Here is a 69,346-nt window from a genome sequence, read left to right as displayed (position 1 = left end):
AGCTCCAAAGCACTGTTGTACCTTATGGCTATTGTCACTAGTGTCACCATTATTTGGAATTTTAACATCCCAATGACCCCTGACACAAGAGATCCCTGTCCAGTGAACCTGTGCCCAGGTACCAGGTCACATCAGGGGCACCACCAGGGATGCTGGGCCCAAGTGAAGACTGGCACTAGGTTCATATGAGGGAAATGACCTTTCCATCACATTTTCTGTGGCTCCCTGCTCCCTGTCCCTATCTCCCTGTCACTGCAGGGCTCTGGGTCAGTGTCCCAAGGGCATTAATAGGCCCTGATGGCCCAGGGATGGTGTCACACAATGTGTTCCTCAGTGTTTTTCCCTTTGAGACCAGATTGACCTGGCAACAGCCTCTTGCCAGACATTTGCATGCCTCTGTTTTGGAGCTGCCATCTCACCAGCTCGTGGTTTAATTTGGCAACAACCTCTCCAGAGAGGCAGAGGATTTACAGCTGGCAGCCAACACCAGGGATGGGTATCTGCTGACAGCTGGGCTTTGTTACAGCTTCTTTTGCTACCCCTGAACCTCTTCCAGGTATTTTATGAAGTGAAAAATATAAACACTGGGGTTTTTGGCCTTGATATCAAAAAAACAAAAACTCAAGCATAGAAGAAAATGAGAGAGAAAAAGGAGAAATGAGGGCAACACGGATAAAACCAGGGAGAAATGCTAGATCAAAACACTGTAGGTTAAAAAAGAGACAAATGGCTTATCTGTTCATTCCCAATTCCCTGAAATTGTCTCCATTTTGATGGTGCTTGCTCACAAGCTGAGAAGAGACGGGCCTTCCAGCTGTGAGGAGACAGCCTCAGACCAGAACAGGAAAGAGAAGCATAACCTACTTGCCATTCCTGAATACAGTGAAAGAAACTTTCAGGAACAAACTGCTGGCATTTTGCTTTAGCTTTCTGCATAGCAAAATCAAGATAGATTTAATGAGTGTGTGTGCATTATATGGAGCAGGAAGCACTGTCACCATTACAAAAATTAGCTGAAAATTTTATACGAACACAATTCTGCTAAAATATTCTTATTAAAGGTGCATGTAAAATTCAGGAGAATATAAAGCTATCTGATCTCTTCTTACTTTACCATTGCTTCAGGATGATTTACAGCACTTTAGCAGAGAATTACAAAAGCCATCAATGTACATTCAGTCATATTTTTACCCTGATTTTCCTGCAGGAAGCCCCATGCTCTTTTCTGTGGTCACTGCAAAGACTAAACCAGCACTACAGCACCTTGCAGACAGACCCCCACCACACCTCTCCCCCCTGCTCTCTCCCCACAGTCTGACTCTCCCTTAATACCCGAATTTTGTGTCCCTGAGCTCCTCTGGTGCCACACCCATTCCCTGTCTCCTGTTTCCCATCAAAGGCTGAACCCATTCCTCCAACCCTTTCCAGGGAACAGCAGCCACTCCTGCCTTTTCCACAAACCCCAATTGCTTCCTTTTCTGTTCACTGCCAGGAATCCCTTTCATCAATGGGTTTGCAGCACTACAATTGCTAAGAATTTTAGTTAATTGGTACTAATTACAGTTAAGAGTAACTAGAGGCTCATTCACAGGGGGGAGGGAGGGCTGAAGGAAGAGAAATATAATTCAGTATGCTTTCAACTCTGTACACACACTTAGCTGAGCAGGGTTAATAAGAGCATCAGCCTGGTTCCTGAGCACACAAGAGGTAAATAGAAGCCATTTTTCATGTTTTATTCTGCAGGCACAGTTTCACCACGGCCCCTTTTACAAGTGAGGTAAATGAGTCATAGAAAAAGCAAGTAGCTTGACCAAGGCCTTGCAGTAAGACATTGGGACCACAGGGAGAGCACTGCAGGAACTACTTTCCAGCCCACTTGGTCCTCATGGGAACACAATCTTGCTTTATTTTTATTATCATTATCCCTGTGTAGTAGCTAGGATCGGAAATTTTAGGCTAAGCTGTGGCACAGCTGCACAATTGAATTTGAATTAATTAATCTTTAATCTCTGATTGGGTAAACACAGCAAGAAGAACATATCTGAGGGAAAGAAAATTTCTATCAGGAATGAAATTATTACTTGAGAGGCTAACATCCTGCATCAGTTTACTGTGGCATTCACATTGTCTAAAAAATCCCCTTGCCCAGGATTTTTCTCCTGGGAAGCTGAGAAGCCTCAGAGAAAAAACATGGGCAAAGGGATTTTCCAGAGAATCTGAATGCCACAGTTTACAACTGATAAGATTCAATATGCAGTTGTGGAAAAATATTAGAAAATCTATTAGGAGACACTTAGGTGAATATTGTGTTCCAACCTTTAAAATCTGAGCTGTGCCTTAAGATTGTAACTATCTTTTTGCTCCAGAACAAATATATAAATAAATATATAAAAATTGAAAGGCACAACTATTAAGCAAGGATAAAGGTTGAGTCATAAGCAAATGTCATGTTATAGATTTACCTACCAACAGGAAGGCAGCAGGGTTCAGGTCAGAGGTTAATGAAAGACATCCAAAGGACATTTGGTGATTATGTGAGAGCATGAGTTTAATAGGGCACGGGGACGACAGACACTGACAGAAGATTTATTCCAGAGGTGATGACACCGCTCCGAATAGTGCTGATAAAAAGAGCCCCAATATGGGCCTGAACAGAATGATGAATGGTGCACAGGACTGCTCACACTTCTCATTATAAGCTCCTTCACTCATGGTGGCACTTAGCAGCGTTTATTTACTGGGGTTTGATGGTACTGAGCAGAAGCACAGTATATCTAATACTTTAAATGTAGACTTGCCATATAAAAATGAAACAAGAGATAAGATTAGACCATTGAATAATTGCCCAGCTTTCCTGCAGAGATTATATTCACCAGTGCTAACATTATTTTTTTCCTAATGTTCTAGTGTAGGAACAGCTCAAGTGAATTAATTTTCTAAGGCAGAAGGTCAAAGGAAAGTAACTGATAAGCGTTGTGCCTGCTATAGAATATCACTTTACAATATTCTCGCCTCCTCATTTATCAGATTGAGAGGAAGAAATAATATAATAAAGGTATATAAACATATTTTTTGTCACCACTAATTTAGTTTTAGTTGTCCCTAGTGCTATTTTTCCTTGTGGCTCTTAGTAGGGAGAGGATCAGAGAAGTCGGCCAAAAATGTCAAAATAAAACAAAAAAAAAACCCACAAAAAACCAACAACAAACCTTAGGGCCAAACCCAAGGAAAACTGAGACCTGATAAATAACATGCACTGCACCAAGAAACTCCTTTTCAGACTGTTATATATTTATCAAACCACTGGAGTGTGAATTTATGAATAAGTCTTATCATCTTTCAGGCAGCAGGCACAATAAAAATTAGAACCACAGAAAATTGTGGGTATTACGAGAGGTTATTTCTATCAGCTCATGTGTGGAGCAGATGGGAATGTCACAGAAGGAAGTTCTGTACATCTCTGCACTCACACCTTCACCCAGAGACACAGCAGCACTGCATGATGTCATAGTTCACATTCAGCTGCACATGCAGCAACACAAATAAATTCTAAATAAATAAGTAACTAAATAAATTCTAAATGAATAAATAACCAAGAGGCCTTGTGAAGAGTGTATGTAATTTTAAGAGATGGAGAGCTGTAACATTCTGAGCATCCAGTATCAGCCCTGTCCAAGATGGTTCATTTAATTATCTCACCTGTGCTGCCATCATTGCTGCTTCCCAATGCATCTCTATTTTACACCATATCCATCTCATAGTGCCTGAATATCTGATAAACAGGAAAAAAAAAAACCCTACCTGCATTTCAGAAAGAAAGAAACATCTCCTGGTTACCTTGAAAATCACACAGTAGGTATCTAATACCTGAAGGGCATCTGAAGGTCCAGGAGATCCCCCAGGATAAGGGGCTCCAGAAAACCAGATGTATGTCAGGCAAAAGTTGCTGAAGTGTCACATCTAGTTAATGGAGAGAGGAATTACAGTCACTTACACCTCTGCTTGACTAGGAAGAGTGAAAAAAGAAAAAGAAATGTAAATAACACCTTATCCCTGTGCAGCACATGAGACCTGTGCAGTGTCTGAGCCAAAAGGGAACACGAGAGGTGCTGGCTTTGTACCAGGCTCTGCAACGTGGCAAACTCCAACCTGAGAGGAAGAAATGTCTTTTGTTACCAATCCAGGTATTCCACCAACTCACACCCCTGATACAAGTCACAGAGTGGAATTTCTCAGTCATCTCTTTCATCTATGCCCAGAGCAGATGGACATGTATACATCTCTTTGTGCTTGTAAAGGACCTCCCTCAGTTTTCTAATGTTTTTCAAGTACTGCAGAATAATTTACCAAAAATACATGTAACCAACATTTCTCAATAGCAGATTGTTTATAAATCTTCAACGTCTAGGTACCTATTTTTGCCAACTTTTAATCACTAAAATTTAACACAAATGTATCCACAAGGCCATTAAAATACAGTGTGTGTGTGCAAGGTACTTTCAGATACATGAACTGATGAAAAGGCAGGAGGCAGAATGGGTTTCCTTTAAAGCTCTCTAGTCATCAGTAACACTCTGTCATTCAGCATGTTTTATTGTCCACCTGAACCAAATGAAGAGAACAATCTAAGGGAAGCCACAGTGTTTCTGGGCAGACAGTGTATTTTTTAGTGAGGCAGACAATAAAATGTTAGTAAAGCATCTGAAGTGGCTCTACAACAAATGAGGACGAGATTTCTCTTTTATGAATAAGAAAAAAACCCCTTGAATGACATTCATTATTTATTATGCAGAAAAAGAGAAAGCCAGGATGACTGAAATGCTGCCTACAGAGCAAACAGAAAACGTATCAGTTTTCCAGCACAGCCACAAGAGACAAAGTTTCATTTGAAGATATAAGATGTAACATCACTGCTGGTTCTGAAGTTAAGATCACTTTTTCTGAAGCAGCAGAAGTGGCAAAACATTACTCATTTTGGCCCATGTTCTGGTTACAAGCATGTAAAACTACTTTTAAAGCCTCTAATAATATATAGCTAAAATCTCATAACTGGAATAAAACATGATCTTTATTCTGCTGCACCAGAAATAATGTTTTTTTTAGCTAAATATATAGCTAAAATAAAAATAAATAAAATAAAATAAAATAAATAAAATAAATAAAATTTAGCTAATATATAGCTAAAATAATAATATATAGCTAAAATCTCATAACTGGAATAAAACATGATCTTTATTCTGCTGCACCAGAAATGCTGGAAAATGAGGTAAGAGTCCAGAAATTGTATAAGCAGCTTACTCTCAAAAAGACTGGTGCAAGAAATTCCCCTTTTAAAAATAATACATTTGGCAACTGACACATGGCTTTGAATTTATTTGGAATGAATCTTCATAAGACTCTAAGGATACACATATGAGAAGCTGGTGCTCTTTCCCAAAGTATTTATGTTATCTGGAGTCCAGCATCTGCCCTGCAAATCTAAACTCAAAATAAACTAAAATTATCAGATATTCTAATCTGCCAGGTTTAGATCAAATCTCCAGAAGAACTGGTTTCTAATTGTAGATATATGCATGTATATATGTGCATCTGCATGGACAATATTTTTAGTTTACCACTCTGTGAATTTAATTAATTTAGTTCTTGAAAAAGCTTTCTTCCAAGAAAGGCCAGAAAAGAAAGTACTGTGACAACAGCCATAAATCCACAGCAGAAGATCAGCAGGGTAAATAGCACAGGGCACAAGCTGTATTTAAAGTATTTGTGCTCACTTTGAGTATGTGTGTTTATCTTTATGCAAGTCCTGGCTTGCTCAGAGTACTTCAATTCCTGGGTAATGGAAAGACCATCAGAAACCTGAATCTCATCATCTTGTTTCATAAATGAATCACTCAAGCAAAAATAAGAAAACAACTTACCAAAAAAAACCCACTAAGAACAATCCAAACACAAACACGATACTGAGATTTTGTCTCTGCAACATGAAGGCCAAATTCTTCACTGGGGTAAATTTACAATGCCAGCAGAAATTCACATTCAAAATGTGTAGTGTAGGAGTAAAGGGCTAAGACAAAACCCAGGAGCCACTTTAAGCTGGTCATAGTTCAGTGTTCCACATCAGCAACACAGCTGGGAATGTATTTTTCACTACCTCTGAAGTCCTGTGTACTTTAGTTCAACTTGATAATGTGATAATTCTACTCAAAGAGGTAAGAATTAAAAAAATATCTTTCCCATTAAACCTTCTTAAGCCTTCCTCATTAAACCTTAAAAATATGTGGAAGAGAATATAACTGATGCTGTTAACAGATCCATTTGCCATCACATTAAAATATAAGTTCAGAAGGTTCATACCCCACGTTCTGGTAGTAACATCAAATCTTACACAACATGGCTAAGCCCCTGCTTTCATCAGAAAAGGTCAAGTTTAAGCAGTAGCTCAGAAATCCAGGGCAGCCTAACAATTCTTTGCTGACACCAACTAGTGGGTCATTATAGAATAAAGAGACAATTCTTTATCTTTTCACAGCGATTATAGCAAAAGTGGTAATATAATTATGAAATAGGAAAAGGCCTGAGAACTCTACAATTCCAATTCCACTTATACTCCCACAGGATCACAGAATGGTTTGGGTTGGAAAGGACCTTAAAGATCATCCTGTTCCAAGCCCCCTGCCACTGGACCAGGATGGTCAGAGCTGCAGCCAGCCTGGACCAGTTGTTCTCATCTTCCTTCTCTACCACATGGCTATCCAGTGTTGCCTCTGTGACCTTGAGACTTAAAAAAAAAAATTAAAAAAAAATATATATAAAATGCTGACTTAGACAATTATTAATCCTCCTTGTCTTTGTATAGCTTCAGGGAGACTCACAGAGTTGATTACTAGTTCCTGCTCCATTTATCCCGGTGTTCCTTGCACAATCCAGTTGCCCAACATCAGACTTCTCTTTTTTCTTGCCAAGCTGGCTGTGGCTGCATGCCATGTGCTCCAAGTGTTCCCAGGACAGCCTGGGCTCCTGCTGAGAGTGCCTGTCCTGTACCCTCAGTGCCTCCTGCTCTGGGCCTGCATGGAGGCACTGGCTGAGCCAGCCCCCAGTGTGCTGCACTTGCTGGATGCCACAACTCAGAGCTCCAGTGCAGGAATCTCTGGCTGCTCTGGTGAAAAATAACCAGGAGGGGCCAAAAGAGTGTCATGAATTTAGGGTGAGATTCCAGGGCACTGTGCTGCTGCCCCCTCTCCTTTATTAGGCTCTGACAGCCCACTAGTAATGGCATCAGATGGGATGTTTTATTGTCTGAAACTGGAGGGATTCTGGGACTAATTGTGCAGCCACGGGGTGTGCAATGCTGTTCCAGATGCCCTGGAGTGTCCTTCCCCATCCCCAGCCCAGCCTTAGCAAGGGTCTTGCAGGTTGATGTCACATCCCCAGCTCCATGCAGGTGTCCTGGATGCCTTAAAGTATTTCTAAGACAGACCATGAATCCTGTGTTTAGGCAGCTGCATCTCTTACTGACTGTCAAAAGCAACTCCAGTTGATGGAATACATTTCATTAAAACTGCTTTTAATGGAAAATTGTGTTTCCAAGTGACCTCTTGGTTCCTTCACTTTTGCATTTGCATCTTGTGCTTTCTGAGGGAAAGGTCAAATTTGTGAGAAAGCTGAACGCTGCAAAATGGAAATATTTGTTGCAAACGAGAACTTGTGATATTTGAATTGTCACTGTAAATTTGCAGATTTCCGTTGGCTAAGAGGAATAGACATTTTTCAAACTGCTCTGTAATGTGTCCTTCCCAGCACTGTCAATGCCAGCAGTGATTGCTGTCTGACACAAGTGCCTGAGACTGCTGCAACACAAACATTCCTCAACACTGACCCAGATAACCTGGGCTATTGAGCAAATTACACAGGATACCATCATTATCTCCTTACTCTGAGGCCTAAAAGTTAGATGTCTATGAAGTTTGGCACCTTTTCCATCTGCAACAGGTGAAGGAAAGAAACAGGCCTCTCAAGAACACAATTTTTTAACTTAAAATAGATGCATTAAATGAGCACAATGATCACACTCTGTGTGTGCTATTTCTTTCTACCACCTGCAGAGGAATCTGTTGCACTCTCTGGACTGTAAATCTGCAGGAGTAGAAATCGTTCATAGATTCATAGGATATCCTGAGTTGGAAGGGACCCACAAGGATCATCAAGTCCAACTCCTGAGCCTGCACAGCAGCACCCCAAGATGTGTGCCTGAGAAATTCACACTCTACCTTCATACACTGAAGGGCAAAACAGGGGGGGCTATTGCCCTATCTCACTATAATTTCAAATGAATTGTTGATATTTTTGTAGGCCAAAGTATAAAGTCTGTATCTCTACAGATATAATGCCAATTGAAATAAATTCAGTCAGCAGTATTGCCAGATGCAGTTGTCATTGTGACTGCCTGCTAATGACTACACAGAAAGCCTTGGGATCCTGGGCAGAAGCTTTCAAGTGCAGTTCCTAGAATCTTCTCCTTCCTTGTGGATCTGAGATGCCACAAAGGGAACGAAGGAGAAGGAGAGGGAAAAGAAGAGAGGGAGGAAGGCAGGAAGGAAGAGAATCTTTGAGAGATTCATGGAGAGAGAAACTGTGAACCTCCAAACTTAAATACGTTAATTTTCATTCTAACTTCAATGACACATATATTTAAAATATTTTCAATCAAGCCCAGAAAAAAATTTAACTTCTTGTGCAAGGCTGCTTTCATTCTAGACTGCAGTTTTTCTTTTTGCATTTCTTATGCCATTTTTCTCATCCACTCAGCCATCTATTTTTAGCTTGATTTGACAGGAATTTCTTCCCTGCCCTTTTTTATACATACTTACTCAACTGCACTGACCTTATTTTGACTCTTAGCAAGTGACACACTTATGAAAGATGCACGCACTCACAGGACTAGAATGCATTTATGTACATTCCCTGTGTACCTTCAGGTTCTACACTGTCCTTGCTTCTCACCAGAAGCCACCACCCAAAAAAATTACCACTGAAAAAAATACACTGAAGATCAGTGTCCCAGCTATTTAGCCTGTCCCTTGAACCTAGATGTTGCCTGGTGAATATATAAAAATGTGGTAGGAAGTCTTTAATTTCTAAATTCCACATTTGGATGCATTCTAACATGATGGTGATTACCTTGCATTTTCAGTATCTTGTTTAAATGTCACAGTCCTTCAATGCTCCAGCTGTTTGTGGCTCTTTGGCACAAGTTGCAATGAGGTTATCTTGGCAAATTTCTGCCTGGGCTGGACTCCATATCTCAGAAACCACGGCTGTGGCTGGCAGCGTTTACTCCCTAGGTGACAATTTCAGCAAGTGCTGAATGAGTGTGGAAACTGGATCAGGGCTGAGCCACGCTGGCAGAGTGACACAGGGAAACCCAGGCTGCATTCGTCCATGGAGCACCTTTCAGCACATAAATAAAGGACTTTAGCCCCTGGAGCTGACAACCCAGCGTCTTTTGCAAGTGGCTAAATAAATAAACAAAAGTGCCTTTGATAGCTGCCCTAAAACTGCATATCCTGTTGCTGACCTGAGATAAGCACAAGCCTTTTTCATATGTGAGAGCGCATGTGATCCGATGGCTTCACACCGCTGCTGTCTCTTCTCCCTTTCCTCTCCAAAATGCCAACACTATTGGAAAATCAATTTTATAGAACTTGTGCACTGCTTGCTGCACTGCTGCCAAGACCCCAGAGTAGTTCACAGCACGCTGCTCTTTTTGCCTAACAGGCTCCTGTGCTGCAGGACTTGTCAGCCCTGCTGCTCTCTGCCTGTGACCCAGCTGTGTGCTAATCTGGGTGGCTACTGCACCTCCTGCTGCAGATAAAAAACCACAAAACAGCATCCTCAGCTAGTGAGATAAAAGGCATTTCTGGAAAACATGCCCAGTTCTATTATTCTTTATTTATGAAGGCCCTTCAGAAGGCTTCTGTATGGATGGAGAACTTCCAAAAAGGCTTTGGAAGAGATTTATATTCCTGAAGAGTATTTAGAACTTACAGCATCTCTTTTTTTTTTTTTTTTTACAGTCCTAGCTAAAGGCCCCAGATAACAGCAGTACTTGATATAGTTGTCTGCAAAGTGGAATGAGGGAGGGACAGGAATTCTTTGTTGCAAAACTGCTGCTGGTCACTGGCCATGCTTCAGCACAGCTCACAAACAGCCTTCTGCAGAAGGGCTGTCATAGATATTTAGGATCTGCAGACTGTGCTTGAAGAGCTCTATGGACATTCATTCATGCACCTGACAGGATGCAAACCTGGCCTAATCCCTGGGAACAAGGCTTCCACACTGATGGTTTTCTACAAAAAGTGCACTGTGGCTGCCCCACTATTGGACACAGCAAAGGCCTTGGGAAAGAACAAAACTTCAACCTGACGTTGTCCTTTATTTATATAAATTTTGGAAGCCCTACCAGGAATCAGCTCAGACTTCTAGAGAATGCTTTCTCCTGCCATACAGACAGACTTTTTCCATGTTACACATGGTACAGGTTCCAAAACACCTGATGTTTTATCATAGATCACCACACAAAGACTCGGGTTACATTTTTTCTACCTACTCTCTTATTTTCTTTTTCACTTTCTCACCCACCCATGCATATCTCCATGAATCCATTGTCTTCTTACTACTTCTTTATAGTCCTGCTGTGGACATGCTTCCAGTCAAGACAACTGGCCTTGGCTCACTCAACCAGTGTCTCAGGCAGCTCTGAAGGCCCTTACAAAGTACAGCTTTTAAAAAGCCACTGTTTGGGACAGGAGAGCAAGTCCACTTTTTCTATAGGTATGTGGCTGCAATTCCAATTTTTCTATAGGTATGTGGCTGCAATTCCAATTTTTCTATAGGTATGTGGCTGCTTTAGGCTCCTCGGCTTTGCATAAACGTCCCTGAATTTTTCACTGTCAGGTTTATTATATGCAGAGCAACAGTGATGTCCCAAAATTAAATTCAGAACATTCTGCATTATCTTGTTCTGCAGCCAGTGCAATCAAACAACTCTGTGCTGCTTTCCAAGAGATGATTCTCCCATGATGTTTCATAGCAATTCCAGTCAATTCAGAGCAAGTGCTATTTCTCTTCAGGTCATATCTCTACCTCCTTTCTCTGTAAAAATATTTGGCAATGCGTTTATTTTGGCAATTTCCAATTCAGATACGTTTTTGTATGATTTTTCCTCATGCTTCTCCCATTTTCATGCAATAGGATTTTGTTCCCTGTAAGATAATCAGATGGGTCTAGAGACAGAGACTTCAGCTGCTGTGAGTTGGCAATGCCATCAAGTCCTTGGAGTTGCAGTGATTTACACCAACACTGGTTACTTAATTTCTCACATATTAGTTTTAATACACCTCTATTAATATGGTTAATATTTGTCCCATGGTCACTTTTTTGGTAGTAATTAAGATCTTGTGATTTTATAGTACCAAACACAGCCGCAGACCTGACTGCAACGAATCCAAATTTATTGATATATAAGTCATTACCTGGCTGTATTTACAAGTGTCTGGAGAAGGAAAGATCCAGCAATCACTGGCAGTCTCCATCCACTTATGCCATACATTCCTCCCTCCAGCATACACTTCATGCTTCCAAAGTTTCTGATTTCAGGCTTTCTGGTGGTACTGGTCTTAAAGGCACAAATAAATAAGGCACTTTGTTCTGCTTCAGGCATATGGCTGGCCAAAGGCATTTATCTAACATTAAGGAAAGATATTTTATTTGATTTAAAAAAAACTTTTGCCTTTCTTGATCCAAAATTTGGCATTCAAGTACAGTAAAATAACCATCTAAACCACAGACAGGGCAGGCAGCTCAGCAGAATTACTGAAAATAAAATACCTTGTTTCTGTGTGACAAAAGCCAAAGTTGAACGATTTGAAAATTCATTTATTGCTCATCTAAACCACAATGGGTTTCTGCTGCTGCAAATGTCTCCCTTTTCCATTCTTAATATGTCTGTTACAGATCCATATCCTCCCCTCTGAGTTTGCACGTTTGGTGACACTGCTGATCACGACATACCAGCACAAAGAAACCACAGTTATCACTAAAGATGCCACTACAGTGAACAGTTACAAATTTCATCCTACCCAGTCATTATTCTGAGAACTGTAAGGGGATAGGACTGAATTTCTGCAGACCTCAGACTTTGTAATATGGAAAGCTCTGTCAAAGTCTTTGCAGTGAAATACCAAGCTTGGGGAAATGCAACGTGCAAATCTTTTTAATAAATAGTATTCAATATCAAGTGTGAGAAATTGAATAGCTAATTAATACAATAATAGGAATATATGATATACGATGCATTATTCTCACATATTCCATCTCGCATACATAAATGGTGTTTTTTTATTGTGATGCCTTTAACCATCCCTAAGAAAGGCTAAAGCAAATTGTTTTCTGCTTCATGTTGTACATTTTCCCCAAAAGGCCCAAACTGGAGGTGAAACCGTGGCTTCTGGAACACGGAGATGTGCAATTTTGTCCTCCATCAATAAAGTCAAGCGCATGGGAAAGTCCTTGTGGGACCAGGTGCTCAGGAGGGCCGAAGCTGGGCTGGCAGCTTCAGCTGGGGACAAGGACTTCATTCCCACCATGTGTGCGCCTGAAGGCGGAACCGGCTGTGGCACTGCCCCCAGCCCAGCTGGGAGCGTGGTCATGGGGCTAACAGCCCAACACATCCAGCTTTTCTTCTGATTATTGGATCACAGAATGTTAAGGGTTGGAAGGAACCTTAAGGATCATCCAGTCCCAACACCCCCTGCCACTGGCAGGGACACCTCACACTGACCAAGGCCTTATCCAACCTGGCCTTGAACACTGCCAGGGTTGGGGCATCCACAGCCCTCCTGGGCAACTGTTCCAGTGCCTCATCACCTCACAGTAAAGAACTTCTTCCTAATCACTAACCTAAATTTCCTGTCGTTCAGTTTGTACCCATTACTGCTGCACACAGCACTCCAAGTGAAGTGCTCCTCTTACAAACCTCGTGGCAGTGCCCCGGGCCCGCTCCGGAGCCGCAGCCGCGCACGGAGCGCTGTCCGAGGCGGAGCGGGCGGCTCCGGGCCGAGCATCCGCGCCCCCCCGCGCTGCCCGTGCCCGGCACGGCCGAGGCCCGGCGGGCGCTGCGGAGGCTGCGCGGGGCGGGGACTGCGGAACATGGCGGAGGCCGAGTGAGTCCCGGTGCTGCGGAGGGGCCGGGCCGGGCTGGGCCGGGGCAGTGGAGCCGCGGGCCGGGGGGACGGGCCGAGCCGGGCGGGTAGCGGCGCCCCTCGGCTCCTGCTGCCCGCGGGTCGGGGAGGTGCTTCGGGTTAGGGCCGGGGGTGACGGACGGAGGGAGAGGCCGGCGGGGCCGTTCCCCGGCAGCCGGGACAGCCCGTGCCCGGCGGGGCTGCCCGGGCCCGCGGCCCCTCCGCTGGCCGTGCTGGGCCGGGCCGGGCCGGGCCGGGCCGGAGGTGCCGGCGCTGCCCAGGGGGGCTGGGCTCCCCCGGGCCGGAGTCCGGGGCAGAACCGCCGCCCGATGGCTGAGACGCGATGGTTTTGTTTGCTTTTGGCGTTGCCTCGCTGCAGACGGATGGGTTCTTGCCATCTCCTGCGTAGTGTTGCCTAAATAAACCCTCTCGTTGTCGGCCTCAGCGCGCCGTGCCCGGTGTGTCTGTGCGGTGCCAGAAGTTGTGAATCGCTCTCGGTGCGCAGGGAGAGCGCAGGGGAGCAGGAGGGATCTTCTCCTTAGGAGACAGTTAAGTGACTAAGTGTTTTATAAATGTCCAGGGTGATAATTTACTTGTTAACTTTTTGCGCAATGCCAGACACCGTGTGGCTGCCTTGCGAGTCGTGTACGGTGCACAGTGTGTTGAAAAGCTTGGGCTGCAGTCCGCGTGTGCCAGCGAGCAGGGAAGTGCAGCTGAGACTCCGGCAGTGCCAAGCCTGCAGCTTTCAGTGCCGTGTTACAGCTGGGAATGTGCATTCCCCAGGAAATGAAGGCTCTGAAGTCTTGTTGGTTCAATATGTTGTGATCTGTTCCTGTCTGAGAGGAAACCTGCAGTAAAACATAAGGCTTAAAAGGAGACAGAGTCTCCGCTGTCTGCAGGAACAGTGGCCTCCTAGTCAGAAAGAATTGGAGTCTTTAGAGATAGTAATTTAATTTCCATGAGAGGTGATGATAGTATATATCTGTGCTGTGCCAGGGCATTGTGAGCCTTGGCTGTCTGGGGCAATAAAGAATGTTTCCTGAGCACTGATCCCTTTGCTCCCTTCTCCAGTTGCTCTGTGCCATGCCAGAAGGTCTCAGGGTCAGTGGAAAATCTGGAAACTGATTAAACAACTAGGAATTATATGTGTAGGTGGTGGTTTCTCATTAGGTGCAAATGACTACATCATGCTAGTTTCAGACTTTGAATTACTTTCACAAACATCTGTCAGTATGTACCTACCCAAGTGGCCTTGCTGCGGTCAGGCTGTTTACCTGCTAATAAAAATCTGTTCTGGTGTCTTGAATAACTTGCACCTGCATTGGTTGTGAAGAAGCAGTAAGTGATTTCCTTCCTGTTGCATTTAGATAAGCCTTCAGAATTAAATATGTATTTGCTGAATGGCATATTAAAAAAGTGGAAATTATACAAGTGCAGGTTTTATGATTTGAAAGTGATTTATATGGGAATAAAATTAGACTTTTACTTGATCATCAGCACTTCTAGGAGAAAAACCAGTAAGAGCCAATCAGTGTTTACATTAGTTTTGCCATGTGGGATAGTTGATGATTCTTAATTAGGCTCAAGATTCCTGTAGATGAAGAATTACAAGAAACAGAGTCTTGTTAGAGGGAGATACCAAGAGAGAGTGTAAAATGGGGAAATAATAAATGTAGGGGAAATTATTTCTAGATTTCATCAAAGACAGGGACTTGGGCTGATCTCTCTCAGTATTTGAGGAGTGGAACTAGATGATGTCTAAGGTCTCTTCCAGTCCAAAACATCCTATGATTCTATTTTAGTTGATAAGCTTGGTGGACAAAATAGGTACAGGAAGATGCTTGCTGATGACCCAAAGCTGGCAACATTTGCAGGGCCAAAGAGGCCTGAGAGATCCTGCAGGAAAAGTGGGTTGAAGTTGGCTGTCAGAAATAAATTTCCCCATATGGGCTGAAATGCAATGTGCAAGGTCTGGAGCTGGTGCCAGGGAGGAAGGACTTCAGTAATAGGAAAGAGGGGAGACTTGAATAAGTAAAGGATCACAGGGTGTTTCACTTTATGACTGAAAAAAGAAACTGTTATCCTGTGTGCTGCTCATTAGAGGAAGAACTAAAAGTGTGAGCTTCCTAATATATCAGCTTGGGTCATGCATTTATAAAAAGGGATATGCAGACTTCAGGAAGTGTGAAAAGCAGTTGGGATGGTGAAGTGGAGAGTTAAGAGTTTAGTTTATTTCCCTAGGCAAGCCAAAGCTGAGAAGGGACATAACAGTTTGAAAACCCATGTTAGGCACAGTATTCCTGCAGAGTTTGTAATTGGGAGCTACAGCCTCCAATGCCCTGTGTTAGAAAGACTCCTGTAAATTCTGAGAATTCCAGTGATTACCTGGTATAATCCCAGGTAATCCCAAAGCCCCAGGGGACACAAGGGAGACTCTCAGTAGAAATAGTGATGCTTTTGTGACTCCATGGTTTCTTTGCTGGAGGCTAAAAGTATGATCCAAGTATGCCAAGCTCCAGTGCCGTGCTATCCAGAGCAGGAAAGAAAAATCTGGAGCACCTCCTTTTTGCTTGAAGGAAGTGTTGTAGTGCCAGTGCCAGCCTTGATACAGACATCAAGGCTGGCAGTCTGACTCAGGAAGCAGACAAGAAGCCTGACACCTTGGTGGTTCTCTTTCCCCCCAAGCTGTGTTCATGATTACAAGGAACCTGGGGAATTGGCTGTGTGGAAGAGAGCTTGTGTTCTTAGGAAGACACTGTTGCCTCCCCAAACTGCCCGTGGGAAGTTTTGTATGAAGAGAACTTTTTTCTTTTTTTTTTTTCCTCTTTTTTTTCTGTCTGTTGGAACTTTCTTCATGTGATGGAGTATGCCATGGTGTGGCATCACATCTGTGCAGTTGGCTGGAATATTTTAACTAGCCGATGTATTTAACTTTCCTTTTGGCTTTCAGTCAGCAGAAGTGAATGAATGCTGAGTCCTCTGCTCTGCTGCTGTGTCTGCAGAGAGCTTCCTCGGGGTTGGCTGGAGCTGAGAGGAAAGGGGATGGATGTTCTGGTTTGGCTCCCCATGTGCCATAAATAAGAGTTAACAGAAGCCGCTACCAGCTGGCAGTTTCAGATTTAAAAACAATGTCAGGGCTTTTTTTCTGAAGTTCCAGGTGGCTAAGCTGTCGATCAAAATCGCTGTTGTACATGAATGTGGCACTGAATCCATGTATAACAAGACTCATGATGGACAGGTTTTGTTTTTTTTGAGGAAGGGATTGGGGTGGGAACTCTGCCATTCCTGTAATGCCAGCAGTTACTCATGTCAGAGGCTTCCTAGTGCAAAGGCAGGTGGAGCTCCTTTTGCTTTGCCCTCAGGTGCTTCTGTGCCTGATTACAGTTAGGGTTTGTCGTGATGTAGGGCAGTTTTCTCCAGATGTGTGTGTTACTTTGGTAAATATTTCTCTCTGTTGAAGTTACTGCTGTGGTTTGCTGAGCTGTTTGCTCTTACTGGAGGTTACAAAACATGTATGCTGCAGGATTGCTGAAATTCTGACTCCAGCCTGAAAGTTACTTCAGAGATTTCGCTTTCCAGTTGAGAAATGTTTTTTTAGTGTCTCTTCAAGAAAAGAGATCTCTGAACCTCTGTGGCTGACTTGGAATCGAGGGCTGTGTTTACTTGCTGCTGAATTATATAACCTCTCCAGTTGTTGCTTCAAGGAAGGGAGTAAACCAATTTATTCTTACTGCAGAGCAAGCCTTTCTTCCATCTGATACCTGTGTCATTTCTTCACCTCCTGGAATGTACTTCCACATTCCTACTTGTCCCATCCCACATGTTTCCTCCTCTGTCTCCTAGAAGAAAAAACTACTTGTGAAACATATTCCCTTTGTAAGGCATTTTTGATGCTGTGGTTGATTCTGCTATCAAAGGACTAATGGCCTCTTCAGAAAATTCAGAAAAAATATAATAGACATTTTTTTAACCCAATCTCCAAATAAGTTGAGGGAAATACAACTTATTTCAGTAATGTTTCTTATATCTAAATTTTCACTCTTTTTTATTATTTTTCAGGATTTGGGTGTCTCCTAATTGAAGAGAGTTGAAATATTGATTGCAAGTGAATCCTCAGTCAGCCTCTTGGATGCCTCTGATAACTTAGGAAGTCATGGCAGAAAATGATGCAATGCCAACCTTACCAAAAAAGTGTGGCCCATACATTTCATCTGTAACCAGTCGTGGCATGAATTTGGTAATTCGTGGTGTAGTGCTGTTTTTTATTGGTGTATTTCTTGCATTAGTATTAAACTTGCTTCAGATCCAGAGAAACGTTACTCTCTTCCCCCCTGATGTGATCACAAGCATCTTCTCCTCAGCTTGGTGGGTACCACCTTGCTGTGGCACAGCATCAGGTAAGTTCAGTCGTGTGTCTGTGCCTGCTGTGCTGAGATGGGTAGTTGCAAAAAACTGTGTGAGAGGTGGGGAAGATAAAAAATTCCCTTTCAGCATCACTGTCCTTGTTGAGTTGTTAGTATGCTTCTGATGTTTTTCTTGCATACACAAATATACATGTGTCCAGGAATTAGTTTTTGTGCTCTCCTGGGTCACCTGAGAACGCTGCAGCTGCCATGGGAACTCAGGAAGGCTACATCTTGCCATCATCTGACAAGAAACTTGTGGGCCTTTCTGGGCCTGATGGGTTGGTAGTTTGGATGGAAAGACTGGATATGGCTTGTAAAGTGCACTCTTTGATTTTAGTACTTGATTTTTAAGTCACCTGATTTAAAGATACTACAGCCTTAATTAGCTTTTCCCAGCAGGAGTCACTCTGTTGAGGTGTTCAGGGTTTTCTTTTTTCATTATTAGTCTTCTGCATTTTTTTTCCTTATCTTCTCTGCTGGTATGCATACAGGGAACCTGTGTGGTAAATGCTGATAATTCACCCATTTTCTTACCATTTGCACTTGCACAGCCTTCGTGGAATTGATGTAACATTTCTCTGCAGTATGGTTTATTATTATGAGCAGAATAAAGGTATTTTGCATATTTATAATCAGGGGTGATCGAGGCTGCATTCAGAGAAGTCCTTTCATCCATCACCATTATTAGTCATGAGTTTGGCCCAAGGCCTTTGGCAAGAAAATTGCTCAGGGAGGATTTTTTCCACTCCAGCTTTACTGATGATTTATTTTCCTGAATCCTGGGGATCAGTTTCCTCTGTGGCAGAGGAAAGAGCATTTGCAGTGTTACCCCCAGCAGTGTGCTGGACTGAAGGCACTGCAGTCTGTACTGATGGCTCAGGCTCTGCTGGGCTCACACCACTACAGTCTAATATTAAGGCACCATTATAGATCCTTAGTGTGGTTGGTAAAATCTTTTTAACTGCAGTTGCAGTGGAGAACACATTTGTGAAGAAATATTGAAAGAGCATCTCAATTCCCTGAGGCTGGAATTCCTGTTTGCTTTCTGTATTCAACAGCTACTGTAGGCTCTTGGCTTTCTCTCTTCTGGGTGAGCTTGAGAGTAGCATTGAAGAAGAGAAAAATGTTATCCAAACAAAGCCTGCTTGTAACAAGAACAGAAGAAAACACAAAATATTGATGTTATAAACCGCACCAGTACTGTGGTGTGTTGGTTTTGCAGTTATTTTAAACATGTTTGATGTGTGGGATTTTTTGAAGTACCAGCCTGTACAGCTATTAGTGGTCTTTCTGAACAACAGTGCAGACTTTGGTGTGGGGGAGAGCTCTGCCATCCTGTGACCCTGGTTCAAATTGTCTCTGTATTGCTACTTCTGCTGCAGTGGCTGAAGATGCTGCTGAACTTTGTTTAAAGTAATTAAACTCTTGGAATTTCCTCTTCTTTTACAATGTATGTGCTGTTTATCCTAATTTTTGTGCTGTTTATCCTTAAATTGTGTGTTTTAGTAGTGACTCTAATTGTCAAAGTCTAGATAGCCTTTATTCTAGGCTTTATTCTAGGTTGTTAAATGTTGCCAGTGCTTTAACTTGAGGGCCTTTTTTCTCTCCTGTCTCCACAGCTGTGATTGGGTTATTGTACCCCTGCATGGACAGACATCTGGGAGAGCCACATAAGTTCAAGAGAGAATGGTCCAGTGTCATGCGATGTGTAGCAGTCTTTGTGGGAATAAATCATGCCAGTGCTGTATCCTATAACCAAGTGACATTGGTGGTAACAAATGGGTTTCCTCTTAAAAAAAGCTCACACAGTCAGTTGTGGTGAATTTGAATTGGTGTTAAAGGTGTAACATGCAGCATTTTTGCAAGGAAAAGGCAGATTATGTGTTAGTGTCCAACTTGTAGCAGTATTGGAGCTGATGAGCTTCACATCTTTTTGTTCTGAAAAACATTTTCATTAGGAATGTCTCAATACTGGGTTTTGTCTTACTTAGAGTCTTTATTTTCTTTGAATAATTAAGGTTAGTGCAGGAAGATATTCATGCAGTAGGTATTACAGAAAAGTGCTTTAGGTTGTTGCAAGCTGATGTCCTATTAATACCACAGTAGGAGCTTGAGGACCTGTCTGAGGTCATGAGTGGAGCACATGCACTTTGCAAAGAGTAGGGAAAGCTCAGGACCAGGAATACCCAGGACTATACAATGCCAGGAAATGTTGCTACCCCCTTCTGCAAAGGATGCCTTCCTTGATGCCAAGAAAGCACTCTGGGTGACAGGATGCATTTCTCATGGACTGGTGCACCTTACTGGCAGTGCCATGGATCTGAAAGGCTTTCTGCAGTTATGCCTAGTGCCTCCTCCATCAGCTAAAACCAGGGTCTGCTGGTGAAAATTGAGGTCTTGGAAAGAAAGTTGATCATCTCTGCAATGCTCATCTCCACCCGTGTCAGCTCCAAAAGTGGTGCTAAAAGTTCTGTTCTTGTGCTGCTGGATCTCCTCATTCCCAGGAAGAGAGGGCACATTAAGGGAGAGGTGGGGAGCTGGCTGAATTCTCACTGGGCTTGCTTGGCCACGGATAGTTTTGTTGCTGTGTGGTTTTCCCCACCCTCTGCTCTCCAGTGTGGCCGGAGGAGCTGGAGCTGCCAAGGTTCCAAGTCTCTCCCTCTGTCCCTCACAAACCCCACTGTCCTTCCAGAGATGCTCTGCTCTGGTGCTGTGGTTCTCACTACCTGAACCTGTTGGGTGAGCCCGTGGCAGCTTTGCTGCTTTTAAGAAATAAGAGTTGACAGCTCCTTTTTACAGGGGTCTGATTATTTACAGCAAATTTTCTGCAGTTCTCTAGCAGCTGTTCCCCATATCCCAGGACATCAGTAATGTACTGTCTGTATTTCCTGCTTGACAGCTCTCCAGACTGCTTTCTCTTCAGCTGTTGCCAGTTCTGCACATTGCCAGATTTGGTGAGGGTTCTATCTTCTTTGGCACTTTTTCTGAAGCTATTGATTTTTATCCTGTAATTATTTATTTCAGTTAGTCAAGCTTGTTTCTCATTTCCACTAGGTCTCCCTCCAGATTTTTGTGAGGAAATAGGACAGTGGTTTTTATACTGTCATCCCATAAGTTTTCTTTCAGGCAAAAGCAACATGACAAGCCCCCTTTTAATTATCTGTTTTGGACAGGAGTAATGAGAATGAGCTAGTGTTTCCAAAACATTTTGAAGGATGTGAAACACACAAAGATATCTGAAGTGACTTTGGAATTCTTTCACAAGCTGACAAAACTGACTTTCATTGTTGATTTAGATGAACACTTTCCAGTAATATTTTCATTTTGATTTATAGAACACATTAACATTTTAATGTTGAGCTGAATGTAAAGCATCATGTAATTTAAACAAAAGTGCAATTAATCGTGATAAATACCTTTTTTCTGTAAATCACTGTCAGTTTAAGAAATTTAATGCTAGATTTAAGATTTCATATTCAATGTAATAAGGAGCCAGGTGAGGGTGAGAAGTAACGTGCATTGTGTTTCTGTACAAAATGCCTGATTGTTTGGTAGGGGAAGAGGCTCTTCAGTCTTGTACAGTGCAGAGACCCTAAAATTGGAAGAAGTGTCATAAGTTCTTAGTTTCATGAAATAATTGATAATTACAAGCCTTAATTCCTCACATCTGATAGCTGTGTGAGAGATGATACAGGTAACACTGTACTTGTCTTAATATTTTTTTTTCTGTTGTGCCAAAATAGAAACAGAATGACAAAAATTGCTTTATCCTTGTCCATGGTATTCCCAAGCTGATCCTTAACAGGCAGCACAGAAGGTGGATTTTGCCAACAATATCCAGCTGTCTCTCACGTTGGCAGCCCTGTCCATCGGGCTGTGGTGGACCTTTGACAGGTCACGAAGTGGCTTTGGTCTTGGAGTAGGAATTGCTTTCCTGGCCACCTTGGTGTCACAGCTTCTGGTGTACAATGGAGTCTATCAGTAAGTATTTGCTCCCCTGAGGTGAAATGATAATGTTCTGAACCTGTAACATTAAATCAGAATAACTGAAGGGGTACAATTTGACATGATTTTCAAAGCTGTCAGCACCTAATTTTGAGCACAGCATAAATTGGACTGTTTATGAAAGCTCTTATGTGAGTGTAAGTAAGAAATCTAGTTGGAAATGCTAATTTAAATGAAATTGCTACCTTGCCAACAATGTAACACGCTTTGTTTGGTTGAATAAATGCAGCTATAATCAATAAGAAACCTCCTTTGTTGTTTGCTGCAAGAAATTAAATTTCTATAATGTGGATCTTTTTGAGTTAAAATATCCTAATAATTGTGGATTTGCCTTGTGTTTGGAGGACTCTGTGTTGCACAGCACTGAGCTCAAAAATGTGTGTTCTTTTCCAGATACACATCCCCAGACTTTCTCTATGTCCGTTCCTGGTTGCCATGTATATTTTTTGCTGGTGGAATAACAATGGGCAATATTGGCAGGCAGCTGGCAATGGTGAGTCTGGAGGAGGGGTATTGATTGCCTTCCAGTAGAAGTTTAAATGTACATATCATTTCTTCCTCCATGTATACCAGCCAGCTGTTTGGCTTGAGGGTGTGCAGTGAGGGAGAAACCAGCAATCATTTCTCGTTGATGTACTTAGTGAGCTGATCAGTCTGTAAATCACAGTACACCCCTGCTTTGCTCTGTACACTCTGTTACATACTTTTGTGTTTGGGGAGAAATCTGGCCATCCCCAAAGTCTGACCTGCTCAGGGGACAGAAATGGCAGTCACCAGTATGTGCACAGAACTTAAGGAGATCAAACTTATCTGAGTGGAGTTTAACAAGAGCTATTTTATCACCTATTTTGTAGAAAAATCACTTAAGTCTTTTTTACTAGTTATGTAAATTAATATTTTGTCCATTTCTGTTTTTCAGTATGAATGCAAAGTCATTGCAGAGAAGTCTCACGAGGACTGAGAAGAAATAAAATGCACCTTTTAAACAGGAAAATGTTTGACAAATGACTGTTGGAGGAGCATAAGGAACACTTGACTATGAAATTGCCAAAATGCAATTTTTTTCCCTTGAGTGGTATACTTTACTGCAATCTGTGATTGCTGCTTCTATAGAAACCTTGATGTCTGATTTTGATTACTGTGAAGTTACAATAGTATGCAATACATTTGACAATATTGGTTCAATTATAGGATTCTTTTTTCCAAATCTAAACAGTTTACCATAAATTCCTGTCTGTCTGTAATGTTGCAGTGCCAAACTGAACCTTTGCACTATGTTTCTGTAGCTGAAACTTCTTGATTCACTTTTTCTTGAAAGTTTTGAGGAATTTGTTCTTAACAGCTAGAAAAAGACAGAGAGGGTTCATGTTTAGCAATGAAGATCTCTTTCCATGATAGCCCTTACTATCTCTATGAAATTTATGGATTACAGGTGGACTTTGATGCAATAAGTAACTCATTTATGCCTATTAACACAGTATATAATTCTTCTGACCCACATTACTGGTGAGGAAACTCACTGCAGGTTTCATGGGTTATTGCCATAGCGTTTCATTTGTCTGTGGTGTGTGCCCAGTATCACAGAAATGGAAACTGAGTCTGGACACTATTCACTGTTTTTCCCCTGGTACACCCAGCATCTACATTTGGTTTTGAATTTGTGAACCACGGACAGATTCTGAAACTGCTTGTGTGCAAAACAGGATACAGTTCAGGTCATTCTTGTACAATCCTTTAAGCTGATTTGTGTTGATAGGAAAACAGCTTAGGGAGTTTTTATTGCAAAATTCAATTCTGAAGTAAATCAGCCACTACCATAAAGTGTCGTAAGCCCCTCCATTACCAATGTCACTTTTGGTGGTCCTTGCCCACTCCCTGCTCTGTTGGCAGGGATCAGCAGTGCTGTATTTTAGGTAGTGATGGAGCCCTCATTGCAGTTACTGTGTCCAGGCAACCATAAATGCATTTGTTCTTGCAGCAGTTTTGTGAGGCAGAGTTCTGTTAGCCCTGTTTGACAGGTGCCTGTGCACAGCCAGCCTGCTAGGGCAGCGAGCTGAAATGGGCTGTGTGCTGAGCACTTCCCTTCTTAAGAAGGATTTCAGTGTGTGACCCATATCTGGGGGCATACATGGCATTTTCTCTTGGCTTTGCAGCTGGCTTTTAAGACCATGAGCTGGAAGAAGTGCAAGAAGGCAGAAAGCAGATTTCAAGAGGACACTACTAACCTGTGCCTGCAGTGAGTTTGGCGTGGGATGTCTCCGCTTTGTTTTCCCATTCTGTCTTTGTTGATGATGTTTAAATGTATTTGTTTTCCTTTTTTTTTGTCTTTAAGTACTATTTTTTAAGTCTTCCATGAAAGGTTTATAAGACATGTTACAGTCACCTGGGGAGGCTGGAGTTGGTCCAAAGAACAAATAGATGTTTAGACAAGTTTTTATTAATAAATGTGTGAATGCGTTGTACACGAAGCTGTAACTAGGCAACTTTTTCAGTCTTACCTGCTTACCTCCAAGTCTGAAAAGTGTGGAATGAGCACTTCCAAAAGCATTGTAACAAAAGAAAAATTTCTTGAATGGGAAATTGTAAAAATAATAAATAAGCAAGTGATGTATGAAGAGCTTGGTTCTGCAGCTTCAGAAAGTGTCATCACCTGCAGCTCACTGTCCTGGGATGATGTCTCAGGAAAGCACCTACAGAGGCACTTTGCTTTAAGCAGAGGCAGAACATGTCTGAGTAGATCCCTGACCAGAGGTTTTCTCTTAATCAAACCAAAAGGCAATAAAAAGCATTTTGTTGATAAAACCAAGAAGCTGGGCAGGGATGAAGGGTAAATTTCTTTAGGCAGGCTCTGGCAATTTGCTGAAGAAGCTGTTGGGTCTCTCTCTTACAGTATTTCACCTCATCCACCTTCTTTACTTCAACAAATGGCTTCAGCTTGGTGGACAGTGTGAGAAGTCCCTATTGACTTACCAGGGCATGAGTGGCATAAAAATTCAGATGTTTCTTATGCTAACTTAGGGAATAACACAGTACCTCAGTAGCCAGTGTGCTGACTTGGTAAACAATGTAGTTTCATCATGACCAACGAGTGTGTACAACTGAAGATGAGTTGGTTCTTTATTCCCTTGGTGGTAGAACTGCTGTTACCTGCCAGCCTGATACTTACACAGAAGCAGCCTTGTGTGTGTTGAAATGTGCAGTATGTGAGAAGTGGTTGTTGTGCATCTGTGGCACCCACTTTGCAGCACTTTGCACTCAGATTCAGCTAAACCTGGTTAGACTGTGCTGTCCGCTGACTTTTAAATTTCATTTTGGAAATTTTGAGCATGTTGTGCAAAGACAGCAATCATCCAAAATAAATTTGGGTGGAGTCCTTTATTATATGTGTCTTACTGTTTTTATTCTTACTTGACTAACATCAGTACAGGATCACATTGTGGGTGTCCTGTTGTTTCAAACTGCTGTGATTTTAGGGCTGATGAGTTCAAACCCTGAGAAAGGTTCATGATGAGAATGGTGACACAGCCTTAACTTTAGTGGTGTGGACATGCTGCTACTCTATAGCTTGTAGTTATAACATTAGACTGTCTGAAAAATGTTGTTCAATAAAGAATGAATAAGGTATAATTTAGATACAACTTTAAAAGCGCTCTAACCTCTTCACCAATTAACCCTGTAAGGTCTATGCTGTTTAAACTGGCAAATTGCTGTTAAAAGCAAAATATGCATTAAACACAATTGCAACCTTGATTGATAGGTTTCCTCTTTCTTTAAGAAGTTATATTGATATTTAAAATACACAGAGTTGCCTTCTATCAGTAATCTCATAATAACTCTGACCATTTAGCTGGTATATTGGTTGCACAAAATTGGTTGTATGAAAATAGTGAAAAAGAAGCAGGGAAGATCAAATCAGCCGTGATTCTATCTTAATTACCATGCTGAGCAGCCTTGGAAAATCTACTCTTTTGAATCTGCAGTGGGAATAAGATAACTTCACTTACAATACAGAAAATAGAGATTTAGATATAAATAGCTAATATGGATATGAAAAAACCCCAAAACACAAATGGCAGGGAAATTCATAATGTATTTGTATTTATTAATGTTCTGGTCTGGATATGAACTGAATGTTACTCTGGTATTCACAGACTCCATTCATCGTGCCTATCACTGTCTCAAAAAAGGTGTGATAAAGAGAGGTTTGGAAATGTAATGGAAAAGCATCCAGGCAGAGGTGAGAAAAGGGTGAGAAGAGAGGTGCATGAGGGTTTGGGATGCAGTCCCACAGCAGGGCAGCACCACAACTGAAAGCTGGAAGGTGTGCAGGGGGTGAGTGGAAAAATCCTCTGTTTGTGTTGGCAACCTGTGGCCCAAAATTCCTAACTCTGCTGTCGAAATGCAGTATCCTGGGCATGCCATGTGTCTGACCAGACAGATTACAGCCAGGGGTAGAAATAAACATAATTTTGGATAGTAAGCACTAAGATTAGCCAGAAGCATATGAGTAAAGGTGTTTTGCTGGAAACTTTACCTCTCCCTTCCATCTGTAGCCTCGGAGAGTAGAAATTCCAGGTTCTTCTAGCCTGAGGGTGTTGAATGGAAAGTTACTTGGGTTTTGAGGGAATATTCCAACTGCTGACCTGTCAGGCACTTGAAAAATGTATCCTGTGCCTCTCATTATAACAGGGCTGCTGTAAGAAGCTAGGAGGAGAGTAAACAAAGAAACTTTTCCTCCATAGCTGCTGTACTTCCCTGCTGCCATCTGGCTGGGAGCTGCCGTGGGGACCTGTGGGCATACACCAGTCCTCCCTTTTTTTCCTTCCTGGTACGTAAGGAAGGAACCTAATTGCACCAGCTGCATCACCCTGGACATTTTGCATATGCTTTTTACATTTTGGAGCAGTGTTAGTGGTAATTCCTGATGGCAGTGGGCGAACAGGACCTGTGGAAGTGCTGTTAGGTATCAGATCAGTGCTGCTGGAAGTAGGTGCACAGCTGGGCAGAGGAACGTGCCTCGCCGTGGGAATAGCCATCTAATGCTGTTAGTTCTGATGCCAGTACTAAATGCAAAGCATGAGTAATTTTGCAGCTTAATGTTCAGCACTAAACAGTAAATGAAAGGTCAGTCCAACATGTTAACTGTCATGGAATAGTAAACACTCCTTTAATTGCTTCAGGCAGCCAGCTTGGATTTTTGGTGTGTCTGTTGTCATGTTTTGAGCAGCATGGTCCAGAGCCTTGTCCTGATTACCTCCTCCCCAGTCAAATGACAAAGCCTCAAATTAAAGGATAAACTTTATGCCTGGACTTTCCAGGCAGCATACTGGGAGTTTGTGCTTTGAATGTTTAAAAGCTGTGCTGGGGAAGAAGTAGGAGTTATTTCTTGATCTGAACAGAGATGAAATACAGGTTGAAATGTAGTTTGGCATTTTCTTGAGGTTTTCCTTTCTTGTTTGGTTCTGAAGCACAGAAGTTCAGTAGCTCCTGTTGCACATCCACACTGTTTTAGCCTGCCCAGCACTGTAGCAGATAGGAGGCAATAAATAGGAACAAAAAGGAATGTAAAGCAAAGGGGCAGCTACTAATTTTCTTCAGGCCAAGCTGGTGGAGAGGTCTGTGTCCAGTGTGCCCTGTACATCTGTGTCAGGTGCACAACCTGCAGCATTTCCAGACTGAGGTTCCTAGGATTCACTTTCTCCATAGGCAGCAGTCTTGTCTTTGTCAAACATCCCTGCAGGAGGTGACCTGCTGTACTGTAGTTTTGCAGGGATATGTGCACACATTGCAGAGCATTTGCAGTGGCAAGGTCCACAAGTGTAGTCATAAGATCTGCTTTTTTATGACATTTTTGGTAAAAATCCTGAAATTGTGCCTTTGAAGCAAATACGGCAAAATATTTATTGAAGGAAAAATCTGTATTTATAAATATGTCAGTGTCTGAATTCATGATGTAGTTCGGCTGTTTCTGTTCTCTGATTAGTTCAGTGGACATCTTGTAACCAACATTTAGATATTTAATGCCAATTTAAATTTAGATATTCAATGCCAGTTTAGATATTTAATGCTGATATTTTTGATAATCAAACCTCAAAGCAAGATTTGTTTCACGCAATTATTGGGGAAAAATGTTTCCACTAAAAGGAAAGCTGTGAGGAACAGGGTTGCACTTTAATTTACCATATAGAAATTATGCAAGGAGAGCCTCTAGCATTTTCCATAATGTTGCAAGAAGGAAAAGGACAGTAAGTGATCGTTCTGATTGTACCTTGGATGCATTACAGATGCATTTGTATTGACTTGTTCTGGTCTCAGCTGCCCTCCAAAGGCATCACCTCATTGGCAGTGATCACCAGAACATGCTTTGGCTCATTTGTTTTTCTCTATCCCAGCTGTGCCTGTTGTTTCCTCATGACTAGGGATGCCTGGAGTAAGCCTAGCTATGCCACCAGAGAATTTTCCTGGGAATGAGGCTTTAGCAACTTCCTGCTTAGACTGACATATTCCATTTGAACTCTGTGAAAGCTGCTGGTCTGGCCCAGGACACGGGTTGGTAATGTTGAGGTAAAGTGGGGGATGTGACTCCACAGTGTTCAGGTGGGATGAAAGGATGCCCAATGCCTGTAAGTGCATGTGTTAATTACAGGTTCCAGCAAAGAGCAAAGTTGCCCTGCTCTGCAGAGCATCATTTCTTGTCTTGAGTGCTGAGACATGCCATCAGTGTGCCAAAAAGAGAAGAAAGTGCTTTCTTCCTCCTCCCTACTCTTCCTTTGCACAAAGGCATAGGAGCCTGAGCTAAGGAGAGTTAATCCTGCACTTGGAGCCAGGACTATGTATAGGCTGGGATAGCACTGAAAGACTCCACTGTTTCTGTTTAAAAACAAATGCTTGTTCTGAGCTGCACGTCAAGTGCAATCATTGCTGAATGAACTGACATGCAAAGCCAAGTTCTCAGCCAGACTGGCATAACTCCATTGATTTCACTGCATATGCAGCATTTCATGCTGGTTGGGAATTTGGCCCACTCTGTTTGAAGGGGATGAAATTGTTTAGACCTTACTTCTTTTCTCATCTGATACAGGTCAGAAAAATGCCTACATTGTGCAACACGTAAGAGCAGCACACCACAGATCCTGCCTTTCCCTCCTCTCTTTCAGCACTGATGAAAACTGTCATCATCCTCTGTGATTTGCAGTGTGTGCTTTTTATATGGGATATCAGCTCTTCAGGAGAATCAGATCTGGCAGAGCAGATTAATAATGATGCAAATACAAAATGTTGGCTGCTGATGAGCTTGTTGTCATAGATGCTTGCCACAATCCTGCTGCTTTTTTTTTTAATTGTCCAGTATTTTGCTTGTAGGAAATTCAGCTGAGGCTTTGTGTTGGACCTGTGCCTGCTCTGATTAAACTGGAGAGAGGGAAATAATACTGCTTTGTGTAGTTTCAGACTCCTCTTACCAACCAGTTTCCTCAAATCAGTGTACCAAGCAAAAAAATGGTGCTGGAGTAGTGGCTTGAAGAAGATGAATTGGAAGGTCCTGAAGACTGATGGTTTAAGGATGTGAATCAATGAGGTGATATGTCCACTGAGGGGGTTAGGTGGTATAAGAAGCATTAGACAGGTAATATTATGTAGGTAATAAGAGTAGAGATGTAGCAGTGTTAAGAAATAATGAAGCTGGTGGAAGGGAAGGTATCTACCTGTTCCTGAAAATGTGGTTTTTTCCAGGTTAGTTCTGCAGACTTTAATCATTGCACTGGTCCAGGGGATGAACTTTGGGACAGCAAAGAGCAGCAAGATGGGGGGTCACTGATAAAGCTGGCTGGATACAAAAGGGAATTCAGTTTCAATGTCAGGTCAGAATGCCCAGCTCAAAGACAAATACCAGTGCTATTTGTATAGTACACACACGGGCTTTTTGATTGTTTTAAATGTAAGTTTACAAAGGAGAATCACTTTTAAGTACCAAAAGACAAAGAGAGGTATGACAGGTTGCTTCTGCATTCAACTCTTAGCCTTGGTGGGAGTAAACTTGAAGGTGTGAGGGAGAGTTGTCTTTTCAGACTCACCCACTCAAGGTGCTTTTTAGCACCCCAAATCCCTGGATTTGCAGTGAGTTTTGGGATGTGAAACCCACTGGGTTTCACCACTCTGGATCAGTTCACAGGTAAATGAGGATGGCTGTGTTGCTCTCACAGCCTGTGGCTTGACAAATGTTGACCCTGAATCTGTTCTCTGGCAATAAAATAAGATTCTTGAAGCTGGAGTGGTTCCCCCATCAATGCAAGGTCAGTGCAAAGGGTCAGCCTGTTGTTTGTAGTGTTGCCTTCTCCTGCCTACCACTAGTCTGAGAAGCAGGACACCAGAGGTGCTCTGCAAAGGAAGGGGACCCAGTTTTTACCAGAACCCCCCCAAACTTCAGGGAAGTTTTAAAGCTATGGGGACAGTATATGCTTTCTGGCATCACCTGAATCAGCTTTTATTGGAATAGTTTTGCTTTGGTGAAGTGTCAGACTCTGAAAGTTTGTGATTTCCAAGGTGACAGTAACTAGTGAAACCCAGAGGGATGTGTTGAGGTTGGTCATGGAGCTGGTACAGGGCAGATTAAGGGATGGGATGTAGGAAAGGGTCTGTGCAACAAACTCCTGATGTCTCCTGCACAGCTGCTCTGAGGAGCGTGATGAGACTTCACTGAGGAAGGACAGAAGCAGCAACTGACACACTTGTAAAGACAAATCTTTATGGGATTTGATACCCTACCTAATGCTGGCTGATGTTAAGGGATTTCATGGGTGGGAAACCTTGCTAGAAAAATTGTTCTACTTGAGCCCAGATGAATGGGGGGCAGTATCTGCTGAGTGCAATGAAGATGAACATATGTTCATCACTTTGGCACCTCTTATATTATTAAGGCCTGTTCATTCTGGTATCTAAAGCTCTTGAAGGCAGTATCTTATCACCATGTCATTGTTTCCCTGAGATGGTTCACAATATTGTTTACCATGAACACTGTCACATCTTGTCGTTGATTAAAACAGTAACTTCCAACTTAATCTCACCGTGAGAACAAAGTCCTTCAGATATTATTTTTCCTGCACTTCTTCAGTATCAGGCTTCTCTTCAACACAATACTGGTTTTAATTAATTCAGCTGACCCTTTGTTATGATTTCTAATGTAAAAAAAGCTGATTAATGCCCAAGCGCAACACCTACTTAAAAAAAAAAAAGGTCAAAAAGTCTGAATTCATTCTGGCAGACAGTTAACACCTAAAACATATACCTTGGAGCATTAACATATATCCTTAGCTTTTGGGATGTCTTCATCATGCTGATGTGCCTGAGGTCTGACATGAGTTGTTGGATGATGCCACCTCCATCCTGGGAGCAGAGCATGGGTTTTTTGAAGTCTGGAGGGTCTGGGCTGTGGTAGGACCTTGAAGGTGGCTGCAAGCAGAAGATGGAGACCTGTCTGCTCTCCTTCTCCCCACTGGTTCAGAGAAACCCTCCAAAGCAGTACTCTGAGCCAAGTGGTAATTGTACACTTTTGATTTATGGTTATCTGAGTGTTGAGGAAAAACAAAATAGTTTCTTTTCAACGCCATCTTGTCAAAATGCCAAATGCCGCTTGTTTTTGACATTTTCAGCTACTGTTAAATAATAGTCTTGCTTCTGTCACAGCTAATGTTGACTTGAAGGCAGTTGTGCATTTCTCAACTCAAATGCTAAGCAGACAGGCTTGGGTCTTGACAAATATTTTTCTGGGCTTGCCCTAGGCAAGTAAAAATGAGCTTCTAGTTAATCGTTTGTTTTAAAATTCAAATCGGTGAAATAGGCAATTAAAAAAATGACAATTTTCATCAAAATTTGCAAATTAAATGTCTCTTTGCAGTCAGAGCGGGTTCAAGAAGCTGCAATAGATAATTGCTATTTGAAATCAGTGAAGTATCCAGCATTTTAGGGCCATGAGGATTGTGGCTGTTCTGCCTTACTAAATCTTGATTGATTTGGTAAATAAGCATTTCAACTTCTCTCTTTAAAATAAATAAGCAATTTTATTGCTTTATTGCTTACCCCTGTATGGGAGGTAAACAAGCTCTGGAGCAGCAGCCCTGTAATATCACGAGCCCAAGTGCCATCTGTCACCGAGAATTCTGTCCCTTTATGCACAATAGCTTCTTATGGCATTAGGTCCATTGTAGGTTAATTGATTAGCAGAGATCCTCCTTTCAGTTGTTCCTGCTTTTCTTCGCTAAAGGAGCGTATCTCTCATCTCCATTTCCTTTTCTCTCTCCCGTATTAGCATACTAATCACACTGAACTCCCACTGCTAAAAAACTCTATCCATTTCACACTGGGGGAGGGGAGGAGGAATAGGCTGGCTGTTCCTGGGAGATTTGTGGATGCTGTTTTTTATGACTGTTGGAAGGGAGGAAAAGAAAAGAAGAGGTAAGAGGCGAATAATGCAGGCTCTCGTGTGCCACTGAAAGCTGAGCCTATGGCTGCATAAATATTGAACACGTTTGAGAAGCACTATTAAAATAAATATCAAAGGCAGCATTGCTCACACATCTGTTTCTCCTCAAATTTTGCCACAGCACTCTACATTTGTTTTCTCTCCAGCTGTTAACACCTGTCTTTCTGTCAGTGGTAATAATGCAATTTTAGGTGGGCTACGGAGCTGACAGTGACATGAAAGAATCCTCTATTTTTGATGTAAGAAATTCCTTTTTCAAGATTAAAAAAGGCTCAGTGAACAAAGATATATCCTTGTGCTAATCCTTCAGAGCAGTGTGTAGGGGTTTTGTTGTTGTTCTAGGGCAGCTTTTTATCAAACTACACAAAGTTGGGCTTGTATTGCAGAGCTGAGCTTGAGCTAGATGAGACATCCTACCGTGGGCAGCTACTGCTTGCCTTTGTAGTTATCATTTTATTGCTGACATATATTCAGAAGGTTGTATGTGCATGGTACTCCTCTCTCCATGTGATGCTTGTTTTCTAACCTCATCAAAAGTGTATGCTGTGCATTGATTGCTAGCAGAGAACGCACATCCAGCCGTGATGTCTTCTTTATTTACCCCTCAAATGAGCACACTATGCACAGGGCTGCCTGAGAAAGTGCTTTATGCCATCAACAGAAGGGTCATAGCAATGCTCAGCTCTCTTGGCATCGCAGATGATGAGGCAGATCCTCAAATAATGTAAACTGAGAGAACCCATTTACTGTGCCTTTTTACCTAATGCAGAAGAAAAAGCTATTTATTCCTTTTGGCCTATAGAAACACATCCTGAGATTTGGGGCAAAAGCACTGATGAACCACACCAAAAATAGCCCAGGTAAGGCACAGGCTCAAGGTTCTTGAGCCCATACTTAGTCCTCATGCCAGCTTCTCCTACAAGGCAGTCTGTGGGCAAAAGAAGCTCCCATCTACTGTGGGCCTGTATATTTCTACCTACAATTCCTTACCGTACCATAATCCATAGTTCCAAGGATAAAAATGTGGGTGAACTTTGCACGTCTTTCAGCACAGGTTGTTTTTGCTGCCTGAGCTGGCAGTGAGATAGGGTTTGTCAAGAAGTGCCAGGGTGTGGCGTGGCAGGTAGATGTCCCCAGGTCTGGATTGTCTTTGAGTGGTAAGTACAGTCTGGTCAGACACTTCAACAATAAATTATTCTTCTCCTTCTGAAGGTGATACATAATAATTTATGGGCACGTTATTCTTTCATTAATAAATGAAATGGGTCAATTTTCAAAAATGCAAACCTTCATCAAAATTTGCTACCAGGGAACCAAAAGTGACCCTACAGCAAATAGCCCTCGAGGTCAGCAATCACCATCTTTGTTATCTGTGGGAGGATGTGGAAGCTTGAACCAAGTCATGGCCAGCCTGGCCCTGCCAGCCACCACTTGCAGAGCTTCCCAGGCATCAGTCAGGCAGGCAGCTGGGGGGACAGGGGCTCCCCAGGAGCGACATTCCAGGGATGGATGCAGCTCCATGAGCTGCAATGGTTAACGCAGAGGGGCTGTGCCTCAGAGGCTGCCCTTGGCACGGCGGCCGCGCTTCCCCGCCGCGGTTCCTTGTGCAATGCCTGTTTGTTCAGGCTTCACGCAGGGATGAAATGTTTGACCCATTGTGAGGGAGCGGGTGGAGGAGAGGAATTTCCCCAAGCGCTCCGTGCTGGCTGCGCTCTCCTGCCATTAAAGCAGCGAGGGGGTCGAGGGGCTCATTGTTTTCCAGTGGGAGAGGATTTGGGCCAAGGCTGAGCCCTTCAAACAAGTCCCACCCCAAAGATCTGCAATAATAGAAAATTGAACCCAACTGTAACTCCGGAAAAGGGGGATGATGTTATAGCATGAGGCACTCCTTCATGTTTTCACTTTGCCATGTGCTTTGGGGAAAGTTTCTTACATGTTTAGTGCATGCTGGAATATTTTCCACTGCCTGGGGAAAAATTCCGAGGTGCCAAAATCCGCTGCCACCCTCAAGTCACCTCTCCCATTTTTTAAGTGCTGTTAGTGCTGGTGGGTATCCACACACTGTATTGGAGCTCCTGGTATCTCTCAGAAACTCAAATATTGTGAAAATTACAACCAGGATGTTCAGGGAGCAGAATGTCCCTTTCATAGCAGATGGCAGCAGCCCACAATGTCCTGTAATTGAAACATAAAATATTACTACTTTGGCATGCTGTGTTTGGGAAGACATGCAGAAGAGTAGTTAGGTTTCATAGGCTCAGAGAAGTTTCTTCAGTAGGAAATAAGTTGTTTGGAGGGTTTGGCTTTGGGAGGCCTTTTTTTTTTTTTTTTTCCTATTAGCAAATAGATCTGTCTTCAATCTGCAAGCAGTGGGTCTCTGAATATGGCATTGTCACAGAGGCAGCTTGAAAAAGGCTGTACTCCACTACAGCAGAGCCTGAGAGTTTAAAAGGTCTTATAAACCTGTTTGGGCTGAGTGATTTGGCATTGCTTTGGAAGCCTTTGCCCTGGGAAAGTTGTAGGGTCTGGCTGCTGTTGGGACAGGCGCCTCGAAGAGGAGGGCAGGGCTGATGTGACTTCAGCTGAGCGCCGTTCCACTCACAGATGATAAATGGTGCTGTACACAGAGTGTGCAGAAAAGAGCATCCTTCCTCCTGGAGACAAATTACTTTCTAGTTTCTGCAGGCTGCATGGTTGTGATTTTTCCCCCTGATGTAATCTGTACTGGGTGTAATGTTACATAATGTGCGATTAAAGACCAGTGATGACTAAGAAGGTAAGTGATCAAATATTTTACCCGAGACACATACATCATTTATCTCACTTTTCTCACAGAAGAAATTAAACCAGTTTCCTTAGCTGTTAGTCCAAGCAAATGAAAGCCTGGATTTGATTAAGCATTGATCCTTCTGCCTCACTTTCTCCAGGAGCTGTTATTCAAATTTTTGGATAACATCAGTCCTTTGAATGCTCTCATCAAGTCCCAGTCCATATGGTTTCTTTTGTGGAGCAAAGAAATCAAATCACTTGGGTTATTCTAAAGATTGTAATGTCATGGCAAGGAAGTTCTCATACTTGTTACAAAACATTCTGCCATGCTACATGGGAAAACTCCTGTTTTATGCCATCCTACACAGATAATTTTACCCAAATTGTGGTTCTGTTACAATTCCATGGGAAAATTCCTGTTTTCTGCCATCCTAGCACAGATAATTTTACCCAAATCATGGCTCAGTTACAGTTCCATTCTTCTGGATGTGTAAGTCCCAAACAGGCTGCCAGTGTAGAATGATAAGCCATAACAACTGATGAAGCAAGAGAGACATCAGGATGGATGCTTTGAATGAGAGAAAACAAAGCTTTTTGTGCAAAAAATCTTCAGGATGAGATGGGCACATCTGCCCATGGGAAGGGAGGAGATACTCCAGTCTTATGTCCTGTTCCCTGACCTCTCCTGGTACTATACTGTTCTTTCAGTTATTTGGGGAAGAGTAAATTGGCATGATGTCAACTTATTCCAACATCAACACCTAAATCTGTAGAGCTTCTCCTCAGTGGGACATTCCCAGGTTGGCCACATATCCTGAAGTTTCTTCTTCTCTGTACCTTGCCAAAGTCTTTGTAAAACTAGCTTCAAATCCAGCAAATTTCCAACAGGATGACTGCAGCACAGCTGCTGTCCCAGCTCTCCATAGTCCTGCAGCTTCTTCACACAGATGAGGAGAAACCCGAGCCAAGCAGTGGGGCACTTAACAGGAGCCTCACATCTGATATGTTCATTTTTTTAAGTGCAATGAATTATACATTTCCAGCCAAAGTCAGAGCATTCAGTTTGCTCATCACAAAAGCCACCAGCACAGCTGGCAACTGTCCCCTGCCTCGTTTGGTGGGAAAGGCTGTAAATAAGCCCGTAGCCAAATTCCGGGTGAGCAGCGTGGGTGTAAGGCACTGCAATCCTGCTGCAAATCCCACTGTGCCAAGGAGGGAGCCCCACATGGAACAGGACAGGACTTTTAATGTCTATGCAGTAAAAAATGGATTAGAGATGGAGTCAGGCCACGGATGCTGAATAGGAATTGAAAAGTTTCCAAAATTTGAGGGTATTTGTATTAGTTTAAACTTTCAAAACTCTCCAAAACATTAATGCCCAGATTTTTTTTGATTTCTCTGGCATGTACCAGAGGAGGGTGTGCAATTAAATATTTTTTCCAGGCTTTGCAACACATCCCCTCACACAACTGTCCTCTGTGTTTTCCCTTCACGGCGCTGGCATTGGGACCATGGCAGCCCTCGGGTTACAGAGGTGCTCAGCCTCTGTGTTTTTGCTCTGACAAAGCTTCACTCCATTCAGGCTGAAATATGAAGTGTTAAAAACTGCTGTTTCCCTCCTTCCATTTCCATTCCTGAGGGAAATTCTGGAAGGTGGCCAAACCCAATAGCAGGCAGGAACCCTGTAGCAGAGCACTGCAGTGGGAGCAGCCTGTGCTGGGAGTGCTGCAGCTGCCAGGGGATCATGGTGCTGGCTGGCCACAGGGAGAGGAGCAGTAGCACCATTTCCCCTGCCCTCAGCACCCAACTCTGTGCCTCATTTTTTTTCCTCTCTGTCATCCAGAGTTAAATCACAGCTCTCAGGCTCTCAGAGAGAAGGAATTGACGCTCCTGGCCTTGTGCTAGGGAATGGCAGGAAAAGACAGCCAGAGGGAACAGAAGGCAGGAAATGTGTCCTCCCCACATTGATGGCAGCATCCAGAGCACAGATCCTCTCTCCTTCTGCACATCTCCCCACTTCCACTAGAAAATGTGACCCAGTGGTAGCACACTCTGCTTCAGGGCTGAAATGCTCGTGGAAGGGAGGAACACCGTTCCCCTAACTTATACCAAGAATTTATATTGGGGGATGAGGGAGAAGGGAAACTTAATTAAAAATATGCACAAAGATCAGGAAGCAACAAGTAGCTGTGGTAGAAGATTGAAATGCATGGGCTCGAGTGTCCAGAGCCAAAGGCGCACACAAAAAGACACTTCAGTGATCAGGCCTTTGACAAGCTTGAGCTGTGTGTTCAACAAAAACCAGAAAAGGTCACAGAGACATACATGAAAAGGTATTAGTCAAAGAGACATCCTTGTGGGGAGGTGGGGTGTCAGCTCAGACAAGCACAGTCTGTCCCTCCTGCAAAGGGACTCCCCCTCCCTCTTTTGAGGGTTTGTCAGTTCCAGAGGTACTTTGGGGCAGAGGAGGGCTCTGAGCTGGGATCAGGGCCCATGTCCAGCCTCTGCTCTGAGCAGAGCAGCCCCATGCTGTGTGAATCCTTGTCATGCTGCAGGGGAGCTTGGGCAGGTTTCAGTCCCACTGGAGGGGATCCAGCTGCTGTGGCTCAGGTGTCCCCATGGGCCAGCCCTGCCCTGCAGTGCAGCTGTGGATCCCCACAGGGGCCATCCTCCCTCCCTGCCAGCCCCACACCCATGGCTCAGCTGCCCAGAGAGTCCCACCTGGCACTGGAGATGTTTCACTGGTGTTTCAGCTGACCTTCACCCTCTGGGCTTCAATTCCTCCACATACACATTGGCAAACTTTGCCTCATCCCAAGAGCTTCTGGGAGGGGTAATTCAGGAACAGAGGGGAAAGGCTTTATGTGCAAATTACCACTCCTAAGAGAAACAACATGCCCAGATTCTGAGATAAGTGGCTGTTTTGCTAATCAGAAAATGGCAGTAATGGGTCTGGATGTAATTGGGCTCCATTGGTACTATCTGTAATAACATGGAATGTTATGACCTGGAAGGACATTGCTAGGGCTGTGCCAGAAAGAATCTTACAACAGATGTGGATGCCATACAATCAAAATATTTTAGGGTTGAAAATCATGCTGCTGTTTTCTTTCTCATCCATGTTGTAATAGAGCCATTTTTCCTGGAACGTGGCCATCAGTTCTGTCTGCTGAAGCCACATTGAGCCAGATTCTGCTTGAGGCACATGTGAGATGCCATGAAAAACCCTGTCCCAGCCACTGTGCTTTGTGATATGGAGGCACAACACTCCTTTCAGCAGCAGTGCTGAGGAAAACTCCTTGGAGAGGTTTCTCCTTTCTTTCCACATGGGAGTGTTTTCACTGTACCATCTCCAAGAAAACTCTGCTCTGGCTTTTTCTGGCTCTGCCTTTCCTCAAATATGCAATGCATCACCTGCTCCAGTGTGTTCACAAATTGTTTTGTTCACAAAATGGGCAGTTTTGTTTGTTTTTCTGGTGGAAATATCTACCTGGATCTGATGAGCAGGGATGAGATTTTCAACATTGGACACTTCAATGCTGCAGAGCCAGTGCTTGAGCTCTCAGAGGCAGCAAGTTGTGACCTGTCCACAGGGAATACCCCTTCAGGATGCTCCATCAAAAGGAGAGGGCAGGTGTTTCTTGAGGGAATAAAAAGACATCTGTCTGACACCTTCCAATGGGGTCTCAATCCTGAAATGGGCAAACAAGGAACTTTTGAGGACTTTTAAACTTAAAAAAAAATATGCAGGCAGTGCCTTGCATGTTTTTGTGGCAAGTTTTTGCAGCCTGGGCTCTTTCAAGAAGTTCAGGTTTCTTCCTCAGACTACATGCTTAAAAGCAATGTCTGTGGAGCCACTTTTATCTCATTGATGCACTGTGTTATTTTATGTATCTGAATTATTCCAAGATAACAATAGGCATAGGTTTTACTATAGCTTGTCATAATAAAAAATGCAATTTTAAACAAGTTTATTTCCCTAAAAAAATACATCTAATTTAAATGAAAATGATATTTACGATCAAACTGGAACTACAGTTCCAGCTGCTGTGGAATCCAACTCATTTCTAAAGCAAGGAAGTCCTAGGGATGAGGTTTTTTTCATCACTAATAAATTTCAGCTTATTTTCAGTCCAAATGTGTTTGGCTTGAGCTTGCAGCTACCAGATCCTTCTGTACCTCAGCCTGTTGGCTTAAAGAGCCCTCTGCTGTCAGAATTACCTCTCCTGATATTATGTGTGCGTGATAACAAAACTAACACTAAATTTTCATTATACTGAATTATGTAGGCTGATCTTTGCACCATGAAGCAGGTTTTTCCAACTGCTGAATCATTTCCTTGTCTCTTTTTTGGAATCAGTGTCAGGCTGCCCATGTGTCTTTGCTGGTTTTGGCAGGCAGGAAGCCCTGGGAAGCTCCTCTCTGGGAAGGCACAGGAGGAGGGGGATGGAAGTGGTGGGACAGGGACTCCAGCATTGCTGGATTTCACTGGAGATAAAAATGGACAGGCTGATAATATGTCAGCCTTGACATTTCTTCAGGTGTAATTTTTTAATTATATAATAACCATTTGGGCATTTTGCTGAAAGAGGCTGAAAAACTTTCAGCTGTGGCAAGTTCCTTGCAGCCTAAAATTTCCCAATCTTTCCTTCTTTGTGTGAGCCCAAAGCACTGTCCAGCAGGACTGCAGCTAATGAAACTTTTTAATTTGAAAATTAGTGGTGAAGGAAAAAAGGTGTTCTGAAGCATTAGGGATCTTCCTTTTTGACAGAAGAATGGAAATAGGCATGCGTTTCCTATCATATAATCACTGGGAGAAATATAAAATAAGTGAAGGGGAAGTCATTTATTTTGGGGCCTTAGCAAATGCTTCTGGAGCTTTTTTATACCTCCTTCAGTAATTACACATGAAAACACCATGCACACAAGTATAAAATCTGTCAAGCAATCAGATGCTTAGCTTTAATTCCCATCTGGCTTTGGGGACTGCTCTGAAGCTTCACCTCAGGATTTGAGGCGCAGCCTCCTCAGGTGTGTGAGGCACCACCTGTATCAAGAGGGGTCTCAACTCCAGTGGTCTGAAAGCAGCTCCTGTAAGCACAGGAAAGGCAAATTCCCAGAAATGTGCTCTGTGAACCACACATGCCCTGTGGGTAATGTGGGGTGTGCAGATTATTGAAGGTGAACTTTGAAAGAGTTTGGAGTAGTTTCATGCTGTGTGTGACATCTGCCAGGCAGGGTTTCCATTGTGCTGTGGGAATCCTTTGCCTTCCAAACCTCTGGCAAGAGCCCTGCATCACCACTACCCAGTGCTCACCTAACACAGGCACCTGAGCTGGCCAGGTAAAAGTTATCATCCATCTCACCTGGGCAGCCTAAATCAAACTGCAATGACACCAGCAAACTCTGAAGATTAGAAAATGCTGGGAGCCAGCTGAAAGCTCAATAACCTCCAGAAGAATTTCTTTCTATAAGGTTTTTTTTTTCTTAAACACCCAAGAAACTTTTGCATTTATGTTAGGGTTAGCCAAGGCATATCTGAACTGTAAAACTTTAATATTTTCGTGTCAAAAATGATTTTGCTAAAGTTAACTTTCCCCATACTTTGACTTATCAGTTTCAGTCGTGGCGGCGTGCATTTCAGTTGAAGTTTTATTACATTATGTTGGCAGCACATTATGTTTTTTACACATGGATTTGATTGAGAAATGAAACTGGAATAAGAATGAGGTAGCAGCAGCATCTGCTGGGAGATGCAGCTAGTGCTGGTGTCAATCAATCTGATTGATTAAATATGGTGGCACACATTTTATTAAAACAAAATGCTCTCCCTGAAGAAGACTATTATGCCAATATAATACACAGCTTTCCTAAAGAACGTTACAAAAGAGGAGGTCTGTTTGTGACATACAATGCTTGTAAATAACTGGAAAGAACTGAAGAGTTCAAATTACATGGGGCTGCTCATGGAAACAGCTATTTTATTGCTTTGGCATGCGTTGGCTGGTATTGTTGCTCTGGCAAGATCAGCAGCACTGATGGAAGCTGAATTATTGTGTGGGACCACAAAGGGTTTTACGCACTCGCTGACGCTCTTGAACAGGTCTGAGGCTTTAAAGTGTGTGGTGCCTTGAGACCAGGGTGCACACAGGGCTGGGGACAGGCACTGCTGCCCACCCCAGGCCTCCAGCACGCTGGAATTCATCCCCAGGCACCCCTCTGGCTCTCTCTTGCAAGGGTGTTCACAGTGCCAGCCTGACAAGGAATCCTCTGGGAATGGATAGACACCAAGGGCATGGCTCCCTGCCCTCCCAGGTGCAGACATCTCCACCTTGCCCTCCTCTTCAGCCCCTGCACCCCAAAACACAGCTGGTGGCAAAAGAAAGCATTTTGTGGTGCATTCTCTGCTGTCCCCAGAGGAAGGTCAAGAGAAACAATGACTCATATTCCTTGAGATGTGCTCTGAGGCTGTAGTGGTGGAGAATTTAGGACACAATAAATCCTCACAGTGTTTCCCATCCACCTTAAATTATGGCTTCTGCTGGGTATTTTAGAGAGTCCAGTAGTTTTCCACTAGATTCACTTGGGCTGAGGTTTTACCCACTTCCACTTAAATTCTCCACATTAAGATGGATTATGAAAATTCTTAACCAATGTCAATATTTTACTCCAAGTGTAGACACTCCTAATTTAACATAGGTTTCTGCTTGCTACATTCATCCTCACTAAATGTATCCAAATAATATTTGCTTCGTTAAATAATATAAATATAAACATTTGCACCATAGAAGAGTGCTGCATCCTACTCTTCTCGAGTGTGATGACTCTGGGATCAAACAAGAGTTGGTTGTACACGGCACTGCAGGAATAGAAATACGTGTAACAGCACAGGGAGAAGCATAGAAAACACCAGGTTTTGGTTCACTCCCTGCTCATTTTTATTGCTGGGTTTCTCATGGTACCTCCTGTGTATCAGCTTTTCTAGTTAGAGTGCAATTCCTTGTCCTCATGAACGCCTCTGGATCTCCTCACCTAGTTTCAGAGCAATTCCTCATCCTGCTTTATTCCATTAGGAGGAAGCAGCCTGCTCTCTGTGCCCTGATGTCCAGGTACCCTCAAACCCACGAGCTGCTCCCCAAGCACCAATTGCTCTTTGCCATCTAATTCAGGGAAATACTTTAGTGGGTGCTAGATTTAAAACCAAGCTCAGCAGAGAATCTCAGCATATTTAATGTGATGACTCAAAACAACCTGAATTGGCTTAGACAATATCTGTGTTGAATTTTTAATGGCAGGTTCAGAACTATTTTTAAGATCCTACCGTTATTTCTCCCGAGAGATCTTTTCTTAGCAATCTAAGTAGAAAATAGTAATGAGGGGGAAAAAACCACTTGCTAGGCAACCTCTTCAATATGCAGATGGTTTCTGCAGTGACACTTCTGCTGAGGCTAATCTTTCAGGATTGAGATATTTTCAGAAACATCCATTTGTGGGTTTTGTTTTGGTTTTTTGCTCACAAAGAAACAGCTTTGTATACAAATCTTTTCTCCATCCACACCCACTTATTTGGTTTTTGAGGCTTGCTAACAACTTTTTGCATGAAAAGACATTGCTGTTGTACTTTGCAGATCGCAGGGATGTAGCTAATGATGCTATTTGTACTTTTGCCTTCAGCCTTCATTTCATCGTGGAGCTCATTGGCTTTCTTAAAAGTTCACTACCACCTGCATTGTCTTAACTTGCAAACTTATCCCAGTGCAGAATTTCTCTGAAGAGCATCAGGGCTCTGATCTTACCATTTCACAATGGGAAATGGGTGTATTTTCAAATATCCTCTCAAAAAGAGTCACTGAGGTCATTCTGAGCACATCAGTCTTTGGCAGGTGACTCTCCCATTTTTTTTTTCTATGTTAGTTTCCTCTCATCCCCATTAATCTTCTGTACTCCCCACCTTTGCAGGAGCTTCTCCATTTAGTTTCCTTGCTGCTTGGATGCCCCTGGGCTGGGAGACTTTCTGGTTTGTGGTGCTTATATTGTCATCCTGATGGAGAAACCCAAAGGCAACATAATCTCTGGATTTATGGCTAATGTGCAAAGACAGGACAGTGATGTGGGCTTGGGGGAAAAGCCTCAGGTTTGCTGTACAAGCAGAGGAGAGGATGGTCACTTCAGACTTCAGTAAGCATCTGAATTAAAGCAAATGCAGTGACACCACCCCTTTTGATATTCCCTGACAGTGCGAAAACGAAGATTGACATAAGAATTTGATTTCATACTAAAAAGCCAGACTGCACAGCAGTTCAAGAGCATCCTGTGCAGGTGTAACTTGCAGCAAGCCCCAGGAGCAGCCTGGGCAGCAGAAATCACTTCAGCCATAATGGTTAAATAGCTGAGAAACATGCATCAATTTTTAAGTAGCATAGAGTGAAATGTAACAGCTCCTAAAACATTCAAGAGCAGACTAAACATTGCTGAAGGAGTGAAAATAACATGAGACATTATCAACCCTTTTCTTTAAATCTTCATGAATCTGCCAGTTTTACTACCAGAGGTTCATAGTTACAATTGTTAACCCAAAATGCTTGTTAATAACAACTGAAGTGCATAATGGGACTTTGATCCATATTTTGACACAGCTGCAAATGCTGGCATGGAAAGACTTTAACTTGCTGCTGGCTATGATTAGCCCTAAGAGAAATATTTTGTAGAGTGGCTCTATGAGATTTTAATCTCCTGATAGCTATTGAAAGTCAATAACATATATAAAAACATAACTAAAATGCAGTGCTTATGATTTCACACAGGACAGGGCACTGATCTGTGTTAGCTAAAGTAGGTAACATCTGCTCTGGGGATCCTGACCTGAGACACAGCATCAAACTGGGACCTACTGACTTCTGCACAGTCAGGATTCTGCATATTGTGAACTGGATAAAACCCACATTAAGTGTAAACATTTCTAAGACTATTATGCGGTTCAGTGCTCGATCACCACCACGTCTCAAGTGCTTTTGCTGGGCATAGTGGATATCAACTTCTCTTTTCCCTTCTTAGGATTCAAAAGCCATATCTTGATAAGGAAAATGCCCTTGAACAATGCAGTAGGAGGGAAGACCAGCTGGAGCTCTGCTTTGTGGTTAGTTATATTTTGGAATCCTAAGTAGCTGTTTGCCTATGTCTATATTCATTAGACAGGGATTTAAAGGAAAAAGTACACCATTCATTATTGTTACTGCAGCACAGACCTCCACAGCCAGCCCTATCAAATAATGCAAACCCAGTGAACAAACAACCAACATAATTTACTGTCAGCTTCTGTAAAAACTGGAAAAAAATCTCCACAGTACAAAATATCGTGGGTGGTTTTAACAACACTGTCCACAGTGCATGAAATGCAATATTTTGGGGGTAGTAATTGCCATTATTTAAACCTCAGAAAGCCACAGATTTATATTTGTTCGGTTTCCCCTTAAGCTGGATAATAAATCTGTACAGCCTCTTCTGGGCTTTTTTTTTTTTTGCATGTGTCTCTTTTTTATTTTCTTTAGTTTTTTAAGAAAGGCTTCTGAGATTGCAATATCTGCCTATATCAGGTTTGGGGTTTTGGGTTTGGTTTTGTTTTGGTTTGGTTTTTTGGTTTTTGGTTTTTTTTTTTTTCTTTTTAAAAATCACAAAAAGAGATTTCAACTGCTGGGTTGTTCTATATGGAGCAAATTCTGCCCTTAGACATCCCATATGTACTGAAGATAGCATCACAGATACATATGCAGAAACCAGCAGTCAATTTTGACTCAGAAGATAATACACCAAGTGTGTATTAAGTTTAATGTAGATTAATGTGAGTTGCTTTCCTTTGCATGTATGTACACAGGTACAAATAATTAAGATTAATTCCACTGGATGTAATGGCCTTCACTGTGCACAGTGCCATAAAATTCTTCTTTAATAGCCGTTAATTGGATGTATTTACTTTGATGGTGAAGTCCTGATTAGTCTTGTTACCCTACAACCCCTTCCCCCTCCCTTGGCTCACTTTTGTGCTTAGGAAAAGATTTATAATAAGGGAATCACAGCTATGCAGTTTATTAGCAAAAAAATCAATACCTATATCTGTTTACACATATTAGAGGTTCAGCCAAAGAGGGGTGCTCTGCATAATGTTTGAAGAGTAAATGTTTTAATTATGCATGTTTTGATTTTTGATTCTCTTCCCCATGCAATGTCTTTACTGGTAATAACTCAAAATTTCTTACTCGTTTTCTTCTTGTTAATCTCCTTTCTTTGGTTTCTGCACTGAATCTGAGGAGTTTCTCAGCAGTAACAGAAGGACCTCGGTACCTACAGCAAGTTCCAGCTCTAGGGTGTCAGGTGAAGGGCTGAATTTAGGAACTGCTTCCATACAGTGGTTCCAGGTGCTTTTTTCTGGAAAACAGTCAGTAATTATTTTGGCATTTCTTTTCTCTGAAATACAGTAATCCTAAGGCTACAGGACAGGGCCTTCCGTGTGTGCAAATCAGAACATCTTCACTGAAATCTAGGGGCAGATTTGATTTGTGCTGAAGTTCTGGCCCTAGTTTTTTTAACTGGCTTGTTTTTAACAATGATGCTTTGCATTTTTTATCTCCCAGGAGCACAGATCTGTTTATGGAATTAGCAAGTGATGAAGGAAGAAGTTAAAGGTACAGCTGCAGCCAAGGCCTGTGTCTCAGAGCCGGGCTCCTGGGCACAGCTCCCCATTCTCACCCTTGCTCTGATGTGTGTGGAACCATGGGCAGCTTTCCTGGAACACCAGCCCATGTGTAGCCAGGGCAATTTTTTCTGCCTGGAGCCATTTTATGTACCTGAGTCCACCACCCAGGAGCTGTGACAAAGCCAGGCCTGGCCCCTCCTGCACCCCTCCATCTTCACTATGGATTTCTGCTCCAGTGCCTCAGCCTTACTAACACAAATCATCTGTACCAATTTATCACTAAAATAGTGGTTCCTTTACTCATATGAGCATGAATCCATCAGCTTGCCCTGTTTCCCTCTCCTGGTCATCTCATTGAAGAGAACAGGGCTCTTCCCTTTTCCTCCTGCCCCTTCCCATCTGCCTAGAGCCCCTCAACACTACTGGGACACAGCCACACATTCTGAGGTGGTTTGCACTCTAACAAATGTGTTCTCCCTCCAGGAGCACTCATTGAGTGTCTGTGGGGTCTGGTTTACTGCCAGGAAAGCTTTGGTGGGACCTGGTCCAGCTGAGGACTGGCTTTTGCCTTCCTCCTCCTCCTCTGCCCTGTGTTTAGAGAGTCAGCACACTCCAGCAACCAAATGGGATTCCTAAAAAGGAGCGGGTTATAAATGACCAACCTGATTAAAAATTACTGCATCAAGGACTCCACGGAGGACAGGCTAGCACTGATACTTGCATGAATCACTGCTATTTATGTCCTTTAATTAGGAAAATTGCAGCACAATGCAGGTTTTAGAAGGTGTCTTCTGACAGATCCTCAGGGCTCCCTCTGATTTTATCTCTGCATCCAAGCCTGCTGCTTATATTATTTGGATCTCTTACTGCAGCCAGGGGAAGTCCAGACAGGGCCAATTCCTAAAGTGTTTAAATCTGAGAAGCCCCATCATGGTGCCCAATTACAGCATCATCTGAGGATGTGACTGAATGACTGGGAGACTGAGAGAGCAGCTCTTTTATGAGATTCATAATCTACGGAACATTAATATGGAATTCTCTCCCCTCCTCCAAAAAGGAGGAAATCTGCATAATAACGGCAATTAGAAGAAAAGTTAAAAAAAAATAAGAAGGCTATTTATTTGGAACCATTTAAACATGCTTTGCAATTATACCTTTATTGTCAGTATAAAATGAAAAATTCAGAAAAAGCTGGGTGCATATCAGCAGAAGCAATTAAGAAAGGTGTTTATTTTACTGAGAACTCACCATTTCAGTTTCAGGAATAGAGCTCTATCACTGAGTTTGCAGTTGTTTTATTCATGCTTTTAATTACAGCCCATTCCCAAACTTGGCTGTTATCTGCCCTAGGCAAGGCTGCGTTTCCAATCACTTCTGCCTCAAGTCCCCTCTAGCAAGGGAAGGGTTAAAACCAATATTTGTAGATAAAGAGGTAAACATATTTACATTCAGTTTTTCACACTTTATGCATATGTCATGCAGTGAATAGTTTTAGAGGTATGTTTGTACTATCTCTCCAGAATTTTTACAGTCTGCAGGACACAAAATCTCTATAAAGTGACTTATTGAAATAGAAGCAGATTGGTAAAACCGTTTCTCTCTTATGAACTGTGAAGAATGATCCTCTAAATGAAATCAGGAAGGAACTGGACAGAATCTTGTTTAATGGTGTGACAAAATGAATCACAACTATTCCAAGCATCCATCACTGCTAAAAGGGGACCACAAATGATCTGTGAACTACTATATATTGATTACTCATGTACTACAAGTGTCGGATTTAATGTTCACACACCATGGAAAGGCGGCAGGGACAGATGGTGCCTTAACTCTTCTTTGATAGATTTTAATGGTGAAATATTGATTTCTATCTGGCCAAGGCCTGTTGTTAGGGGCCAAAGTCATTTGTTGGGTATAGCTGGACACCCAGTCTGCTAGGGGTAATCAATCATTTTTGGCAAGGCAGGTGAAATTCTGAAGAGAAGCACCTTGGGTACCCAAACTGTATCGAGATGAGGCTGAGGCAAACATTTGCGCATGCACGCCCCCTCCTCCCCCCACGCGCGCATACAAAAAGACTCCATGAAATTGGGCTTGTAAAGAATTATTAATGATAAGACATGTTTACTGAGGAGAGTCACAGCGAATCACAGCTGACATGAAATAGTCTGGGAGCCTCGGAGAGAAAATGAGCTTCTCGCTAAAAGGGACTATATTTTATTTAAACATCCGTCTAGGGCTGAAAACTCAGGTAATCTGTTGTGTTACAAGCCACTGGCTGTTCTTGCCATCCAGAGAGATAACAGTGAGGAGCTAATAGGAACACATCAATCACAATCAGGCTGCAATTCCACCGGTGTCTCCTCTTCCCAGCTCCTTTTTAAGCTCCTTAATAACGATGATAACATAGTTCTGGGCTTGTGAGAGGGTTTCTTCCCTTTGAGGGTCATATTCATAAAGCGAATGGCTTGCAAAGTCAGCATCTCACTCCTATGGAAAGGTGGGGGCTGAGCACAGGGAAGGGGACTGCAGGTGGGAGGGATGGGGGGGCAGGAGGGGATGGATTTCCCCTGGCAATAAATCCGTGGACGCCCCTCTTTCCCCTGACAAGCCTTCCCATGAGAGGATTCCTGTTCAGAACCAGGCAGGAAAGGGTAGGCTCTGCCCAGATGTGCCCCAGATGTGGGAACCAGTTGAGGCTGATTTTTCGTTTAGATTATCTTGCTTACCTAATGATTTTTGCTTCACTGCTCAGCTCGATTGTGTTCACTAGGACGGCAGGCTATTAAAATGTCAAGGTGCATTGAATTGTTGTTATCAAGGAAAGAGACCTTTCCAATCAGCCTGTGTTCCCCGGGTTGCATGAAGGCAAAGAAGGGATTGGAGGAGGAAGGAGACCTTCCTCATCCTGGGGAGGGGGGAGAGGTGCAGTGGAGGGTGTGTGTGAGTGTGTGTTTCTGTGTGTAGGTGCAGATGTGTGCGTGTGCCTGCTGCAGTACAGGTGGTAATTAAAATGCCATCTTTTATAACACTAGTATTAGACACTTCTCTCATTCGTATTTGCAGGGAGAGGTGAAACTTCTCCCCGTTGTGCTTTTCACTGCAAACCTTATAAAGAAAATACTGGGAGGAGGAAACTTGTGTGGTTGAATCACTGGCCACGCATACTAAGGAGCTGCTGGGCTGGGCTGAAGGAGAAAAACAAAGGCAAATGCCTTCCTCATGTCTGCACCTGCCTTAAGGCTTGATAAGAAAATAAGTTCACTGACCTACTGGGAAAAACACTGGAGATTGTCCGGTATCACAATATTGAACAACTGGTGACAGGATGATACAAACCCAGCACATTTGGAGACACAAAAATCCCCTACCTCTCGTCACCACCACCACCTTGTTCATATAATTGCAGAACAGTTTATTACACAGAGGCACATCAGATATTGCCACAGATTGATTTTTTTCTTTCTTCTCTTGTAAACTATACCGTACATCATATTGGTTGGGAAAAAATATATTCTTTGGATTTACTTCTCTTTGTTTAAATCATCTCACAAATATTTTGCTTTTCGCCTGTCGTTTCTCTTTCATTTTCATTTAAAAAAGATGGCTTTGTTTTTGCTTGTGTATGGTTTTGTAGAATAATGACATCTATCCCGTCCTCCATGCATCAAGCATCATTGATTGCCCCAAACATCATTGTCACTACTGGGTGTTCATCTTCACACTTGCCACTGGCAGGTCCCTCATCTGCTTTCTGTCTCGCACATGCCCCTCTCCACAGCTGCACACTCACTCACAACAGGCATGCCCACTTTCTCTTTTTGCCTAGTACTCATTTCTCCTGGCCTGCTTTGGCTCTCTGCATCTCCTCCTCACAGGCTCTCATTTCTCTCCCTCCAACCTTGCGCTGCTGTGCAAGTCCATGAGTACAAACCGCTCAATTCTGCATGAACTTCAGCTTGGTCTGTGTTAAAAAGCCAGGACAAACCAAATCCTTCCATCTTTTTCTGCATTGTCTACACTGACTCATGAAGGCTTTGATTTCTCAACATATTCAGGCACAGGGAGCAGAGAATACTGAGGTGATACTGAGGCGACTACAGGAGTCCTGCAGTGGTAGTGGAAAAGTGGTACACGACCCCCCTTTCCCACCATGCTGTTGCTCCAGCTGGCCTGAATTTTTGCCCTGCCTTACATTTCCATTCTCATGTCTGTCTCAGGGCTTGTCTCTATGGAAAAATTATTGCACACAAGGCTGGGATGTGAATTAATAGCACATCCCCGCCGTGAACATTGCAGGTACAGTGAGGGCTTGTGTGCACAAGGACGTTACTGTGGAGGCAGCCAAGGTGTAAATCTCCCCTGTCATGGCACCAGCTCCCCCAGACACTCTACCAGTGTCTGCATGGCCCCCCCAGGCCCAGCTGGGCTCCACAAACCCAGTGCCTGTGTGACATTCACAGCACATGGGCTTTTCAAAAAACAGCCCGGGCATATTTGCTGGTGTGCATCAATCCATTCCCATGGTCCTGACAAACTTTGGAGTATTTATTCCTGCAAGTTGCTTGAGGGGTAAGAAGGTGGTATTATTCATTTAGAGAAGGGAAACTGAGGCTCATGAAATGCCCAAAAGTGCCTTCCCTGAGGACATAATAAAGTGTGTACCTGAGAGTAGAAATTGTCACCCAGTCCCTGAATGCTGTACCCTGGTTATTAGTACTCTAGTTATTAGATTAGCTTTCTTTTCTCTACTTTTTTTTCTTGTCTCTTTACTGCTCCTTTCAACATCTAGCAGTTTCCATGTTGTTCTTACAGACCAAAGTTTCCTCAAGGAGCTGTTTTTGACTCCACACCTCCAGCCCAGCCACAGGAAGTGATGCTCCTCCACTCTCTTACCAAGTCAGAGTGGATTTCATTGTGGGCACAGGTGTGGGATTCACTCGTGGTGCCACACAGGTCTTCAGCCTGACTGCTCCCAGCCATGATGAGTCACCACACTGTGAAGGAAGCAGGAAAGGATTAGATTCCACAATTTTTAATTCTCTGAAGCGGTGCTGGTCAATTTATTAGGTAATGAAAAATGTGTGATGACGCTTAGATTGCAGGAGAGAAATGCTAGTGCTGGTAGGAAGCTCATAGTTGGCTTAAAAAATATGAGTCCAAACAACATAATCAGGAAATTGTCACAGGCTGGAGTATTCTATTTGGAGGAAATGATGACAAAGGAAGGTAAGGAGAGCAAAACTGAGGCCAAGTAATGGAAATGGTCCAGGCCTATGAGGCCTGGTCAGAGATAGAGATCTAGACAAGGATGCAGGCTGGGTGTCAGTCACAGTGCCTCACAACTAGAGCTGCACCTCTTTTTTTATGTTCAGTCTATACGCTGATCCTAATGCCACAGTGTGCCCTTCTAGGGCTAGCTGGGCTAAAAGGTTTATTTTCCCTTCTGAAGCACAGAGGCTCTTCTGTTTATGGCAGGATGCAATGGATGGTGGCAGAGACAGGATGAGCTCACAGTACCTTTTGATGAAATGTCACTACTGCTACCTGAGCCCCCCAGTCTTTCCAATGCAGCAACAATTTGCTGCTCTTGCTGCTCCCACACCTCTCAGTACACAAACTTCAGAGGCTTTGTAAAACCTTCAAGAAGATCTAAGTTTCAGCATCAAAATCTAATTTCAGACATCTAAGACCTGCTTCTGCGTCTGGCCCTTTGTGCAAGAAAAAACCCTTAGTAGTGGCTATTACATTTAAATGTAAGTTGAGTGGGGCCGGGAGAATTACTGCCTGAACTGTGCCAAAACCCCTGTTAAGAAGTTAAGGCTGGTATATATATCAATCACACAGGCATAAAAAACACATCAAGGGGAGATAACTGTCCCCCAAGCAAGCCTTATATTTCACAGAAAACTCAGCTGAAGTTTCCTCAGTTAAAAAATGTCTAAAGAGAAAGACACTAGAAAGTTGATGATTTCTTGTGATATCATAAAATAACTTTATAATTATGATTAAAGCTTTATTTTCTTGACTGCAGAACTTATCTTCTTCCCCAGCTGCTTCTCTTGGCTTCCCAGTGACTTCCATGGGGCAGTGGAACAGTTTGGGTTTGGAAAGGGTCAGTCAAACTCCAAGTCAACATGCTTGGCCAAGGGGCTCCCTCTCCATTGGAATTCATCCCTCTCTGTGGGGACTTCCAGGATTTTTAAATAAATCCCTGGGGTGCCACCATCAAAGATGTGACAGAGAGGCCAGAAACATGGGAGGCCCACTGAAATAGCCAGTTCAGCCAAACCATTTTTGGGGCAGATGCAACCCAAAGTAAGCCCTCCTGTGTTTGAGCCCAAGCAGCTGCCTCAGCCTCCAGGTAAACTCATTCCTGAGGCAGTGACCCATGACAGCCACAGAGCTGCTGCCAGATATTCCAGCAGAGCTGCCAGGCCTCTCCTGGCAGGTCCTGGTTCTAAGACACAGCACACAGAGGAAACCCAATGTCAGCCAGGGCAGACCACGTATGAAGGGTGAGATAAATGTGAGCAGTCTCTGCTGGCTGCCAGCCCCCTGCTCCAGCCAGCCTGGGCTCTGTGCTTCAAGGGTCCTGCAAACATTCCCAATCCATACCCAATCCTCCTCAGTGTGTCAAGGGGACCTTCTCAAACAGTCAAAACTGTTACAGCTCTGAACTCCTCAAACGAAACACTGGAAGCAGGGCCCAGCCACAACTAAGCCACATCCCCTTTTTTTGTTATTTTACACACCACAGATTTATTTGCTTGCAAAGGAGCTGTGTAGGGCAGGGGAGCAGAGGGCATGGCTGCTGTTTGCAGTGGAGCACCTTGAAGAAACTAAACTAGCACTCAAAGCTGAATAATTGGTGCAGCAGGAGGCTGTGCCCATGCTAATAGTTTTTGCTGAGATGAAGCTTATTAACATGTGCACTGGTGCATCTGTATTGCCTCTGGGACTCAAACTCAGCATGGGTCTCATCTGTGCTGCATAGAGGTTTTACCTTCCTCTGACCTTGCTCAGGCTCCTTTGTCCTGTTCTGCTGTGCTCTGAGTTAACCTTTTGTCTGCCTGGGCTTATAGCCTATATTTTAAATCCAGGAAACTTTTTCAAGTCTCTTCTGCACTAAGGTTTTAGTTGTGCTGAAAGCATTTTGAGTGCCATTGTTATGATGCTTTTGATTTGAGGAAAGTTTGTTGTGAAGTGCACACTTCAAATAATCTGCCAATCTCTAAACTGAAATTTTAAGCTATTACAAGTGATAAAAAAATCTCACTCTGTGCTTACCCTACCATTGTAGTTTGGTACAAGAGGTGAGCATTTACTCCACCTGAGTTTGCAGACTGAATTCCTGTTTGAGAGACAGAAAATAAAAATTAAACTGTTTTTATAATATCCAGACTATACCCTTATTTCATCTATGAGAGGTACAGAAACATAACTTTTGGGGACTAATATAAAATAGGCTGGAAGAGAAAATGTGGTGTTTGCATCTGATCTCTGCTGTGAAGTGCAAAGCAAACTAAACCTCTGTGTTTTGATTTACTGCTGCTGGCACAGCATAGGTGGAGTATGCCAGGGTGTTATCTCTTGTCATTAAGACCATAACGAAGTCCAGGTAGGGGGTGTGACACTCCCAACTTATCATTCTGTGCAAAACAGCCACCTTGCTGCACCAACAACTTCTCTCACATAGTTCAGGCTATAACCCACCCAAGGCTTCCCCCACCTTGCAGACCAGAGCAAGAACAAGCCTCAGCAAACACAGGTTTTAGTAGTGTTTTGCTAACAGTGCCAACCATCCCAATCTGCATATTCCATCTTGAAATGCCCTGAGCTGCAGTTAGTGGTTGCCCCAGCCCAAGGCCCTTTTTCAACAATGTTGTGCACCAAAGCTGAACACCCACCAATTCAGTAGGCGTATTTTGGCCCCAGACTGATTTCAGACAGCATCTGGAGACTCATCATTTGCTAGTTTCCCCTCACTGTTGCAGTGTTGAGATCACCTCAGTGTAACCCTGTGAGTGTTTCACAGACAGTCCCCACACAAAGCATTAGCAGATTTTGCCTGTTCATCCCTTTTGTGAGCTCCAGTTGTTTTGCACCGAATGCAGCTTCACATCTCCAGCATATGTGATTCAGGTCAGGCAATCATCCCACACTGTGTAAATCAATGAGATGAAATGTACCCATTGACAGCACTTACAATTTTGCCCATTACTATGAAATCCTCTTTCTTTAAGCGGAAGGTGCTTTTATGAAGGCACTGAAGCATAGCTGACAAAGCCTCCAATACCAGCTATTGCCTAAATACTGCAAAACATAACAGTTATAAAAGATACATGTGGTGCATATTTATAAGGATTAGAATAAGCACTTTGTTGAGTCGCCACAGTACATTTGTCCCCCTTTTCAGGTTACTTATAGACCTTGGATATTTTCTTCTTCTCATGACTCAAATAAACACTTGTCTGTGGGCTTACCAAGTCTCTCTGCCTTTCCCTGTGCTGACAGTGAAACATGTACTTCTAAAACTGTGTTAAAAAAAAGTGCCTGCACTGTAATTATTCTTTATGCTAATATAATAGACTAGTAAATGTTCCTACACTTCTTGTAGGACTAATTACATTTCAACAATGTGAATCATCCCTGGAGCCACTACTGTTAAATATTTTTGGAGCAGTAGCAAGGGAGTTTGTTATTTGTACACACTAGAGAAGAGTAGATTTTTGAAGCAGCTCTACAGCACTAATGCTCCTCCTGATGTGGCCATGCCAGGTCAGGGTGGATGGAGCAGGGGAACCCATCAGCTGGAGGATTTGCTGCATCCCATCTGATGCACCAACTCGTCACACTCGGAAATCTGCTTTTGCAGTGGCAGAAATAAGTTTCGCTTGAGACACCAATTACAATCAGCTCATTAGGAGCTGCTGAATAAAATGTAAATTTTATGGATTGTTCTTGTCTAAAAAATGTAAGGGATTCCAAACCCACATCTTGTTTAATTGGCTAAATTAAATTATTTACTATAATTTGCAGATCAGCAAATAAATCCAGAAAAGTGTTAAGGCAAGTAAACAGGGTAATTTCAGATAAAGCAACAATTACTTTTAAGTATCCTATAACAATTTGGCAAGGCATCCTGCCTAGTTATTGGCTTCTGAGGAATACTTTGTTTTTGGACAAGGAGCTGACATGGGGGCAGTCATGTCATTCATTGGGAAAAGCTGTCACTGACACTCTAACCTTGCTGCTGTAGCTCCTGCTCAATGTGTTGGGGGTCAGGTGAATATTCACCCTCTGTGCTCTGCAAGACAGCAATATTTACAATATTCCACAATTCCAGCTGCTGCCCCTCCTCAAACACCAGAGCCCTGACCCAGGTGTAGCCATTCCTGTTCTGCACTTGGGCAGATCAATCTGGGTTCCTGAGCCACAACTGTGAGCAGCTACTGGTGCAGCCTGCCTGGGCTGCTCCATCTTATCTGGCCCTGCCCCAGAGCTGGGTGCTGTCAAACAGGTCGTTTGGGGTTGGGTGAGGAACAGCAGGATAATGAACCTGCTGCTGCAGGGAGAAAAAGAAGGGCTGGGAGTAGAGAGATGTCCAATGGGGAAGGGCCACTGGAGCAGCTGGGTGTGACAGAAATGAGCTAAGGGAGATATGGAAAGGGAAATCTTTGGCAAAAAAAGAGAGACTGAAAAAAATTTAAAAAACCATAAAGAAGAACAAATGTGAGGTTTGAAGACAAAAAGCACAGGTGGGAGATTTTGAAGAAAATTGTAACTGCCAGAAGAAAATGAGCCTTTGGGGACCAAATGAGAGTCAAAATACCCGTATTTCATCTATTCTTTTTCCTTACCAGGAGTTTCAGTTTTTACTTTTAATACTGTCATTGAAGATGCTTGAGAGAAGAAGCCCTGTTTTAAGTAAGTCAGTGTTGCTCATGGCATCTCATTGAAATCCCTCTGCTCTGCAAGCAAACCAGTTCTTTGGGCTTTGAGTTTCCCACTGCAACACCAGATTGTAGCTGCTCAAACCTCCTAGCTGCTACAGACCCTTTGTCTTGCTGATGAGAAAAGAACAAAAAGTCATATTCAGAATGTGGCTCCTCCTTCCTGGAAACATGGAATGAAATTATTCTGCTTGTACTCAACAAAACTTTTTACAGGGTTAATGTTTGTGATGTAAAACCAACAGCAACAATAATAATAGCAATAATAACAATTGTTATTATTCCATTCTCAATTAAATATTTACCTGTTTCCCTTGAGATGAAGTACAGATTTCCAGAATATTTGCTAAATGAACACACAACAGCCAACATCTAGGACATGTGAAGGGACAAGGGACATGGCAAAGAGAATCAGTGAGTGCCTCTGTAGTTTGTCCAGTGCAGACTCAGTCTGTAATACTAGAAAATGAAATACAGACATTTGCTCAGGCTTTGTTTCAGCCAAAGAAGCTGTGAAATGGGTTTTTGAGCTGTGCTTATGAGTTGTCATATGGAAGCTGCCAATGCATGGCTGAAATGGTATATTTTTCCTGTCTCCACACCCTCCTCTCCTTGTGTTCCCTTTCCCCTCTTTAAGTTCTTCTTCCTGATAGAAAAGGATCAGAGCCAAAAGTTCCCTAATTCTGGAAACTGCGTGGTTCTGAGATTTTGACTTACTTTATCTTTACCTGATGATGTGAGTGAACTACAGCCCTGTTGACTGCTGTAGTGTTATCCAAGGCTAAATCAGTCTCTACCTGATCCACAAAGGAAGCATTGTACAGCATGTTGGCATTTGATCATGCTGGGGAATGAAAGCCATATTTGAGTGAGGCCTACAAGTGCCTCATTACTGCACTGTAAACAACTGGATAGTACAGTAATGGACAGGGCTCTGAGTGCTACAAACGCCTTCACATTCACTGTATTGATTTGCAATGTGCACAGTGATGGTCTGCTGTAATAAATACAAATGCCATAGTGTAGAAATGTCAGAACAACTTATTAAAAATGTGTCTCTTCCTTGCTCAGGCAGTACAGCTTGTACATCTGCACAGCTGCAGGGTTGGGGTGAGGTGAGGATGGAGCTGCAGCTCCAAACTCAGCATTGCAAGAATATAAATTCATAAAAACACAGCCACTACAGGCCAGTCCTTTCCTTTCTCTTTGTGCCTCCCTGTAATAGACAAGACTTCTCCTGTGCCTCAGAACATATTTCATATCGCAGAGGATAATACATTGTTTCTCACATCTCAGGAGGGTTCAGGTTCTACCAGGTTTCAGCCCACATGCCACAGGCAATTCTCTGCCCACCTTCTGCCACTTAGAGAACCAGTAATGCCACTAGAGCCATCATTTCTCACAACAGTGCAATTGTTTTATGCAAGCATGCAAACACCTCAGCATTCACCAGGGCTGTAGTTCAAAGAAGACTCTTGTGGCAGAGCACATGTGAGTTTCTGCTGGGTGTACATAAAGCCTGCATGTGTACTGTTATATACACACGGATCTCCCCATAGATATTCATGTATAGATCATTACTCTTTGATCAGATCAGGTTTCTATGACACCTGCCTGATCTCCTGGTCCACTAGATGGTAAGAGGCAACTTCCTTAGGAAAATGTGTGTCCCTCTGTATTTTTGTTGAGGTACCATTTCCCAAGCCATCCTTCTCTGTGACAACTGAGCTGAGCTGCACCTCCCAGCTGGACTCTCTCACTTCTGGCATACACTTACTGGTAGTTTCCTCTAGGGTTTCCCCACATATCCTGAAAAGTCTGTCCAATAGCTCTAAAAAAATCTGTCCCAAACTCTAGCCAATGGAGGAAAGTGAGAATCAAACCAGGAAAATGGCTTTTCTATATAGGAGAAATTACAGGCTAATCATTGTAACCAAAATAAATAAGAGTTTATGAATAAGTGCAGAGTGTGACAGGAGCTATGGAAAGGCTGGGAGGAGAAGTGGATGGAAAAGTTTTGCTGGAAACTTCAGTGTGTTTCCACAGTTATGAATATAAATATTGCCTATGCTTCAGAACTGTACACCTATACAAACATTCAGATAGATATTTCCATGATATTCGTCACCATGAGCACTTTGCAGATGACAACTGAATTAAAACCCATCATAAATTATTTGAAAAAAGAATACTGTGCTCATCATTCAGACTGAAAAATGGAAAAGTTAGATAACTTAGCTCAAATACATGGCTTGTGGCACAACCAAATCTATAAGCTCTGATTCCATCTTTGTTCTTACATTTATAAAATATGTCTTTTCAAGTTTAGTAACAGAAAGAATCTATGGCATTTCACAGAAGTCTGTAGATGTAACTACAGGAACTGCCAGGGCCACCTGTTTTTTAGTGTTGCTCTCATTGTTCAGGTACTCCTATGGATTTAGAGATTTTCTATAACATCCTGCTGCAAATGCTGTAAGAAATGGAGGAGTCTTCAACAGGATAGAGAAGGTTTGCTCCCCAAAGCCCCCATTTGGTAGGTGTGCCAGGAGAGGGGAGGAGAGCCTGCTGTTAACCTCTTCTGATGGATAGTCCCTGAGGCACCACTGCCATCTGGTGAAAGCTGGAGCAGCCCATGGGGATGTGTTAGGGAGCCATAAGTGACAGCCTTACCACTGCACTAAGCCCAGCAGAAAGGGAGCAGTCTGGGCCACAAAATTTTATTGAGACTTCTCCTTTGGAGTTTTAAGTCTGGATTTCTAAATCAAACTCATAATTCTTCAAACAGCCTTTGCACACTCAACAAAAACAATAGGAATTAAACTCTGAGGACAATCTTTATGAGGAAATCACAGGATGGTGTCCTCTCAGACTCAGGAAGGTTGGTGCAGGTTTGCTACCTTTGCCTAAGCAAATCCATTTTCTGAAATGTGTCAGAAGGGGATCCCCTGTTTGTGTTGTGCAAATGTCTTTTTGAGGAGCAGGCAGGAGTGGTTACTTTTGCAACACTGAACACTCTTTATCGTCACATCTGTCAAAAAAGGAAGTAAAATACTTTAGGATGTGAACATCTATTGTCTGTTCAGTTCTCTGGGCTTAGGAAAATAACCTGGTTCACATCCAGGACACTCAAAACTTGTCTTGGCCAGACTGGCTCGGCAGATGAGAGGAAAGCAGCTGCTGGCATGAGGAAACTGGTACAGGTATCCATCCATGCTTTGTGAGGAAGAGAGGAGGTGGAGGAAGTAGGAATTACTCCAAAAGCCAGTGGGTGTTTTTTTTGTTACTGAGCTGATATCCTACATGCCATGGGGGAAGCCTACAGGTGTGGTGTCTCCTGGGGGTTGGTCTGTTTAGACCTGTATGTTGAAATGAGGAGAAAACTGCTGGCTAAATAGACCTTGGTCAAACATCAACCTCCTGTTATCAGAGTTCCCTGTAAGTGATGTGAGAGTGAAGAAAACCTCTCCAGCAGAATTGTACTCTTAGCTTAAGTGTCACAGTTGGCTGGGTGATGGATATACAACAACATTTGCTTTCTCTTTGCATTCTTAGTTTTAGAATCAAAGGGTTTTCTGTATTTTTTTATAATATACATTGAAAATTTATTATTAAACTGTTTATGGTGTTGTGGGTTATTTTGCCTTAAATCTTAGAATCATATTTAGAAATACTATCAACTGCTGTTTTGACAAGGAGAGATTGCATTACAATCAATATTATATATTATATCCTGGGGTCTGTTGTCAGCAGACAGTATTAAGACATACATAATTTATTAACAATTTCAGTAGGAGCCCAGAGTCCTAAGTGAGAATCAGGCCAGGTTTGGTCAATCTTTGGTTAAGCTTTTAATGACTTTGTAGGTGCTAGGTTACCTTCACTACAGTGCAAAGCCATTAACTTCAGTGGAGTTAAATAGCCCGTTGTTCAGGGAAGTAGAAAATGCAGAGACTTATCAACTAAGTAATAGGTTTTTCAACACAACAAAAACAAAGGAAACGAAGAGATTTCTATTTTGGATAATCAATTTTGCATCCTGAAGAACACACTGGCTAAAGCACTGGAAGCTATGAGAAGCCAATTCTTTACGCTTGCAGCCAGAACCTAGCTAGAGGCCTGAATACAGTGTGTCATTATGATTAATTATGGGTAATGAGTGTTTTATGAACCTAAGAAAGAAAAGCATTTATTTTTCTGGTATTATAGTGGTAGTGTCTTGTTTTGTTTAAAGCTGGGATTGCAAAGCCAAGCAGATGATGAAACCCCTTTATTAGCTCTTTTGTTTTGCTCTAGACTGTTTACTACACTTGTGGGGCCAAATCCCCATCACACAGTGGCTCTGCCAATGCAAGAGACGACGATCCACTTCAGGAGCTCTGGGATTTTGCATTTTTGCCTTTTGCTCTGTTTAATCCCTTTTCTATGTCAGAAACCCCACATAACTATCTAAGATGCTGCTCAATGAGGTGGTAGGACTAGCCTGTTCCAAGAGTGGTCTTACTCTGGGAGTTCATGAGCTCTGGGCCTCTCTCAGAACCTGCTGGAACCCCCAAGAATATTTCTCTTCATTTTTGAAAGCCATCAGACCACATCCTTGAGGGTTTCTCTGGAACCTTCTGGTCAAGATGATGAAAGCTCGAGAGCAGTGATGGCTGAGGGGACAGAGTTGTGACAAAGCAAACGATCCTGCCTGGAACATGCCCGCCAGTGGTGAAGTCACCAGCACTGTCAGTCCAGAGTGTTCCTCTCCTTGCAGGCTTGGGGGGTTTCCATCCCTCCAGGGTCTCCATGCTTCCACACTGGCACCCGTGTAAAGTCGGCAACCTGCACAGCACTGGCTTTGCCCGTAGTTGTGTGTTCTTGGAGATGGGCAGCAAGAGGGGATTAAAACCCCTCTGCTTCATCCCTGTGTTTTAGGGGTCTGCGGACAGCAGGGATTTTGGCGCTATTAGTCCCTGAGCTTTAAAGAAGGGCTGGAAAAAGGAATAGGGGTGAAAGGAGAGAAAAGCAGGATGGGGAAGGGGCGGGAGAGCGGGAGCCGAGCGCCGGCTGTTCCCCAGCGCACCAGGAGGTGGTGCCCAGCCCCTGCGCATCCCGCGGGCGCGGACAAACCTGCTCCTGCCGGGGACAGCGCTCCGGCTTGCGCTGCCCGGGAAAAACACGCCAGGCTTCTCCCTGCTCCCCGTGCCTCCCCAACTCCGCGGGTTTGGGCGGTAGTCAAGGCTGGCAATCGTAACTGTGCGAAAGGAGGCAAATGCAGGGGAACTTTACACTGCGAGCTGCTGTTGCCATGCTGCAATAATGGTCATAAAATAAAGGTATTACCAAATGACCTCTAAAGTAATTATATTTACAGGACAAGCGGTTCTTGCTGAGCAGAACGCAGGCAAAAATGTGATCTGATTTTAGATTCCTTGTGCTTGCTTTTTTCATCTTGCTCAATTCCTTCTTTATTTTTTAAACTTTTTCATTAAATGATGCTAAAAATAAAGAGGATTTCATAAGCCATAAAATTCATGTGTACAAATTTAAATTAAAAAAAAATGTCATGAAATCGTGTTATCAGTTAGCTCTTATTTAAAATGGGAACTGCCAAACATTTCCCCTTTCTCCTTACTGGAATAGGACATTAGTAATATGGATTTTAAAATATATTATATGGCTTTTGGTGATAATATAACAAAACTAATAATTTTAATTTGTGGCAAAATTCAGTTTAATCGATGAATTCCTGAAACATTGGAAAAAGAAACATTTTAGTTTCAGGCAAACTGAAGAGTTTATTTCATTTTAAAAACCTCAGTGTGTGATTACAAAGCTACAATACAAAAACTCATTTTGCATTATGAAAAAAAATTATATAGACATGAATTCAGCCTATCAGAAAATAAAAAATAGACTCAGTTTATTTTTTCCTAAAAGTTCTGTCTTGGTTTTTTGGTTTTTTGTTTTTTTTTTTTTTTTTTTTTTTTGGTTTTTTTTTTTTTCTTTTAAGAAGAACAAGGGTCTGTAAAAGAAGCATTCATTTAAGTTTCTCAGTTGGCAGTGATTAACAAAGTCTGTTGTGGGATAGTTTAGATTGCTGGTATACAAAAAGCAGCATATTCCACACTTTCTCTGGGACAAAATGAAATATAGACTTTTTACAATTTATTTTTTGACACCTTTAACATTTTTCCTGTCGGGCTAACAAATCTCTTTTTCAGGTAAATGTTACATATGTTCCAGGTACAGAAGCTTCTGTTATTTTTATGAAGGCAGAGTTCTTCAGGCAGTATGTATATATGCCATTAGAAGCATGTGTCCATTCAACACATTATTAAACAATCGTTTTTAGGGTGTAGGGGAAATTAAGTTGTATAAAGATTAAAGAAACTATAAGATTAAATTTGTGCTGAATTCCTTGCTTTTAGAATTCTGAGAAATATTGGACGGGTTTTTTAATCCCTATCTTCATTATAGCACATGCAGCTATTTGTTTTGCATTTTGCTTTGAAGGTGGGTTCCCCTCACTTTGGAACTGAGGGGTTAGGGAGGAAGAATGGTCAGCAGCTGTAAATGTAAACACCCAAAGCATCATCCGAAACACTCAACAAAATATTATTTTAAATATTAGGTAAAAAAGCTTTTAGAGGGTTGTATCAGAATTTCTGTTGCTTTATATCAATGTGACTTCACTGCAGTCAGTGAAGCTACAGTGGCCCGTGTCAGCCAAGAGTCTGGGCTATTGTTTTGAATCTGATTTTTAGAGTAAGTGCTTTTTGACAAACCTTTAAAAGTTCAGTTTTGCTTATTTAAGAAAATTAATGTTTTGAACTCTGACTTAGAGTATTAAAAAACCTTTTCAGAATATAGCCAGATTTTCTGTTCTTGCTAATTTAACTTTCCCTTATTATCTTTAGAGTATGTCATTTTTCAAGCACACTAATGCAGCAAAATTTTATACCATCATTAAGGACCATGGTTTATTGGATTTCATCTGACTACTCAAGCAAACATTTGTTTAGTGACACTCTTAAAGACAAGATTGTATCACAAATGTCAGAAATGCTGTTTGAAAGCTTATGAGTAAAAACTTCGTTGCTTTTAAGAGAACCTGGAAAGGAATGAAAGCTCCTGGGATTTTTTTCAAGATTCTTATGTGATAGTAAAAAAATTTGTAATTAAGTTTAGGAAAAGATGCATAAGATGGAGACATATAATGCATAAGATAGAGATATAGCTCCAGCAGTGTGGATGCAGGTGTATATCTGTCACTCTTAAGAAATCATTTTCATTGACAGCTCTTCATAGCAACAATTAAATGTACAATATTCTAACATCATGATGACTTTATCTGGATTTTCATATTGGTAAGCTGATGGAAAGTTTCCTATTTTATTTCTTTTCTTTGGACCATTTTTTGTCTTGTTTTTACCTGGATAAAAAAAATAAAAAGGTGGTGAAACTGCATTTTGCACTTTTTTTATACCCATTGCTGAAAATCTGTCACAGCTACCAAGGAAAGCTAAAGAAAACCAGAAACAGAAAGACTATTATTTATAGCTAGCAAGATGCAGTATGGCACCATATGGTAGAATTTATCAAATTCTTTCCTCTCTCATGCAGGGTAAATAGGGGCTGCAGACAGGTCCCTCTTGCAGTCCTTGTTTTGCTGGCCACTCATTCATTTGCGGCCTGGGCTGAATCCTGCTGGACCCACAGCTTTTACACCCCTAAACTCACATCAGAGGCCAGGTCAGCAGGGCTTGGCCCTCTGTGTTTATTTCTTCTTTGCTAATGCAGTTTTGCTTGAATGCTGTTTGCATTTCAATCAACTGAAACAAGAGGATGGATAAATTAATGCCTGACTTAGCTCTTCCCATCTGATACTGAAATGTAACAGTGCTCTGCCGAGGGTTTAAGTTTGCAGGGTGACACTTACCAGGTGTAAGGTGCTGTAAGGTTAAGAAGCATCAAACCTATAATAACAGTCTGACTTCCTCTTCATTTTGTCTCCCTTTGTGTTACATACTAGGGCAAGGAAGGTCTGCCAATCACTATCATTTCTTTTTCTTGTTCTGTAAAGACTGGGTCGTCACAGCAACAGGCCTGTGACAGGCTGGTATCCATTTAGAGCTCCAGGGGGGTCCTAATAGGATTGAACCAAAAGATCAAGTGAATAGCTTCCTATTTTAGATTTGTAATAACTCTGAACTGCTTGCATATACATGGACCTTACAGTGTTTTGAGGAGACTTTTTACCAGAGAAAAGATCTGTCTGTTTCTAAGAGCGTTGTACTTTCGAAAGGATGCCCCTTAGCCTACTCCATCCTTAGAAAAAGGAAGAGGAAAAAAAAACCAGACAAACCAAATTAAACCCACTTCTCTTTCTCCTGAACACACGAAATTGGAAGGTGTAATTTGCTTTCATTAATTCATTTTGTCAGATCAAAGTAAATAGTCTGTTTATGGAGAACAAAGAAGCCCCTTTTTGGTATTCCGTTGAAGTCACTATCAGATTCAGAAGTTTACTCATCTTTCTGAAATCTGGCAAGGCTGCATGCTGCTGAGATTATAGCCAAACAACTCATGCAAAACGGGCAAGCAAATTCCATGCAAAACAAATTCTAACAGAGAAAGAATTAGGAGGAGGCATTTTGTTGATTTGGGAGACTCTCAAGAGGCCAGGGCTCTCATTCAGCTTGCAGAGGGTTTGGTAAATCCACAATATTCAGCAAGCAGATGAAGAACCACTGGGGGAGGGAAGAGCTGTATTTTGTTAATGTTATTTTCACCAATTATGAAATCCACCAGGAAATAGATGTTGCTTCATACATTTCATTCCCAGCCACATTCTTATATCTATTGTTTGCTGCTAACAACGCTTTATGTGGAACTTCTTGTAGGGCAAGATCCCAGGAGTAAACATGTCAAGATCTAGCTCTAGGAACTGTAAAATACATTTTTAAAGAGGAATAAATTTGGGTAGCTAGTTAATTTTCCTAAAGTACAGCTTCTGAAGCCTCTGAAGGATCTCCTTCAGAGAGTGTGGGACTGTCATATCACAGGTGGGACTGTCATGGGAGCAGCCTTGGTTCTGCTGTCTCCTCCCAAAGCACACAGAATTAACTCCAGCCAGGTTACAGCTGTGTGTGGAAGATCCCTGGTGCTGCCCGGACAGAATGCCCAGCCCTGGAGAGGTGTGCTTTATTATCTCAACTTTGATAACACTGTTACAAGTGAGGACACCTGAAGGCTTGTCCAGGGGAGCCTCTCCTTTGAGTACTCTCCTTATGCTCCTTTTGTTTTGCTGCTTAGATGATAACCAATGCCAGCCTCTACAACCAGCCTCTGACCACCTCTGAATCTCTCTCTCAGCAAGGAGAATTTTCAGTCCTTGTCTTCTCCACCCTGCCTCAGAAGATATTTTAGTTTTAGCCACAGAATACCTTCATCATCTTAAAACCAGCCCTAGACTCTTTCAGGGGGACGTTCCATTGTCAAATAATTTGCTGTTTCTATACTAAAAGTGCAAGATTCACACATGTCAAGAAATACTCACTAAGACTATATCTGGGCAAGAAAGTCTTCTGTTTTCCATATAGGATCTTGGCACATACATACTTCCCTGGCACTTTCAGAAATACAAATTTTAAAAAGGACTTTGCATAGATTAGGGACCCAGAGGCACCCAGTTAATTAGAATTAGGGGCATCTCTCTGTGAGAAAGGATTAGGCAGGTAAAAGACTGGGACTGTGATCCATCACCTTATAGAGACAATGGTGAAACTGCAGTTCATTGGTTTGGACCCTGCATTTGGGGTTGAGATACATGACAATGAGCACCAAGATGAAGGGAGCTGGGGGAGGGACACATAGCAAAACCCAGGAGCATCTGGAATGGGCTTTGAATGGATTTTCCTAGGGTATGTTTGCCCTAACCTCAAATTTCTCAAACTTCCCTTTTGCATTCAGCCAATTCAAAAGGAAGACATGCTAAACAGATTTTTATAAAGGTCTCTACAAGTGTTTGTGTTGGTTTTACTAAGATTTCCTGGTGAACATGGTGTAACATGGTCTGAAAAATTGAAACGAATGTTGATGTTTTATGCATATTTTATTATGAATTTTTTGTTTTGGAACTTTTGGCATGCTTTCTACAGTTCAAAAAGAAAAAAAAGAGGACATTTTTTACTTTGCTACAGTTTTCCTTTGAAAAACCTGTGTCATGAAGGCTCATTCTAGCAAAGAAGCCTTAAAGGATCTTCTTAACAAAATGCAAAAAGTATAATTTACCCGTAAAATCCAAAGTTTTGATGAAATGATCTTAGATAGTTTGAATGTTGCCTTCCGGTTGTGAAGGAGACAGAAAGTTTTTATGACAAAGAATGTAAAAATAATGTTACAATCCATCCCACACTTTGTTGCTCATTTTCTTGATAATCCACTATAATTTTGAATTTAAAGTATGAAATTTTCATGCCCAAGAAAAAGGAAGAAGATCAAGCCAAGTCTTTAATTTTTTTCTCCTGTGTCATCTCTTCCATTCAGCCAGGTCTACCAGCTTGATGGTGTCCCTGGAGAAGCAAGTTTGGTTTCCTGATACCATTTATTCCAGATTAGCTTTCCACTCATGACTGAAGCACTATGCTGTGTCACAGCAACATTCTCCCATAAAAAACACTAATATTTTCCTTTTTTGCTCTTTTTTTGCTCTTTTTAAAATTTAGATCTCACTTGGCTGCAGCAAGTGGTGAGGAATGTAAGGATTGGTCTATGGACACTTGAAAAATTACAGTTTTGACATGAAAATGGAGCTCTAAACTTAATATGTTGATTTGGAATTATTTTTTTCCTCCCAAACTTTCAGGCCACTGGTAAGAACTATGAGTTTAACATGATGAATCCCCTTTCTTTAAAGCATTTAAAGGTCCATTTCCATGAAGAAGCTACCAGGCAGTGTTGAGGCCTGACCTCACACACAAATACAGTGAGAACCTGTCTTCTCAGGGTTGTGTTCCTCAGTCTTCACCTGCAGAAGAAAAAAAACTACTGGGCTTGAAGAGATATGTATAATGTTTGCTTTTTCAGCGTGTAAGCAAGGCAGTGCTTTGCATATGTGTTTGCAAATTAAGCATTGACTCAGAGTAAAATCTGTGTGTCTAATTCTTCTCAAATCATGGTCATTTCTACCACTTGCTGGACTAAAATTTTGCAACTGACTTCCAAGCAGTTTTATCTTCAGCAGTTTGATGTCTCTGATAAAATGTTTCAAAAAGGACCTTGAACAAACACCATGTGACAAAGATGTCTGTTCTCTCCTTCTGGCTTTCTCCAAGTGCTGCAATCCTGACTCCAGTTAGACAAAGACCCTATCTGTGAAGAAAACAAATATTTTATTTAACCCTGCTATCTGATGTGTGTTCTCTTTTGTCCTGATCTAGACTAAGCTGTCCAGATCGGGGATGGTCACCTTTGCTATTATTCTGTAACCTGTCTGCAGAAGAGAATTACTTTTTGGTTTATGTTGTACAGCACCTGGCTCCTGGCACAGTGCTAGTACAAATAATAATAATGTACAGTACCTGGCACAGCAACACCTTGTGCTCTCCATACATGGCACTGCCATAAATGTGATAGTGCAATACTTCCAGTGAACACTCAGAATTATCTCTTACTGGAACTAAATGGATGTGGGTGCTCTCGATGATAAATCTGCCCACCCTGGTCCTTGCTTTTCTTTATGCAGTTAGCTAGAGTGAGGGATGGGATTTTTTTTTCTGACTAACTACCCACTCTTCAGCTGCAAGCACAAGATACTTCCCAAGGGCTTGTCTGGCCATGACATGGCAGAGCTGTGCTATTGCTCTGGGTGATGGATCTCCTGGGGCTGCCTTGGCCCCGGGTCTGGCTGTGGCACTTCATGTCGGCCCTGCTTGGAGCAGACACTCCACCATGCTTCCCTCATGAAACCCGCACTGTCTGTCCTGGGATGCCTCTTCCTCTGCAAGGTTTGAACAAGAAAGCAAGCAGGCTTGGGTAGAATTACAGAGGCAACTCCAGAGGGAAGACCTGGGATGAGGGAATCACTGTGTGAAAGGGATAAATACTGCTTGGCTGTCAGCATGCAAGGAAGAGGGCACTTAAAAATTAGAAAAAACAGAAGGAATTAAAATTAGTGGTTGTCCAGCCTGACTTGGACAGAGCTCAGCTATCCCCCACAACAGTAAAGACAGTGTGGGTCAGCAGAGCTGCTGTGGCCCTGAACCCCTTACAACCCTCACAGCCCTGAGCCCCCCACAGCCCCTCACAGCTCTGAGCCCCTCACATCCCTGAGCCCCTCACAGCCCTCACAGCCCTGAACCCCACAGCCCTCACAGCTCTGAGCCCCTCACAGCCCTGAACCCCACAGCCCTCACAGCCCTGAGCCCCTCACAGCCCTGAGCCCCTCACAGCCCTCACAGCCCTGAGCCCCTCACAGCCCTCACAGCCCTGAACCCCACAGCCCTCACAGCCCTGAGCCCTCACAGCCCTGAGCCCCTCACAGCCCTCACAGCCCCAAACCCCCGTGTGTCCAGCCCGGCTCCTTCGCTCTGCTCAGAGACTCTCCCAAGTATGACATTATTTATATAATTTATGTTTATATTATACCCATGTGGCAGAAATGAGTGAGCCCATTATTGTGGTGAAACTGCTTTCTTCTAATGGAAAAGCCCTGCCAGAGCTTTTGGACTCCCTTCTCTTTCGCTTGCAGGCCCAAAAAGCTTCAGCTCCATTAATGCTGAAATATCTTTTTTTTTTTTGCTTTGTCTGACTACAAGCCACAGCAATAAGCCTCAGGTCTGCCAGACTTGTGAAGGAGTTACACTTAGGAAAGCTCTAGAGCCTTCACAGGGAGAGGGGAAGAGCAATGAAGAGGGAGGGAGGCTGGATCTTAACTCTGTTTTTTGCTCTCAGCTAGTTTTATGGGAACTTGTTTACACCAACCTTCAGCAGAGAAAGTCAGCCTGTGGCATGGGAGACTGTGAATTTTACATAACTTCTCTGCACCAATTTTCAACCATATACTCTGTCAGAGTGCCTCAAAAAAACCACCCACGTAACAATACCCTTCCCTGAAAGTGTACATTCAGAGCATTACTGTGGAAAAGCATGTGGCTTGGCTTACTGCACAGCAAATTTCCCACATAGGCAAGCCCTCTGTCTGAGAGAAAGAAGACAATTGGGGCATAAATCTTTTAAAAGTGTAAAATGATAGCTGTCTTGGCAATGGCAGATCTGATAAAGTGTATTCCACCTGGTGTGGAAAGGCAGCATATGGCTACAGTAATCTGCAGTTCAATCAGAAATTCAAGGATTTAAGTCCTAGCCTGGAAGGATTTCTTGTCACTGTCCCTCCTCAGCCCTGTCTATGGATAAGTCTGTTCATGTGGCATGAGGCAAAGAAAGGCAACGTTGTTCTGTGGTTGTGCTCTGGGTATGAGGAACTCTGGACTTGGCTGAACTTTACAGAAATTTCCTTTCAGATCTTCCGTGCTGCAGGGAAAGCTGGACAGTGGTTCCTGTCTACAACCCACCTCCCAGATCTAAACCATCTCCAAATGGGTACACCAAAGCTTTGCTCCCTAGCGCCCACAACACTTATAACACCTTTAATTACTGATAATTGCTCAAAGTTGTAATTTTATATATTGCTAAATCCATGAATAGATATGTGTTGAGTACAGAGAATATCTGTAAATACCTCTTTTAGCCTTATTCCTCATGGAAGATCTGAGAGAGGTTCTCTGTTTTTTTCATGTAGTTGTAAATTTTTTCCA

The 69,346-nt window shown here is 42.6% G+C and overlaps 1 protein-coding gene across 1 annotated transcript; it reads left to right on the top strand.

The window, feature by feature from the left end:
* Positions 1 to 13,068: 13,068 nt before the first annotated feature.
* On the top strand, positions 13,069 to 25,027 carry INSIG2 (insulin induced gene 2). The gene is made up of 6 exons (XM_071435371.1): positions 13,069 to 13,220; positions 17,298 to 17,635; positions 19,264 to 19,388; positions 21,459 to 21,625; positions 22,043 to 22,142; positions 22,569 to 25,027. The coding sequence occupies exons 2-6, from the start codon at positions 17,392 to 17,394 to the stop codon at positions 22,608 to 22,610; spliced, it is 678 nt and encodes a 225-aa protein (XP_071291472.1). The 5' UTR covers positions 13,069 to 13,220; positions 17,298 to 17,391; the 3' UTR covers positions 22,611 to 25,027.
* Positions 25,028 to 69,346: the final 44,319 nt, after the last annotated feature.

Source organism: Agelaius tricolor, unplaced genomic scaffold (genome assembly GCF_023055355.1).
Source record: "Agelaius tricolor isolate 1412-34295 unplaced genomic scaffold, bAgeTri1.0.p SCAF_10, whole genome shotgun sequence".
NCBI classification, from domain to species: domain Eukaryota; kingdom Metazoa; phylum Chordata; class Aves; order Passeriformes; family Icteridae; genus Agelaius; species Agelaius tricolor.
Note: the sequence above shows the minus strand (reverse complement) of the source record. Positions and strands in the feature narration are given on the sequence as shown.

Bases quoted from the DNA above. Each gene is read 5' to 3' on its own strand.
- INSIG2 (XM_071435371.1), top strand. From the start codon at position 17,392: ATGGCAGAAAATGATGCAATGCCAACCTTACCAAAAAAGTGTGGCCCA. The intron at 19,389-21,458 runs GTATCCTATAAC...CAGGCAGCACAG, and splicing joins GAATAAATCATGCCAGTGCT to AAGGTGGATTTTGCCAACAA. The intron at 22,143-22,568 runs GTGAGTCTGGAG...TCTGTTTTTCAG, and splicing joins TTGGCAGGCAGCTGGCAATG to TATGAATGCAAAGTCATTGC.